The sequence below is a fragment of the Nicotiana tabacum genome, chromosome 11, assembly GCF_000715075.1.
Source record: "Nicotiana tabacum cultivar K326 chromosome 11, ASM71507v2, whole genome shotgun sequence".
In the NCBI taxonomy this organism is placed as follows: domain Eukaryota; kingdom Viridiplantae; phylum Streptophyta; class Magnoliopsida; order Solanales; family Solanaceae; genus Nicotiana; species Nicotiana tabacum.
In genome coordinates, this window is record NC_134090.1 from 32,155,854 (window position 1) to 32,227,942 (window position 72,089).

Genomic DNA, 72,089 nt, shown 5'->3' on the forward strand with positions numbered 1-72,089 from the left:
TAAAGAGATTCATACATTTCGTTTCAAACAAACCTAAGAAAAGGAGAAAATTAATGAATCCACGTCGTCTATTTCAAGGTAATTGTTTGTTGTGTGAAATATATGTATTACTCTATGATATTAATTGATCACATTTTCATTTTCCTATGTACTTGTCATATCTCCTTTTCCTTTGCTAACAGTTATATATGTTATTTGTGCAGTTGCGTACCAAGATGGAGAGCTCATTAAATTGGAGTAATCATTGTAGTTTGGAATTAGATTTCTGTTGCTTGTTTTATTTTCAGTTATTTTCTTTACTCTCGTTGTAGACTTGCTTAGTGATTCGTGGTTTATGTCAATTTAAACTATTTCATTTTCTCCATTGAACCTTGAATGTCTTGCTCAGCAGAGCAGTTTTCCTTTTTTTCTATTTAAGTTATTGGTTAAGGGTCCAGTAGAACCCAGTAATTTAGCCCAGACCCTATTTGTATTAAAACATTTACTAAATATATATAAATAATCTATTCCCATTGTCTTGTCTTGGAGCTTTATAATGACAATCTAGAATCATCTGATATTGCAAATAGAGCGCTTTATACATTTCACGAGTTTGAAGAAATTATATATTCTCATATGATTTGCATAACAAGGTAGTCGTAGAAGAACTTGTGGATGGACTGAATCTTTCACGATTGAAATGCACTAGTGGCGGGCAAGCGAAGGGTCTAAAGGACATGAAGCCGGGGCGAATCCAAAATCAAATTGTTCCAGTTTCTTTTGTATCCATCAATCAAATCGGAATGTAGCTCAGGAGAGTGTATTTATGTTTATTGATGCAGGTCTTAACAAGAAATCAAGGAAAATATTTGTGTTTTTTTGCTGCTGCTTGGGAGACTAGTTTTTCAAGTTGGCTTGTAAATGTTACTAGGTCTTTGTGCGAACTAATAACAAAGTTGAATTATTATTAAAAAGAATATAGAAAATATTACAGCTCTAAATTATATACCAACCAACTTTAACTAACGATATAGATAACCTTGTTTCCGAGTAGAATTAAAGACAACTGCAACTTGGATTAATCTTCTTGGCAATTTAATAATTATCCTTTATTCGTAAGATACATCAAGTGTTACTACATATTTAACTTATTTTTTTGCTTTTAGTTTTATTTGGAATAATGATAAAAGAAGTTGAGTTTTAAAGAAGAGATGACAATTCATATACTCGACAGTCGACCCCAACTTGTCAAACATATAAACAACAATAACAACAACAACATACACAATATAGGGTTGTACAAATCAAACCGAAAAATTGCACCAAACCGAAAAGTCAAACCAAAACGATTAAAAACCCCGATCAGATTTGATTTGATTTGGTTTGATATTGAGTAAAAAAAACTCAAACCAAACTATATATAAATATATAATTTTTATACATACTTTTAAGATTTTATATAGAATTTCCTTTAAAAATTGTCTATAAATATTTGAGATTCTCTTATGGGATATAATATTTAATAGAAAATAAAGTGCTCCATTTTTTATTAGCTTTAAATGATGTGTTGTATGATCACTTTCTTATCAAGTGTTATTGAAATGCGACAATCTATTTGTTCTTCCTTATTCATATGTCAAGATTTATTAAATTCTTATATCTTTTGTCGAATTTGAACCGGTATTTCGATAATTGAAAATTAAATAGAACATATCATTATTTAGGTATCATATTAATTTTTGTATTTGTTATTTAAATTTGGTTAACCTTGAAAGTGCACATCAACGAAAAATTATTGTCAACTAACTAAAAATTAACTGTCATGTGTTACTAAAATGATTCTCCCATAAGAATATTTTAATAGATAATATGTTTGTCAATTTTTTTTTTATTTTTATTAAACATATATTTACTTATCAAAAATTTAACAAAGTAAGATTGGCATAGTATTCATGTAACAAAAACCCCCGAAAAAATCCAGCAAAACCAAACTTATCCAAAACGATATAGTTGGTTTGGTTTGGTTTCAATAAAAACTGAATCAACCCGGTCCATGTACACCCCTATCCAGTATAATCCCATATAGTAGGTTTTGGGAGGGTAGTGTGTACGCAGAGCAGACCTTACCCCTTCCTTGTCAAACATATAGCAGACTTCAATTTGTTTCGGACTCGGAATAATCGTTATTGTGTTAGTAATTATAGCATCAAGTGATTAATATATTTGCACTAGCACACAAACCAGCAACAGGAAATGGACGAAGACTTTACTATCATTATTAGAAACTCACTACAGAAAAAAGGAAAAAAGACCAAGCCACCAAGGAACGAGACGTATGGTTAAGGATACACAGGCAACGCATGCAAAAGACTTGACAAGTCAATCATCACATACTTTTCTCTCAGATGGAAAATTCCCAAATAGAAAAGGTATGGCCTCGAAACAAACGTACTGACGGGGATTAAAAAAACAAAAATTGAATATGAGTTAAGACTAATTTCCAAGCAATTTTTATTGAGCTTATCATCATGAACAATCAAATTTTGGAATGACTTTGGCTTGACAATGTCGTCAAAGCACAAGGATCGCGCTGTCATAAGTAATTTTTATTGAGCTTATCGGGAACAGGGGTTCTGGCCATCAAATATGTCACTAACAAAATGACTTTAGCTTGCCAATCCTGTAGAAGGCCCTACAAATACCACAATTTAACAGTATTATTGCTTGACTAAAGACTTGTAAAACATTTCACCTAACATTCACGATTCAAGGTGGTCATACGTATTTACCCTTAAAATGACATTGACAGGACTCAATAAGGACAATGTCATTTATAGACTTATACGCGGTATTTTCTGAGAATCGACAGGACTCAATAATTTCCAAGTCTCCTATATTACTTTTCTTTTAAGAAATTAGTGGCCAGCTTTCTTAATTGGAGAACATTGACTTGACCTAGAGTAGCTGAAGTCTTTGGATTCTTCCAACTATAAACTGAACATAATAGCAATGCAATTTTGTGATAAATCAGAGGAAAAGAAAGAGAAGAAAAGCTAAAATCAATGGCTGTTTTGCTATGGTTATTATTCCTATCTGCATTTCATGCAGTAGCAGTAGCACAACAAAGAAACTTCAATATAACTCCTGGTTCTTCTCTAACACCTACTGCCAATTCGTCATGGTTTTCACCCTCAAGGCGTTTTGCCTTTGGGTTTTATGAGCAAACCAATGGCTATGCTGTTGGAATCTCCATCATCGGCATGTCTAAGAAGACAGCTGTGTGGACAGCAAACAGAGACAGTCCTGCTGTCCCAAGCAGCGCTGTCTTGCTCTTAACTACTGATGGAGGGCTCATTGTACAAGTAGGCCAAGAAATCACTGTCATAAATCCCTCTCAATCCATTGCTTCAGATTCCATGCTGGACACTGGTAACTTTGTGCTCTATAATTCTGCTCACAATATCATATGGCAAAGTTTTGACAACCCGACAAACGCCATTTTACCTGGTCAGCATCTCTCTGCTGGCCAAGAGCTGTTCTCCAGTGCCTCGGAAGAAGATGACTCGTTTGGGATTTTCCGTCTCAAAATGCAAAGGGATGGATACCTCGTTCAGTACCCTGTCCAGACACCAGACACCAGACACTGCCCCATATGCTTACTTCGAAAGACACATCGATGGAGTAGGGAATAATGTTACACTGAATCTTGACGATGATAGCCTCCTCTACTTAACAAATTCCACTCGCAGTCTCAAAAATCTAACCAAGGGAGGCCATCCTAGAGAAAGGACCATCTATTTGATGAAAATTGATGTTGACGGTATTCTTAGAGTCTATTCACATTCTCTGAGTCAACAGAACAGCTCTGCAATATGGTCATCAACAGATAATAGATGTGATCCAAAAGGCCTTTGTGGGCTTAACGGTTATTGTATCAATATAGATGATCAAGTTAGCTGTGCGTGTCTTCCAGGATTTGATCTTGTAAAGCCAGGCAATTGGAGCGCAGGCTGTGAAAGAAATTTCACTGCAGAAACCTGTCGGTTAAAGGAGAAGACTTCTAAATACTATGCCATGAGATCAGTTGAGAACACAAGATGGAAAGATACCTCTTATGCTACTTTGGTCACAACAACAAAAGAAGATTGTGTACAAGCCTGTTTACAGGATTGTAATTGTGAGGCTGCTCTATTCAAAGATAGAGAGTGTAGAAAGCAGGGGCTGCCACTGAGATATGGAAGAAGAGACATGACTGATTCTAATCTAGCATTGGTCAAGGTGCGCATTAATGTGTTTGCAGACGAAGGGTTGTTTAACCAGGTTGAAGAAACAAAGGAGAAAAGCTAAGGATGGACACCCTAATTGCCGGCATTACATTGGCTGCTTTTGCTTTCTTGGTGTTGGGCATCTCCGGATTCCTCATTCACAGGAATCATGTCTGGACTAGAGTAGAAGTGTTCAGTTATGTGACGAAGTTGCTCCACGAGCATTTTCATATGCAGAACTAGAGAAGGCAACCAGTGGTTTCACAGAAGAGTTAGGAAGAGGAGCATTTGGGACAGTATTTAAAGGGATTTTGGCAGAAGACCAGAAAGTGGTAGCTGTTAAGAGACTAGACAAAGAATTGGTAGAAGGGGAAAAAGAGTTCCAAACTGAAATGAAAATCATTGGAAGAACACATCATCGAAATCTAGTCCGCCTCCTTGGTTACTGCCTAGATGGATCAAGAAGGCTTCTGGTGTATGAGTACATGAGCAATGGGTCACTCTCAGACATACTTTTTACACCAGAAAAACAACCCACGTGGGAGGAAAGGTGTGGCATCGCTCGAGATATTGCAAGGGGCCTCCTATATTTGCATGATGAGTGTGACACACAAATCATCAATTGTGATATAAAGCCTCAGAACATACTCATGGATGATCATTTTTGTGCTAAAATATCTGACTTTGGAATGGCCAAGCTCTTAAAGAAAGATCAAACAAGAACCTACACAGGGGTAAGAGGGACCAGAGGCTATGTCGCACCAGAATGGCACCGACAACTGCCAGTGACAGTGAAAGCAGATGTTTACAGTTTTGGTATCGTTCTATTGGAATTGATCTGTCGGCGGAAGTGTGTCGATTGGAGCCTTGCTGAAGATGAATCGATTCTTGAGTACTGGGTTTACAGCTGCTTTGAGGCAGGAGAGCTAGGAAAACTGGTCGGGGACGAGGAGGTTGAGAGAAGACAATTCGAGAGAATGGTGAAAATAAGCATCTGGTGCATTCAAGACGAACCATCACTTCGCCCTTCAATGAAGAAAGTTCTACTGATGCTAGAAGGGACAGTAGAAATTCCAGTGCCCCCTAGCCCTACTTCTTTTCTAAGTACCATATAGTTTTACATTTTCCTTTGTCACTTTTTAGTTTTTGAACTTTACCATAGAGTGAAGAGCAATTCATCATCTGTACTCTAACTAAATACAGAATAATTCTATTAAATTTTCTTAATTAAAAATAATTCTATCTAGTTTTTGAATAGTAGAACCACTATCTAACCACCAAGTATCTTTTGGTGCATCAACAAAATTAGCTTCTATGTAAATATAAGTAGACTCACTATCACCATTTTGCTTCTCTTTAAAAGCCTTAAACTTGAAGCAGTTTACCCTTCTTATCACAAAAATGGCTGTTCAAATCAATACCTCTTTGATTCTCATTGTCATTATCATTGATTAGCCCACTTTTACCCTTCTTTTGAAGCTCTGAGTCTTTGTCGGACATTGCCACTTTTTCTTCCCTTAAAATTTATTAGCGAAAGATTTACCCTGGGTATGTTAGCAGATTCTACTTTTTCAACAGTAGTAGACTCCCCTTTTTCTCTTTTCACTTTTGTTTCCTCAAATCACATTAGTTATTAACTCATTAACAGTCCATGGCTGACTGCTAATATTATAAGCCGTCCTCATCTGACTAAATTGAGACGGAAGCTGTAAAAGAGCTTCGTGAATGATGAAACTATCCGGAAGAGTCACATCTAAGTTCTTCAACTTGCTTTGGATAGAAACCATGCTCAAAATAAACTGGTGAACTCCCACTGTTTCATCATACTTTAAGTTTCTTAGCTCACCCATCAACCTTGAGGCTTCAGCATTATCAAAAACTTGAAAACACTTACCTACAGCCTTGAAATATTCTATGGTGCTGCTGTTTCCGGCAGAGACCCCAATAAATGCTCAGCAATTGACCTTTTTAAGGCCTTTAAACACAACCTATTGCATGTTTCCCATTTAGCATATTGATTTATCTCTTTCTTACTCCTTTCCTCAGTTGGTTTTGGCGGTGCATCCTTTAGGATAGCCATGTTCATTTCAACCAATTCAAAAGCAAACTTCACATCACGTTTTCACTTCTTATAATTTGATCCAGTCAGAATTTCAATTTCAGCAACATTATTGTTCTTTATAAAGGAGACTATAACAATAGTGTAAGAATACAATTTAACTAGTTAGGGCAATATGCACATTAATATATAATCCACCAAAAATTGTGAAATTAATTGTATGATTATTGACTCTACTTTGAGCAGAGAAAATAACATATAACAGCTCACCACATCATGGAGTTCAAAATATATAATAATGAGATACAATGAGTTTTTAGAAAAAAGTTATCCCCTTTAGGCAGACAAATTTTTCAAGTCATACATCTCCTAGGAGACATAATGATTTTAAAAATAATCCCTTTTGAGAGAATATTTTCTCAATCAAGTCTCAATTCCAAATACTCCACGAACAATCAAGTGTAGTTACTTAAAACATCTAACCTTGCGCTATGTTATTGTTTCTGAATCAGCACTTCAAACCCTAACTTCATGTTGCCCTCAGATCACGACGATATCATATCAATATTGTTTTGGGTTCAGTTGCATTCATGTCTAACATCTGGCTAACCTTATGTCTCTCAATATATTATGTTTGCCGAGTTGAGGAAGTTCATATTTCCTATGCACCAAAATTGTTAACTTTGGAATATCTGAACGGAGATAACGCGGGGTTTTATTCATATGGTGGTGGAATAAATTCGCGTTCATTGAATATTAGTACTTGCCAGAATCTGAGAAGGTTAGAATTTAAGAGGGCAACCATTGATGGTACAGTTGTTTTCGATCTTATACCAAAATTAACTTCCGTCAAGGAGTTGATCTTACACTACTGTAGGTACTTGAAAAACTTCATTAAAATCTCGAGTTCAACCCTCGAGTTTTATAGCCTAGTATTAATTGATTGCTCAATGCAAACCATATTTTTTATATGCCAAAGTTACTCTCCTTATACTGTTCCTATCATAATAGAGGGAACCGTCTTTTTCATATTATGGATGGACTGAATCTTTCACGATTGAAATGCACTAGTGGCGGACAGGCGAAGGGTCCAAAGGACATGAAGCCAGGGCGAATCCAAAATCAAATTGTTCCATTTTCTTTTGTATCCATCAATCCAATCGGAACATAGCTCAGGAGAGTGTATTTATGTTTTTTTATGCAGGTCTTAACAAGAAATCAAGGAAAGTATTTATGTTTTTTTATGCTGCTTGGGAGACTAGTTTTTCAAGTTGGCTTGTAAATGTTACTAGGTCTTTGTGTGAATGAACAACAAAGTTGAATTATTACTAAAACGAATTATATAAAATATTACAGCTTTCAAATATATACCGACCAACTTTAACTAACGAAATGGGTAACCTTGTTTCCGAGTAGAATTAAAGACAAGACTCTAACATTCTTAGGATCCCACGGTACTAATTGCCACTTGGATTAATCTCCTTGGCAATTTAATAATTATCCTTTATTCATAAGATACATCAAGTGTTACTATATATTTAACTTATTTTTCACTTTTATTTTAGTTGGGATGATAACAGAAGTTGAGCTTAAAAGAAAAAGCAATGATTCATGTAATCGACCTCAACTTGTCAATCATATAGCTAATCTCAATTTACTTCGCTCTCGGACGTAATTGTTATTGTATTAGTATAATTGCACTAGCGCGCAAACCAGCAAAAGGAAATGAACGAAGACTCTACTATCATTATTAGAAACTCACTACAGAAAAAGGGAAAAAAGACCAAGTCAATAAAAAAACGTATGGTTAAGGAAATCATATACAGGCAACGCATGCAAAAGACTTGACAAGTCAATCATCACATACTTTTCTCTCAAGCTGGAAAATTTCCAAATAAAAAAGGTATGGCCTCTAAACAAATGTACTGAGGTGCATCAAAATACAAATGTTAATTATGGTCTATAATTTCCAAGCAATTTTTATTGAGCTTATCGTGAACAAGGTTTCGGCCCCTCAAATTTTGGAATGACTTTAGCTTTACATTGTCGTCAAAACAAGGAACAACTAGGCCCATAAAATTCCCCCAACATTTTTTTTAATAAAGATGGTGTCAGGTCATCTTGCATGCTACCCAAATAATTCCAGCAGGTGCCCATTTAGGGTTGAAGGTTGACAAATAGCCGGGAGCTTCTCCTAAGACTACCAGTAGTATTAGTACTATACTTGTATTTTCTTATTCCTGGTTTTTTATTATTACATATTTGTGTTGTTCGCTCTGTTACCCAGTTATACTGTCGCTAATATTGTTTGTTGCTTCATTCTCATTGTTCCTTGAGCCAAAGGTCTATCGAAAATAGCCTATCTATCTTTATAAGGCAGGGTAAAGTCTACGACAACACTACCCTCCCTAGACTCCACTTAGGAAATTACACTAGATTTTTTGTTGTAGTAAAGACTTGTGCAAAAGCTGGATGTTACATTCAATGAACCTTTCAAAAATTGCACCTTATATTCTTGGTGATCCCAGTTAGATGCCCTTAAATTGACGAGGCTTGATCGCGCCCAACTATGTCTTATAAAAAGGACACGCGGACGTTGCAAATATAATCTGAATATTTAGCCCAGAGTCGAACCCACAAGGAATTAACCTATCAATTACTATCATTAGACTTACTAAATTCTACGGAATCAACTTTTCAAACGTTCTGAATAACAATTGAGGATGTTTCTACTAAATAAGAATGAATGTAAATAAGCAACTGAAAACTAACTATGATTAAGTTGTAAACCATTAAGAGAAGGTTCTAAGGTTATAATTTTCCCTATTGATTGAATCCCTTCCAGTTATGCTTCACATAGATTTACCTAATCGTCTCTATCAATCATGAGCACTCTTATTACCTTAAATCTCTCCCGAGTAGTCACGATAATTTACTAGACACACTCTTCCGAGTTACGCTAGCTGACTTTGTTTATTACAGCTCACTTTAGATTGCACCCAAGGCTTCGTTATCCCTAATCCCGCCTTTAAACCCTCAGTTATTGATCCCTCATATACTTTGGGAGTGGTGTTGTTCAACAATTACCTAAATATGCACTCTTTCCCGAGTCATGCACACTAAATAGGCACATCTAATTGAGGATCCTATCAATTAACTACAACAAGAACATAGTTGAACAAATAGAGATTAAACTGGGCAAACTATATTAACATAACAAGAAGTTCATCCTTCAATAGGTTCCATCAAAACCTTAGACTAAATATTTAGCTACTCATACTAGTGTTCATCATAACAATATTCAAATTCATCACAAATAGTAAAAACAAAAAGAAGAAAGGAAGAACTCGATGTTGAATTATCCTCCTTGCAACTTGCCTTTCCTTGCCTTGAACTAAGCTATGAAAACCTTGATAATCCTTCCTTGGGCGAGCTGGACCTTCTATAGATTAAGTGTATTTACCCCCTAACTTCCAAGTTTACCCCTGAAGTTTAATTTTCCGGAACTGGGCTAGCGCAGTCACGCTAGTGGCCGCGCTAATGACCGCGCATATTGCCTATCATTCTGCCTCAACTTTCTGGGCTAGCGCGGTTGCGCTAGTGGCCGCGCTAGTGGCCGCGCTAGTCTAGGTCTTCATTTCATCTCTTCTTTCTCTCGTCTTCCCATGTACTCAGCTCCTAGGAGCTTTTCTTGCTTCAATTTAGCTCCAATCATAGTTTTAAGTCCTCATACATGCTACTCACTCTTGCAAATGTGAAATTCACAATTAGAACTAATTCATCATCATTTAACTACATTATGACAGTGAAACATAATCAAGCTGGGGTATAAACAGTCGCCAAATTACATAAATCTAGCCTATTATCAATACCCCACACTTAAATCATTACTAGTCCTCGAGCAATCCACCACACTCTATAGAGGTTCCTTCACTAAGCATTATTCCCTAACGCATTACACCAAGAACAAGTCACATAAGTTACGCCTAGTAGTGAACAATCTTCGCCTCAAAAGTCGACTCTCACGTGCCATGCAATATTCATACTTACTCAAATTACTCTACACAAAATTCAAGACTTTTCTTTCCTTCATGAATCACATGCCCTCACATCACACAAGAGAGTAGTTCCACATATAATGATATTTAGAACAATTAGGAATTTAGATAGACAAAATTCGCTCACTCTCAAAAAGAACATTCACACGCCACAAAGATGCACCATAGGCTTGCCCGTAGTGTACTACTCTACTAATCGAGCCCACTCAGTCTAAGATCAAAAGGACTTCACTTGGTTGTAATGTAGGCTAAGGGACAGGTAGGATATATTTGGATATAGCGACTAACCTCCCTAAGCACTTTTAATATACTCACATTAACCTTCAAAACCATACTTATGTCAACCAAACATTCCACCACTTTTTATTTACAACATCCCACTCCATTAGGTGCAATTGTATCAAACCACCACTTATCGATTACTACATTTACTCATTTTTTTAGTGGTGCTTATTCTTTTACTTTTCCAAACACTGCACCATTTCTCTATTTGAACGGTTACACTCCAAAACCAAACCACCACCCCACACTTTTGCTTTTACATAATTTCAATACCCTTCAAGTGCTTATGGGAGGTAAAGTGGTTCAAACATATGTCCATTCAAATAATTGAGTAAGGTTTGCAATATGGTTGCCAAAGAAGCAGGCTTATAGGCTCAACGGGGTTGACTACGATGTATTACAGTTAGATGGGTTTACTTTATATGTCTAGCTCAACAAAGAAATGCCTATATCACTTCTAAGACTGAATGATACTACTATTTCGCTTTGCAAACACACGGGGCAAGTTCTGGGCATCAAATGTAAAGCATAGAATACAGTACAACTCTCACACACATGGCACATAACTCACTCTAGATTGGCTTATCAAGACACTCTCATTTGAGTATTCAAGTCAGTGACAAACATACAATTTAAGGCACTTTAGCAAGAATCAACCACTGAGATTAAGCGTTACACTCTAGTGTCTATTATGTTTAGGTGTATTAGCACCAAGGGTTTCTCTTTCGAATCCAACTCGTAGCCCATCAATACTAACAAAAAAACAAAATAAACAAAAACTACCTACACCCGGTTCAAGCTAAACCCTTGAAAAAGAACCGTGGCCCAAAGAAAAATCAAGGGGGAGTTACTACACTACCTTAAAATAAAAAAAAATCTTTTTTTGGTCTTTTCTCTAGACTTACTTCCCTTAAGAAAATTGTCTAAAGGATCCGTCATCAGGAAAAGTCTCCATATTCCCTTTTTTCGACCTAGTCCCTCAAGAACCCCGCCGAAAGAGATTCGTCGTCGGGACAAGTCACTTACCTACTTTAAACTTACCTAATGAAACTATTACTCAAAATACCAAAAACAATTAAGGAGAAACAAAGAAACATCAAACAGTCAAATTGTTACGTATACATACATACATTGAAGTATCCCCCACCCCACACTTAAAATGTAGACATGTCCTCATGGCATAAAAATTTAAAGAGCAGTGAGGTAAAGGAATTTCCCTGAAAGATCACTTCTGATCGGAGATGGTGTCTGGGTTCAAATTGCAAGCACGACCCAGAGCTCTCAGCCAGCCTAAGATTTTCTTTTTCGATTTCACCTGCCGGTCGGCCACGGCATCAACACGTGTACCCAAGTCGGTGACCGAGGTACGCAACCCAGCCACCTCCTACTCCAACCCTATGAACCGGGAAACCCAAGCAGCTCCAGAAGGTGTTGCAGTACCAGATGGTGCTGCAGCTGCTGTGATTTGCTCATGTGCCTGTGGCTCGGTCCCCACGTCCTCCTGCTCAGCCTCCTCATCCTCAGAGTCATCAGAGTCACTACTATCCTCACCACCTGGTGTCGCTGGTTCCTTACTAATGGTTACCTTGTCTGCCGTGAACTTGTGGTCTTTTGGCACTAACCCATCCACAACCAGATTTTTCGGCACCCGAGCTTCCCTACAAAGATTAGTAACCAATGAAGGGAAAAAGAACCCATACCTTTTGACCGGACAGCGAGTGAACATCTCCTTATGAATCACTTTGGCCACGTTGAAGTTATGACCATTGATAAAGCACCAAATCAAAGATGCTCGGGGGTCGTTCACCTCCATAGTGTTGGAGGACGGGATCAGATGGCTACTGATAATATACAACCAGCACTTCCCTTCAAAGGTTAGTGCCGAAAAGTGAAACTTCTCACCATACTTCATCCAGACCACCTCCTTCCCGGGTACATAAATCGTTTCAAAGAACCTCCCCCACTGCATGTGTGCTCGGCCATACCCTTATAATAGTCATCATAAGAATCCACAGGAGAGGCAGCTGGTACGTCGTCCGTATAGCCTCAACAGAGGAATTCACTGCCTTTCTGCGCACCGTGACTACGCCATTGACATGCTCCTTCACATTAGCGTAAAATTCTCTAACAACCATTAAATTGCCCTCGCACGGCTCGTCAATGAAAGTTTGCAACCCCCGCCTCACCAGCAAAGTGTACATTTGAGAGCAATGTAGCTGGACCGATCCTATGTCAATTCCCATTCCCGGAATCAGCTTTTTAGAGGCCTTATCCGCAAAGAGGTCCTGAGCCTTGGTAGAGACAAATCTGTTACTATCAAAGGGGCGAGCAGGGGTTGCCTCGTGCATCCTGGACGAGCCCTCTTGGCTGCTAGAAGAGGCACCTGTGCCATAGCATTTCCGAGATGGAGCCATAGTACCTTAAAAATGGGAGCATATTAGCACATCCCAACACAAAATTGTGACGCAATGTGTTTACTCAGACTTCACATGCCTGAGTGGTCACAACTATATAATTGCATTCACTAAGGCCTTTCCATAAACACCTTGTGGGCGTTCATTACCCACAACCCATTTCAAACATTTGACCACCCCAAAACCACCACAATGTAGCCAAAATCATAACTAATTCAAACTCTAACTCCACCAATCATTCCACCCACACTTACTACAACATATACTACAGATTTCGACTAAACAAAGAAGAAAACAACAACTACATAGATACAAAAATAAAAAAAAATAAAACAAAAATCAGAAAGAAAAAAAAAGAAAGGAAAAAGAGGAAACTAGTACCTAGAAGGCATACCTGTAGTGGGAGAATGTTATGAGAAACGGAGAAGAGGACGGGGAATGTGCTTGAGACTTGGGGAAAGTTGAAAAAGATAGAAGTTTGTTGAAGATGAGGGGAGTTTGTGAAGAAGAAGAAGAAGGAGGAGGAGGAGGAGGGTTTAGGGTTGGGGAGGTGGGGCGTTTGAATGTATTTGTACCGGTGAGGGAGAGTTGGGATTGAAGAGGGGGTTATTAGATTGGGGGGCGGGGGGGTAATTTAGACTAAAATAAAAAAAATAACATAAAAAAAAATTAAAATAACAACCAAAACGCATCAGATTTTAGGCAGTACTAGCGCGGTACGAGCACGGCCGTGCTAGTCCAGGCAGAACACTCATTGATATGCGCGGCAACTAGCGCGATCGCGCTAGTAGCGCGGTCACTAGCGCGTTCAGTAGCGCGGTCGCGCTAGTATTTTGAGATGAGGCAGAACTCTTGCCCATATGCGCGGCCTGTAGTGCGGGCACGCTCCTGGGCACGATTTTTTCATATTTTTCACCTGTTCTTACCACTTTCGATGGCCTTATCATCCGCCCATTGTCACCTGCATTGGTTAGTACTTCTCAAAACTCACAATTAACAACTACTACTATTGTTGGGTTGCCTCCCAACCAGCGCCTTAGATAATGTCGTGGCACGATGATTACAACATTTCAATGGGTTGCCTCCCATACAACACCTGATTTAACATCGCGGCACGACACAGACAAGCGCATTTAAGGCTCACTCGACCTCTGAGGTTCCTTCAGGTGGATTTCTAATACTTCCTTTGGTCCATTCATGCCTACATATAACTTCAATATCTGCCCATTACGTGTGAGAGTCTTTCTCTGAGGCAATCTTTACAGCCCCTGAAGGGAATACTTCGACCACTCGGAATGGACCAGACTATTGTGACTTAAGCTTACCCGTGAATAGCCTTAATCTTGAATTATAGAGCAGTACCATGTCCCCGGGTTTGAAATGCCGCTCAACAATGTTCTGGTCGTGTAACCTCTTCATTATTTCCTTGTACAACCTTGTGCTCTCAAAAGCGAGATGGTGGAACTCGTCAAACTCATGTAATTCAATGATTCTCGTTGTGCCCGCAGCCTCAATTTCTAGGTTCAGCTATTTCAGTGCCCACCAAGCTTTATGTTCAAGTTCCACTGGCAAGTGGCAAGTCTTCTCGCACACCAACTTATATGGTAACATACCAATTGGTGTTTTAAAAGCAGTTCTATAAGCCCAAAGTGCATCATCTAGCTTTTTCGCCCAATCAGTTCTTGTGGCATTCACAGTCTTGGTTAGCACACTCTTTATCTCTCTGTTTGACACATCAACCTGTCCACTAGTCTGGGGGTGATATGGGGTTGCCACCTTGTGGCGCACATCATACTTTGCTAGCAACTTCTCGAAGGCTCTATTATAGAAGTGGGTGCCTCCGTCACTAATAATAGCTCTCAGGATCCCAAAACGGGTGAATATATTCTTCTTCAGAAAATCCCACCACCACTCTCGCATCATTGGTGGGAAGTGCAGCAGCTTCCACCCATTTGGACACATAATCTACAGCAACAAGTATGTACTTATTGCCATAGGAGCTGACGAAAGGGCCCATGAAGTCTATCCCCCAGACATCGAACACTTCAACTTCTTGAATTGGGTTCATGGGCATCTCATGGTGACGAGAAATGTTCCCGGTTCACTGACATTCATTACAGCCCTTTACTCATTGTTGTGCATCCTTAAACATCGTTGGCCAGTGGAATCCATCCTCTAGAACTTTCGCAGTCGTCCTGACCCCTCCAAAATGCCCTCCATATGTCGATGCGTGACATGCCTACAAAACAGAAGATTGTTCTATCTCGGGGACACACTACGGATCATATTGTCAACACATATTCTAAACAGATAAGGCTCATCCCAATAATACAAGCGGCAATCACGATAAAACTTTTTCTTTTGTAAAGATGAAAGGTCATGGGGAGCTATACCGTTAGCCATGTAATTTGCATAGTCTGCATACCATAGAACTTCCTCGAGGCTAGTAGCGAGCAGCTGCTCGTCTGGAAAGGTTTCCAGAATATCCTCAACCTCAACTGAGTTTTCAGCTCCCTCAAGTCGTGATAGATGGTCAGCAACTTGGTTTTCTGTGCCTTTATGGTCACGAATTTCGAGGTTGAACTCTTGCAGTAATAGCACCCAACGAATCAGGCGCAACTTAGACTCCTTCTCAATCAAGTACCTGAGAGCTGCATGATCAGTGTATACAATTACCTTAGAGCCAATCAGGTATGATCTGAACTTGTCGAAAGCAAACACCACAGCCAATATCTCCTTCTCAGTCACAATGTAGTCCAGCTGGGCTCCACTCAGCATTCTACTGGCATAGTAGATTGGATGCATTAGCTTGTCTTTCCGCTGTCCCAGCACTAACCCCACTGCATAGTCACTGGCGTCACACATGAATTCGAAAGGTTGCTCCCAGTCGGGGGAAACAATGATGGGTGTTGTGACTAGCCTCTTTTTCAACTCCTCGAATGCTACCCTACAATCATCAGAAAACAAGAAGGGGTGATCTTTTTCTAATAACTTACAGAGAGGGTTGGCAATTTTTGAGAAATCTCTTATAAATCTCCGGTAGAAGCCGGCATGCCCGAGGAAGCTCCTGATTGCCTTGACTGAAGTTGGAGGGGGCAGTTTTGCTATCACATCTACTTTAGCATGATCCACCTCGATTCCTTTACTTGATACTCGGTGTCCCAAGACTATGCCCTCTTGTACCATGAAATGGCACTCCCAATTAAGAACCAGCTTAGTCTCAATACACCGTTTCAGCACACGATTCAGGTTTCTAAGGCACTCCTCGAATGAGTTTCCAACCACTAAGAAATCATCCATGAATACCTCCATTATATATTCTACCATGTCAGTGAATATGGCCATCATGCACCTTTGGAATGTGGCGGGTGCATTGCATAGGCCAAAGGGCATCATCCGAAAAGCATAAATGCCATATGGGCAAGTGAATGAGGTCTTCTCTCTGTCCTCTGGTGCAATTAAGATTTGATTGTACCTTGAGTACTCATCCAGAAAACAGAAGTGTGACCTCCCTGCCAATCTGTCTAGCATCTGATCAATGAAGGGAAGTGGGAAGTGGTCTTTCCAGGTGGCTAGATTTAACTTTCTGTAGTCCATGCAGATTCTCCAGCATGTGACGGTTCGTGTTGAGATCAGTTCATTGTTGTCATTTTTGATCACCGTCATGCCATCCTTCTTAAGCACACATTGCACCGGGCTAACCCAGCTGATGTAAGAGATTGGGAAAATGATTCCCGCATCTAACCATTTTATCACTTCTTTCTTCACCACTTCCTTCATGTTGGGGTTCAGCTTTCTTTGGTGTTCACTGGAAGGTTTGTGTCCCTCTTCCAGCAAAATTTTATGCATACAATAGGCGGGACTGATCCCCTTAATGTCTGCCATGGTCCACCCAATGGCAGTCTTACACTCCTTGAGTACCTGCAAGAGTTGTTGTACCTACACATCTAACAAACTAGATGATATAATAACAGGTAATGTGGAGTTAGGTCCAAGGAACTCATACCTGAGATGGGCGGGCAGTGGCTTCAATTCCAGCTTTGGTTGTTCTTCAATGGATTGTTTGGCTGGAGGAGTCTCTCTATTTTCTAAGTACAAGGGCTCAAATTCAAGAGTTCTATCCCAGAACCCTCTGCCCTCTAATGCCAACACCCATTCTGCCAGTTCTTCTCCATTCACCTCATCTAAATTCATCAGACATGCAGCAAGAGGGTCCTCAATAGTCAGCATTTCACCATCAGTTTCTACGATTACATCCACGACATCAATAAGAGAGCAATTGGCGAATTCACTTGGTCGCCTCATAGATTTTTGCACATTGAATGTTATATCTTCATCATTCAATCTCATTTTGAGCTCCCCTGTCTCACAATCAATGAGAGCTCTCCCAGTGGACAAGAATGGCCTTCCCAAAATTATGGGAATTTCTTCATCCACCTTGCAATCTAGGATCACAAAATCTGTAGGGAACACAAATTTCCCTACCTGAATCAACACATCATCCAAGATACCAGAAGGTCTTTTACGGTCCTGTCAGCCTGCAACAACATAGAAGTGGGTCTAGCTCTTCCAATCCCCAGCCTCTTACACTAGGGGAATAAGATTTATGTTGGCCCCTAGATCGTAATGCACTTTGGCAAAAGCAAAATTACCAATGGTGCAGGGAATTGTGAAACTCCCCGGGTCAGACAGCTTCTCAGCAATTGGTCTAGTCACCACTGCACTATAGGTCTGAGTAAGAGTCACTATGGCCAAATCTTGGAAATCGAATTTTCAGGACATCAAGTCCTTCATCATTTTTGCATAACCAGGTATCTCCTTCAAGGCATCAATCAATGGAATATTTACCTAGATTTGTTTCAGCATCTCCAAGAATTTCTTGTATTGTTCCTTTTTTTGGTACTTGGCCAGCCTCTGTGGGAATGGTGCTAGATGTCTCTTTTTCCTAATGATTTGGGTACTTTCTTTGTCAGAAACCACCTCAACTACCGGTTCCCGAGCTGTTTCAGCTTCTCTGTCAGCTTCATTCTGGGTGTTAGGTTCTTCCTGGGCAGGCTGTACTGTCACCTCTATCAGTTTCGTTAAATCATCTAGCTCAATGGGAACTGGTACAAGTGTCTCGGCCTGTCTGCTTTCTCGAGCTCTCTCTTGCTCCACGTCTAAATCTCTACCATTCCGTAGGCTCACTGCCATCAGCTACTTTGGGCCTTGATCTTTTGGATTTATTTGACTGTCTGCAGGTAATGTCCCATGAGGGACGATTATTCAAAGATATTGAAATCTGGCTCATCTGCACTTCAATATTCTTAATAGCTGAATCATGTGTATCTAGTCTTTCACTGCTTTTTGCATTTGACCCAATAACCTGCTGCATCATTGCCTCAAGTCTAGCAAACCCATCTTCCTGTCGTCCACCATGCTGCTGCTGAGGAGGAGGATACCCCTGCTGCTAATTTTGATTATTATATCCCTATGGCCTTGGATAAGGTGCCATATTATTAGGAGGTCTCATACCTCCCATGTTTCCATTGTTAAACTGTGGCTAGACTGGCCTGTATGGCTGATTTTGTTGGCCCCAATTCTGACCACCCTGTCTCTGGCCTCCATAATTAGACACATAATTCATGTCCTAAGGGTAGTGATGATGATCATGTTCTGCATTCCACTGGTTACAATTGGCTGACTAATGCAAGATGTGCATAAGTCCCCTTTGGTAGTATCAACAATGTGTACCTGCTGCTTCTGCCCCGACTCTTCCACCTTTTTGGTGAGTATACTCATCTGTATTATTAAGGTGGCCATATTTTTAGCAAGAGTATTGGATGGATCTAATGGCATTGAGTGAATCGCTGGAGTGATAGGTGCATTCTTGGTTGTCCATCCCAAATTTTGTGCCATTTTATCAAGCAAACTTTGGCTTTCTCTCCATGTTTTGCTCAAAAATGCTCCACCAATTGAAGCATCAACATTACCCTTCACGCCATCTGCCAAATCCATGTAAAATCGATGCCCCAACATCTGATCTGGAATCCCGTGGTGCAGACATATAACCAACATCCCTTTGAATCGTTCCCATGTTTCTTGTAGTGTATCCATTGGTCTCTGTTTGAAACTCAAGATTTCATCAATTTGTTGGGCAGGCTTGTTGGGTGGATGAAACTTGTTCACAAATTGCTTGACTAACTCCTTCCAAGTTGTTATGGAATTGATGGTGAGTGAGTTTAGCCAGGTCTGGGCAGCTTCTGTCACTGAGAATGGAAACAATAATAGTTTGATTGCCTCCTGAGTTACGTTGGGTTGCCTCTAAGTTTTGCATGTTGACAGGAAGTTCTTCAGGTGTTGTTAAGGATCTTCGATTTATGACCCCGAAAATAGTCCATTTTTTTGCAACAAGTGCAACATGATGTTCGTGATTTGAAACGACTCAGCCTGTATCTGCGGGATTAAAATCGATGTGGCCAAGTTCTCTGCTTGGGTTGTGCCTAGTCATATAGCGTAGCCTCTGGCACAAGAGGTGCCACTGGCGCTATCGGCGCAGCTGGGTCTACTATGTGATCCCCCATGTCTGGTTCGAATTGTTCAATTATTTGTTGTTGTTGTTTGTTTTTCCGGTTGGCCCGATTCAAGGCCTTGAAAACTTTCTCGGGATCTAATAATGCTTCAAATACTTCACCAGTTCTCGATGAGTTTCTAGGCATGCACCTGTACAACCAAGTCAACAAACATTAAAAGTTCAATGTATAGATTGGGTATAGAGAAAACTGACTACAATGAGAATTTTTGTACTTCTTTCAATTGTAATTGATAACACCGTTAATTCCCCGGCAACGGTGCCAAAATTGATCGCGCCCAACTATGCCTTATAAAAAGGACACGCAGACGTTGCAAATATAATCTGAGTATTTAGCCCAGAGTCGAACTCACAAGGAATTAACCTATCAATTATTATCATTAGACTTACTAAATTTTACAGAATCAACTTTCCAAACGTTCTGAATAACAATTGAGGATGTTTCTACTAACTGAGAATGAATGTAAATAAGCAACTGAAAACTAACTATGATTAAGTTGTAAACAATTAAGAGAAGGTTCTAAAGTTATGATTTCCCCTATTGATGAAATCCCTTCCAGTTATGCTTCACATAGATTTGCCTAATCGTCTCTATCAATCATGAGCACTCTTATTACCGTAAATCTCTCCCGAGTAGTCACGATAATTTACTAGACGCACTCTTCCGAGTTACGCTAGCTGGCTTTGTTTATTACAGCTCACTTTAGATTGCACCCAAAGCTTCGTCATCCATATTCTCGCCTTTAAACCCTCAGTTATTGATCCCTCATATACTTTGGGAGTGATGTTGTTCAACAATTATCTAAATATGCACTCTCTCTCGAGTCATGCACACTAAATAGGCACAGCTAATTGAGGATCCTATCAATTAACTACAACAAGAACATAGTTGAACAAATAGAGATTAAACTGGGCAAACTATATTAACATAACAAGAAGTTCATCCTTCAATAGGTTCCATCAAAACCTTAGACTAAATATTTAGCTACTCATACTAGTGTTCATCATAACAATATTCAAATTCATCACAAATAGTAAAAACAAAAGGAAGAACTCGATGTTGAATTATCCTTCTTGCCTCTTGCCTCTCCTTGCCTTGAACTAAGCTATGAAAACCTTGATAATCCTTCCTTGGGCGAGCTGGACCTTCTATAAGTTAAGTGGATTTACCCCCTAATTTCCAAGTTTACCCCTGAAGTTTAATTCTCCGGAACTGGGCTAGCGCGGTTGCGCTAGTGGCCGCGCTAATAACCGCGCATATGGCCTATCATTCTGCCTCGACTTTCTGGGCTAGCGCGGTCGCGCTAGTCCAGGTCTTCATTTCATCTTTTCTTTCTCTCATCTTCCCACGTACTCAGCTCCTAGGGGCTTTTCTTGCTTCAATTTAGCTCCAATCACAATTTTAAGTCCTCATACCTGCTACTCACTCCTGCAACATGTGAAATTCACAATTAGAACCCAATTCATCATCATTTAACTATATTATAACGGTGAAACATAATCAAGCTGGGACATAAACAGTCACCAAATTATATAAATCTAGCCTATTATCAGGGCTCAAGAGGACAAAAACATTGGTAGACTTAACTAATGAAGAGTCTCTTAATTGACATACCTCGACTTGGTCTAAAGTAGCTCAGGTCTTCATTTTGAATAAAGATTTCACATTTATAAGACTTCAGAAGTCTTCACCACAAATAAGATAACTTAATTTGAAAATAAAAACTATTCCAAAGACCAAAGTTACATCTGTAGAAGAACGCTTATGAGTTTTAACAATGGAGTTACTCTGTCCATCTAAAACCAATTTTTTGATTTGTCTTTCTAACACTTGACTTTTTCTTCCTTTTCTGGGAAAAGAGAACTTAACTTACCCATTCAGAAAAATATGATGCAATACTCAGAAATGTTGGAAAAATGCAACTTTTTCATAAAATTTAATTCATAAAATCACCCTCCTTTGGGCTGGTAATTTTATTAATTAATAGGATTATATGTGTATAATAATATTGCCTTTATGCAACGATTGTGTGTGCCATATCAAGTTGCTACATTGAACAACAATTCAATTTTTGAAATTATATTCTCTTATTGCAATATTAAAGTGAGCTTAATATACTCGAAAATAGGAGAATAATTAATCTAATGATATAAAAGGAGAGTGAAGCATACCAATGTTTTTAGAATAATTTTCAATAATTTCCAGTAATTAAGAAATTTTGACGGCCAAAATTATTTACTGTAATTTTTTTAATTCTCAGAAGTAATAAATCTAAAAGAAATACTTCCCGAATTCCAAAATATTATGAAAAAATACCAGAAAATCATTATAAATGTTTGGATTCTACGGTAAGTATTTCCCCAAAATTGGAGCTAAGGGGGCCCACGCGCCCCCAACACGCCTCTGTCCGAGAGTGGGCGTCACTGAAAAGCTAAAATTTCAGCTTCTTCAACCTCTTGCAGGTTTTTGCGGAAAATTAGGTTTTTTCAACTCGTTTTTGTAAACCCAGTTTAACTTTTCTCACTTTTAATAGCTTCGATTCAATTAATTTCATAGATATTGCTCTTAAGATGTTTCTAAACATGTTTATAACAAAAAATTGTCTAAACGCATAACAAATTCCATACAATTGAGGTACAAAAATTCGGATTCAAGCTTTCAAAGAATCCAAGAACCCTAACTCTTAAACTAGATTTTTTGTGACGTAAAAATCAATTAAAAGCAACAAAAATGTTTAGAAACATTCAGGGAACTCACAAGAACCTTTGAATCGAATCAAAGAGCAGATTTAATGGTTCGAAATCGAAAATCACTTCGTTTTGAAATATGAAACCCTAGTTTTGTAAAATCTTAATTCCTTCCTCAATTTTAATAGTAATTTAATGAACCATATATCGAATCGAAGCTATAAATGAGAGGAATAAAAGCCCTAACATCTAATTCGAAATTTCAAAAATTTCATCAAGAAATTACAGCAACTAATTTCGGATTTATTTACAAATATAAAACCTTATTAATCAAGGTATTTTGATCCTAAATCATGCTCTCTAGGTTTCTGATACCACATGTGAGAATATTGACAAATTATAACCCAAGATCAAATATGATATTAAGAAACAAAATAAATCAAGATTAGCAAAAATGGTTGTGTACCTATTTGAGCTGTATCACAGATTGACGAAGGCCTAGGTCTTCCTTTCTAATACCCTTTTTCCAATATGGCAGCGTCAATGGGACAATGGGCCCTCCCATTACAGGCCTTACGGGTTGAGCCTATACTCACCGCCGTACTAGACCCACCAAACACAAGTGCACGGCCCGATAACCAATTATCACATTTATAATTGGGCTCACGTTTATGAACTATTGTTAAACCCTGATATTCAAATATAAATAAAATATTTAATAATTTAAGCCAATTTTTTTTACATTTGCATACATACTATGCTTCCCATACCCCATTTATGAAATTACAGTGGGTTTGTTGTTGTTGTAAATACTTCTGCAAAAGCTGCATCTTACATTCACTGCACCTTTCAAAAATTGCCATTCTTGGTGGTCCTAGTTAGATACAGGGGCGGATTTAGGGGGCGCAAGGGTGTTCACCCGAACACCCTTCGCCGAAAAATTACACTGTATATATAAGGCAAAATTTATTTTTTATCTCTATATATTAAGTTTTGAACACCCTTAACACAATCCAAAAGTGTAGTTTAATGGTCAAGGGGGTTCAAAATCTACGTAAGGTTATGAGTTCAATTCTCACTAGCTACAAAAATATTTTTTTGAACCCCCTCCGTGGAGATCCTGCTTGGTCTTCATTTTGAATAAAGATTTCACATTTATAAGACTTCAGAAGTCTTCGCCACAAATAGATTAGATAACTTCAGTTAAAATAAAAACTGCTTCAAAGACCAAAGTTACATATGTTGAAGAATGCATATGAGTTTCAACAATGGATTTACTCTGTCCATCTCAAATCAAATTTTTGGTTTTTTCTTAAAGTTGGCCTTTTCGCCCTTTTTTGGGAACAAAGAATTTAACATACCCATTCAGAAAATATGATGCAATACTCAGAAATGATAGAGAAAATGCAACTTTCCAATCTCGAGATTCACATTTTACCTTAACCATTCAGAACAGAAATGGTAGATAGTTTTTGAAACAAAGGAGTCAAGGTATCGAACATTAAAAAAGATGCGGCAGTATAAACAACTAAAGTAACAAACTCTTAAACTCAGTATAAGGAAAATCCACATACCCATTCACACTTGAATACACAATTGTCTTCAACCACAAGCATGATAAGGAACGAGTCGAGTTGGTCTAAATCCTTTTAGATGACCTGACACTGTTACTATACAGAAATTAAACTCTTATATCTGCTTCATTGAGGTGTATCAAACAATGAATACTAAATGAGGTTTAAACTGTCATAAGTAATTTTTATTGAGCTTATCGGGAATAGGGGTTCTGGCCATCAAATATGTCACTAACAAAATGACTTTAGCTTGCCAATCCAGTAGAAGCACAAGGCACAACCAGGCCCTACAAATACCACAATTTAAAAGTATTATTGCTTGACTAAAGACTTGTAAAACATTTCACCTGACATTCACGATTCAAGGTGGTCATGCGTATTTACCCTTAAAATGACATTGACAGGACTCAATAAGGACAATGTCATTTATAGACTTATACGCGGTATTTTCTCAGAATCGACAAGACTCAATAATTTCCAAGTCTCCTATATTACTTTTCTTTTAAGAAATTAGTGACCAGCTTTCTTAATTAGAGAACATTGACTTGACCTAGAGTAGCTGAAGTCTTTGGATTCTTCCAACTATAAACTGAACATAATAGCAATGCAATTTTGTGATAAATCAGAGGAAAAGAAAGAGAAGAAAAGCTAAAATCAATGGCTGTTTTGCTATGGTTATTATTCCTATCTGCATTTCATGCAGTAGCAGTAGCACAACAAAGAAACTTCAATATAACTCCTGGTTCTTCTCTAACACCTAATGCCAATTCGTCATGGTTTTCACCCTCAAGGCGTTTTGCCTTTGGGTTTTATGAACAAACCAATGGCTATGCTGTTGGAATCTCCATCATCGGCATGTCTAAGAAGACAGCTGTGTGGACAGCAAACAGAGACAGTCCTGCTGTCCCAAGCAGCGCTGTCTTGCTCTTAACTACTGATGGAAGGCTCATTGTACAAGTAGGCCAAGAAATCACTGTCATAAATCCCTCTCAATCCATTGCTTCAGCTTCCATGCTGGACACTGGTAACTTTGTGCTCTATAATTCTGATCACAATATCATATGGCAAAGTTTTGACAACCCGACAAACACCATTTTACCTGGTCAGCATCTCTCTGCTGGACAAGAGCTGTTCTCCAGTGCCTCGGAAGAAGATGACTCGTTTGGGATTTTCCGTCTCAAAATGCAAAGGGATGGGTACCTCGTTCAGTACCCTGTCCAGACACCAGACACTGCCCCATATGCTTACTTCGAAAAACACATCAATGGAATAGGGAATAATGTTACACTGAATCTTGGCGATGATAGCTACCTCTACTTAAACAATTCCGATGGAGGTCTCGAAAATCTAACCAAGGGAGGCCATCCTAGAGAAAGGACCATCTATTTGATGAAAATTGATGTTGACGGTATTCTTCGAGTTTATTCACATTCTCTGAGCCAACAGAACAGCTCTGCAATATGGTCATCAACATATGATAGATGTGATCCAAAAGGCCTTTGTGGGCTTAACGGTTATTGTATCAATATAGATGATCAAGTTAACTGTTCGTGTCTTCCAGGATTTGATTTTGTAAATCCAGGCAATTGGACCGCAGGCTGTGAAAGAAATTTCCCTGCAGAAACCTGTCGGTTAAAGGAGAAGACTTCTAAATACTATGACATGATAACAGTTAAGAACACAAGATGGGAAGATATCTCTTATGCTACTTTGGTCACAACAACAAAAGAAGATTGTGTACAAGCCTGTTTACAGGATTGTAGTTGTGAGACGGCTCTATTCAAAGATACAGAGTGTAGAAAGCAGGGGCTGCCACTGAGATATGGAAGAAGAGACATGACTGATTCTAATCTAGCATTGGTCAAGGTGCGCATTAATGTGTTTGCAGACGAAGGGTTGTTTAACCAGATTGAAGAAACAAAAGGAGAAAAGCTAAGGATGGACATCCTAATTGCCGGCATTACATGGGCTGCTTTTGCTTTCTTGGTGTTGGTGTTGTGATTCTCGGATCAATATGAAGATTATTTGGGAGGAAAAACAACTCTATTTCACAAGAATAGAATTATAGAGAATTTACACCAAGAATTTCTCTCTACAAAAACCTCACCAAACTCTCTTTTTGTTCTCACAATCTCTTCCTGGATTGTATTTCAATCTCTCTGGATTGATCTTTCTGTGTAAAACATAAGGCTCTATTTATAGCCTTAAAGAAGGTGGTTGGTGGTTGAATTCTTCATTCAACAATGGAGGCTTCAACAATGGTGGCTTCTAGAATGGGTTGGTGGCTTCAACAATGGTGGACTTCTAGAATTGGTAGTTGGCAGCAGCTGAACTTATCAATTCTCCCCCTTCAGCTGCATTCCAACGCAGCTACTATTTGAAAGTTATTCCAACTATGTCTCTGCACAGCTCTAACTTTTCTTGAATGACCACCTTTGTTAACATGTCTGCTGGATTCTCCTTCGTATGGATCTTCACTAGTTTCAACAGTTGTTGATTCATCACCTCGCGTATCCAGTGATAGCGAATGTCGATGTGCTTTGTCCGAGAATGATATATTGAGTTTTTGCTTAAATCAATTGCACTTTGACTATCACAATGTATCTTATACTCTGTTTGATTTATCCCTAGTTCTTGGAGAAACCGCTTTAGCCACAACATTTCTTTTCTAGCTTCCGCTACAGCAATATACTCTGCTTCAGTTGTGGATAGTGCAACACACTTCTGCAATCTTGACTGCCATGACACAGCTCCCCCTGCAAAAGTATAAACATATCCTGAGGTTGATTTTCTTCCATCAGGATCTCTGGCCATATCTGAATCTGTATAGCCTTCCAAGACTGGATCAGCTTCCCCAAAGCACAGACTTGATTTTGAAGTACCTTTAAGATACCTGAAAATCCACTTAACTGCCTCCCAATGTTTCTTTCCAGGGTTAGAAAGAAAACGACTTACCACACCTACCGCATGTGCGATATCTGGCCTCGTGCAAACCATGGCATACATCAGGCTTCCAACTGCTGAAGAATATGGAATTGTAGACATCTCCTCAATCTCTTTCTTGGATGAGGGGCACAAACTCTTGCTCAACTTGAAGTGATTTGCCAAAGGGACACCTACCGGTTTGGCATTACTCATATTGAACCGTTTGATCACCCGTTCAATGTAATTTTCTTGAGATAGCCATAACTTCTTGTTTCTCCAATCTCGAGTTATCTGCAATCCCAAAATATGTTGAGCTGGACCTAAGTCTTTCATTTCAAAGGACTTAGAGAGTTCTTTCTTCAACTGTCTAATTTTTGTTGCATCTTGTCCGACGATCAACATGTCGTCTACATAAAGTAGAAGTACAACAAAATTACCATCCGAAAATCTCTGAATGTAAACACACTGATCTGCAGCAGTCCTTTTATATCATTGACTTACCATAAATGAGTCAAACCTTTTGTACCACTGCCTCGGTGCTTGCTTTAGGCCATATAAACTTTTCGTAAGCTTATAGACGAGGTTTTCTTTTCCTGAAACCTCAAAACCTTCCGGCTGCTCCATATAGATTTCTTCATTTAGATCACCATGAAGAAATGCTGTCTTGACATCCATTTGTTCAAGCTCCAAATTCAAACTGGCTACCAATCCAAGGATGATGCGGATTGAAGTCAATTTTACAACTGGTGAAAATATTTCATCAAAGTCAATTCCCTTTTTCTGTAGGAATCCTTTGACTACTAACCGGGCTTTGTGCTTCACCACCTTTCCGCTGCCATCTTTCTTCAGCTTGAATACCCATTTACTCTTCAGTACCTTCTTTCCTTGTGGAAGTTTCACAATCTCATAAGTGTTGTTTTTCTGTAAAGAGTTCATCTCTTCGGTCATTGCTTGCAGCCATTTTTCTTTATCCGTATGAGATATAGCTTCATGGAAACTCTCTGGTTCTCTATCTTCAGAAAGTAGAATATACTCGGTTTCTGGGTATCGAGTTGATGGAATCTGACCTCGTTCAGATCGACGAGGTTGTTGATTATTAGCTTCAGGATGTGTACCATCATCGTTCCCCTGTGATGGTTCTGTAGTTTCCTGAGGGGTTTGTGCCTCCCCCTGCCAAACATCCTCCTGTTCTGCTTCTGGTACTGCTTCATGCTCCCCCATGCTATTTGTGTCAAACTGCAATGGTAGTGGATCTGGACCAACTTTTTGGGCACTGGAACCTCTTTCATAAGACATTGTGGGCTTTTCAATGTCTTCAATTGTCTGGTTTTCGTGGAATACAACATCCCTACTTCTGATCACCGTCTTCTTTATTGGATCCCATAATCTATACCCAAATTCTTCATCTCCATAGCCTATGAAGATACATGGTATAGTTCTACCATCAAGCTTCTTCCTGAGCTCCTTGGATACATGTGCATGTGCTAAACAACCGAATACCCTTAAGTGAGAATATGAGGGATTCTTACCCGACCATATTTTCTCTGGAACCTCAAAATTCAACGGGGCTGATGGTGACCGGTTGATTAGGTAGCAAGCGGCGCGAACAGCTTCTCCCGAGAATGGCTTAGGCAGCTTTGCCATACTGATCATACTTCTGACTCTTTCCATAATTGTCCGGTTCATTCTCTTGGCTACTCCATTGTGTTGTGGGGTGCGTGGGACCGTCTTTTCATGTCGAATCCCTTGTCTCTTGCAATAGGAATCGAACTCCTTGGAAGTATACTCGCCTCCATTATCTGAGCGAAGGCATTTTAATTTCTTTCCCGTTTCACGCTCTACCATGGCATGAAATATCTTAAAATAATCAAAAGCCTGGTCCTTTGTCTTTAAGAAGTACACCCACACCTTTCGAGAAGCATCATCAATGAAAGTCAGAAAATACCTATTGCTGCCAAGTGACTTCTCCTCCTTGGGACCACAAATATCAGAGTGTACCAGACTGAGTAACTCTGATTTTCTGGTTGAAGAAAATGTAAAAGAGACTCTATGTTGCTTTCCGAATAAGCAATGATTACAAGGGTCTAAAGCAGCATTCTTGTCCATTCTGATAAGCTGCTTTTTCGTTAGAATTGATATCCCCTTTTCACTCATGTGACCGAGTCTCTGGTGCCACAGGTTTTGAGACGCCTCTTTTTCCATAACATTGAGGCTGTCTGAACATACCTTCACATGAGATTTATATAAGTTGCCATAAATACGTCCTCGAGCGAGAATCATAACCCCTTTCAGCAATTTCCATGTGCCTTTTCCGAAATAACTTTCATAGCCCTGTTTGTCAAGAGCTATTCCTGATATTAGGTTTAGACGAAGATCTGGCACGTGACGGACATCCTTCAATATCATTGTACTCCCGATATTTATTTGTATTTTGATATCACCAATTCCAACTATCTCACAGGAAGAAGTGTTCCCCATCTTCACTACTCCAAAGTCTCCTGCTTTGTATGTTGTGAAGAAATCTTTTCGGGATGTGGCATGGTATGATGCTGCAGTATCTACCACCCATTCGTTTTCTTCTTGACTTGAGACGTGAAGGCATGCCTCTTCTTGGATGGAACAAATGGCTACCTCTCCGTGGGTAGTGACTAATGCATCTCCATCCTTTTGCTTCAACTGCTCCTTCTCCTTATGCAATTTTCTGCAGTTCTTCTTTAAATGGCCCTTTATTCCACAGTGGTAGCACGCATATGATGACTTCCTACCATCCGTGGATTTTTCCCTACTCTTGCTTCTGCCTCTCCTCTTATCTTGACTTCTTTCTTGTTGTCTCCCTCTTTCTGTAATAAGGGCATGCGACTCACCATGATCGATGTCCTTTCTTCTGGCTTCTTCATTAAATAAGGCATCTTTAACCATAGACATGGTCAGATTTCCACTAGGAGCTGAATTACTGAGAGAGACTACCAGCGTCTCCCAACTATCAGGAAGAGAACTAAGAAGTAGTAGGGCTTGCATCTCATCCCCGAGCGGCATGTCAACAGACGATAATTGATTTATCAAGCTCTGAAACTCACTGGTATGCTCGACAACTGAAGTTCCGTGCTTTAACTTCAAATTTACCAAACGCCTCATCAACAAGGCTTTATTCCTAGCGGTCTTGGCTTGATACATCCCTTCTAACTTCACCCAGAGGGCATACACATCTGTCTCTTGTGCAACATGATGAAAAACGCTATCATCAATCCATTGTCGAATTTGACCGATAGTTTTTCTGTTTAATTTCTTCCACTCTGCTTCTTTGGTGGAATCGGGGTTCCTACCCTTTTCTTCTATGGGATCAAACAAATCTTTACAACTGAGGAGATCTTCCATCCGAGGTCTCCACAATGTGTAATTTGTGGCAGTAAGCTTTATCATAGCTCCAGATGATGATGACTCTTCCATTATGTCTTTAAAATGGCTTGGTCAAAATTTTGGAGCAGAATCTCACCAAACGGAACTCATCAACACGTCCGGAATGGTGAAAATGGTAGGATTGACTCTTCTTGGGTCAAAATAGGGCCTCCAGAAAATTTTCAAAATTTACACCAAACTTTTGGGGTTAAATCGAAAATATACTGAACTTGTGGGGCGGATTTATAATTTTAGTAACTTCAGGGGTTATTTCATAAATTTCTAAAAATTTTATGATGACTGGATGCTGATGTGGCGCTGACTGGATGCTGACGTGGCGCTGACTGGATGCTGTCGAGGCGCTGACTGGATGCTGACGTGGCGCTGACTGGATGATGACGTGGCGCTGACTGGATTATGATGTGGCGCTGACTGGATGATGATGTGGTGCTGACTGGGCAGTTCCTATTCATCATCTTCTTCCTTGGGCAGAAGAAAAAAAATTGCCACAACTTCTTCGTTTTAGCTTTGTTTGGCCTCCGGAAAATTGCGTTGAATTCGTATTGACGCAAGGAATCTAATGAAATGATCAAAACACACCGAAGATCACGTTTTCGAAAAAACGTAAATCCGGGTTGAAATTTTCAGTGTTCCGATATTTCTCGATGAACACAGAATCGAAGGCTCTGATACCACTTGTTGTGATTCTCGGATCAATATGAAGATTATTTGGGAGGAAAAACAACTCTATTTCACAAGAATAGAATTATAGAGAATTTACACCAAGAATTTCTCTCTACAAAAAACCTCACCAAACTCTCTTTTTGTTCTCACAATCTCTTCCTGGATTGTATTTCAATCTCTCTGGATTGATGTTTCTGTGTAAAACATAAGGCTCTATTTATAGCCTTAAAGAAGGTGGTTGGTGGTTGAATTCTTCATTCAACAATGGAGGCTTCAACAATGGTGGCTTCTAGAATGGGTTGGTGGCTTCAACAATGGTGGGCTTCTAGAATTGGTAGTTGGCAGCAGCTGAACTTATCACATTCCCCGTGGGATTTTTAGTGAAGTTCGGAGTTCCCCAGGGCTTAGTATAACTGAGTAAGGAGAGCAAGACATATAAAGCCAAGTAGCGCCTAATCTTTATTAGCAGCGAAAACAACAACACAGAATCTGAGATGTCTTTTAACAGAAAAAAGAGGAAAACTAAAGTTCTGGAACAAAACAAAGCAGCAACATTGACACAGGCATCATAAAAGCAGCATTAGCGCACATGATTTCAGAAGTCTCCACCACGGAGCCTGAGCACGAGATGAAGAGTAGACTCTTTCTGGATATTGTAGTCTGCAAGGGTGCGACCATCCTCAAGCTGCTTACCAGCAAAGATAAGCCTCTGCTGATCTGGTGGCATGCCTTCCTTATCCTGTATCTTTGCCTTCACATTGTCAATGGTATCTGAGCTCTCCACCTCCAAGGTGATTGTCTTCCCAGTCAATGTCTTCACAAATATCTGCATCCCTCCCCTCAAACGCAAGACCAAATGGAGAGTCGACTCCTTCTGGATGTTATAGTCCGCAATAGTCCTGCCGTCCTCCAGCTGTTTACCAGCAAAAATCAAACGCTGCTGGTCTGGCGGGATACCTGTCACGACCCAATTCCGAACCCGGTCGTGATGGCGCCTCTCGTGAAGACAAGGCCAGCCAGACCAAAACGGAACACCTCTTTTAAACAATTAATTATCATAAACGGCAATAAAACATAATATAATAACCATAAATTGCGGAATTTAACGATACTGTTACACCTTGTGTATTCGGCGTTATCATGCTGTAAATAGGCTAATTCGATAGGAACATAATTTCTATGAGATATTTAAATAATGCGATAGTTATACGTTAAGATTGGAAGTCATTTGAGTTGTGATTAAAAATTCGACAAAGATCGCCGCAAGTTACGGGTTTAAATTTCACTGGAATTTGGATAAAATATTGACGAGCTTTTCTCTCAATATACTAAAAGTTATGGTGTGTTCTACCTACCGAATCGAAGGTCTACGAGTCTAGTTTCCAACGCAATAAACCGTTCATTAATACGACTTCGGAGTAGAGATATATTAACCTTTTCGTACAGGGGTGCACACTGTTACGAGAACATTGTGCTTAGTCGGATTTAGTTAAAAAACATTTATTTAAGTCATTCTTTAAAACTGAAACCCTAGGGATTTCCTCTTCAAAACATAACATAACACCTAGGTATTTCCTCTCAAACTCCTCCCATCCATCTAGCCAATGATAACAACAATTTAGTCATCCTCAAGATGGAGAACACCATGGTAACTTCGGAATCGTGAATTCTTCGGTGTTTCACTTTTCATAGCAAGACTTTGCCTTGAAGTAATTTCGAATTTTGAGTAATTCTTGTCACATAAGATATGATTTAACTTCCTCTTTGATATTTGTAAACTTCTACCATAAGAATTCCTAAGAAATAGTTGAAACCTCTATAGAAATGTTCTTGATTGTTTTAAGAAACCTCTCTTAATATGGCTTGATTGTTGGGGCTGTTCTATATGGTTTTATTGTGTTGTATGGATCTGTGAAGACATGGATGGAATCCTGTCGATGAGGAGATGTAGTAAATTAAAATTTGGTGGTGTGTTGGGGGGAAATTAATCTACAAAAGAGTCTACAAATTCATGGCCACAAGTTGTTCGCGTAAATGTCTAAATGAAGAATTATATAAGCTATGAGCTTGAATTTGATTTTGAATGGTTCGTATTATGTAGGAAATCATTCCTAAGGGTTTCGAGGTCTCGGAAACAGTATATAACTCCATCGACAAGGTATGTAGGGCTTTCGCTATACTTTTCGGCATGACTAGAATTCGAATAAACGTTTATCGAATTGTCTCGTCGGATTCGAGTTATTTCACCTTCAACTTATAAAGATGCTTAGACATGATCCTTTCTCATAGATTGATTACTCTAGAGGATATCTATGAATTCTCGGATTTCCTTGTTCCTTGCTTAAAAAGAACTAGAGCCTTTTTACTCGTTCTCCTTTCGACTTTCATATAAATCATGAATAAGTAACACTTACTTCAAAGGTATTCATAATACATAACTCTCATGTTCTTAGTACTTGTTGGCTCGTAGTAAAAAAAATTAAATATTTTAGTAACAACCATGATAGTCGAGGAATAATGATGGTAGGCCACTTTGACACTTCTTAGAATACGTCTTTTAAAGTTGGTTTCGCATTGCACCTATATAATTCATGATTTAGTATATGTATGTATTTACTTTCATTACCGAGCCGCACTATAGACGGCCGGGTATGACACATATTGTGTAACCACTGATCAGTTGGGATTACCGAGCTTCACGTGGCCGGGTACGATTCTACCGAGCCTTTATTATGGCCGGGTATGTTATGGATATTATAGCCCCACAGAGGGATTTATTATTATATAATGTGATATATTATAAGTAGCAATAGTGAACGACGATTTCACGAGCATACATTTATATCCATGTTGAATTTTAGTTTCCTACCGAGGCTAGTTTCAGAATTCAAATTGTCTCTATATCTCTTCTCTTGTTAATTACATTTTTCATGTTACACTTGTCTCCCTACATATTCAGTACATATTTCGTACTGACGCATTTTTATGCGTTGTGTTCATGCCCACAGGTTCGGATAGACAGAGCGGTGTGCCTCCTCAGTAGGACCCCTATGATCAGCGTTGGGTTTCGCACTCCACTTCTTCGGAGTTGCTGACTTTGAGTCCATAGGTACCATTACAGATGTATATGTGTGGTTTTGGGCATGTCGGGGGCTTTGTCCCACCCTGTTGAGATTGTCTTACACTCTTAGAGGCTTGCAGACTAGCGGTCATTGTATATATATATTTTTCGTATGGCCCTATCGGCCTCCTGGATAGCTGTTATACTGTTGTTGTAGCCTTGTTGGCCTAGGTTATATATATATATATATATATATATATATATATATATATATATATGTCGTGTTGGGCTCTTCTGCCTGCAGGTTATTATATTTCAGATCATATCTCATGGTTGGTTCGCTCGGGCCTTCGGGCATCGGGTGCCAGCCACACCTCCCAAGGTTGGGGTGTGACAAACTTGGTATCAGAGCAGGTCAGTCCTAGGGAGTCTGCAAGTCGTGTCTAGTAGAGTCTTGTTTATGGTGTGTTGTGCACCACACTTATAAACATGAGGCTATTGGGCATTTAGGATTATTACTTTCTTCCTGATCTAGATCGTGCAATAGAGCCTAATCATAAGTGTTCATTCCTAATTCTTTTTTTGTTTACCTTCTTAGTGATTCCTAATACTACGAGATGACAAGTGGCTATGAAATTTATTCAAAGGTTGGATGAGGAGGCGGGAGAGGGCACAAGTCAGGTGCCACCTGCTAATGTAGATCAACATGAGCCACAGAATGAGGCTGATTCTCAGGCTTCCGGGGCAGCACCCCCACTACTCCCGAAAGGGCGTAGAGGAGCTAACATACATCCGGTCCCTCTCCCAGTTGTTCCTGATCAGGACCTAGACATGCAGAGTGATGTACAATTGCTGACTCGAATAGTGGCCTCCCAGGCCCAACACCAGACCCTCGGTATTGCTGATAGGTCCGTGAGTGCGAGAGTTCGGGACTTTATCAACTTGGATCCTCCAGTATTTACAGGGGTTGATCCTAATGCTGACCCACAGGATTTTCTGGATCTTATGCAATGGACCTTTCAAATTATACATGCCACGGATATTGAGTCAGCGGAGTTTACTTCTTATAGACTATGTGATGTTGCTGTGACATTCTATGAGACTTAGAAGCAGACTCGGGGGCCTAATGTGCCACCAGTGACATGGAAGGAGTTCTCTGAGGCATTTTTACAGCAATATTTTCCAATCGAGCTTCGAAGAGCCCGATGAGATAGGTTCTTACACTTAGAACAGGGTAATATAAGCGTTCGAGAATATAGCATGGCGTTCAACTCTTTGGCTAGGTATGCTCCTACAATTGTTGCTGATATGAGTGATCAGGTACACCAGTTTGTTAGTGGTTTGGGGGCACATTTGATAAATGAGTGCACTAGAGCTTCTCTAAACTAAGTAATGGATATTGCCCATATTCAAGCATATGCACAGGGTCTAGAGGATCACAAGAGGCAACAACGAGCCAATCGAGAGCATGATAGAGGTCAGCAGAAGAGGGCGCGGTTTGCAGGTAACATAGGAGAGTTTCGAGGTGGATTTAGGCCACAGTTTCCCCGGCATCAATCTTATCCGGTAGCCAGTGTGCTGCCACAGTTTCAGGGACAGCGACATGATCAGACCACTTATTCTAGTCCAGGTCAGACTTCACGTACCCCAGGTCCACAGTTTAGAGGCGAGTTCAGTCAGATGAGGCCTCAGTTTCCTAGATGTGATCGATGTGGCCGAAATAATTTTGGACCATGTTGCCAGGGTTCTGATGCATGTGGACAGCCAGGTCATATTATGAAACATTGTCCGATGACAGGTGGAGGGGGTATGGCTCAGCCGACGGCATCTGCAGGGTCTTCTTCTTCTTCGGTACGTCCTCCTAGGCAGAGTATGCAGACATCAGCTGACAGGGGTAGGGGAAGATTTGGCACTTCTGGTTTAGGAGGTCAGCAGAATTGCATATATGCTTTATCGAGTCGTCAGGATTTAGAGTCATCTCCGGACGTGGTTACAGGTATACTATCCGTCTTTTCTATCGATATGTATGCCTTGATAGATCCTGGTTCTACATTGTTGTATATCTCCCCCTTTGTTGCTAGTAAATGGGATAGAGAGCCTGAATTGTTGCATAAGTCATTTGAGGTATCTACGCCAATGGGTGAGTCTGTTGTAGTTAGATAGGTATATCGAAGTTGTGACGTGAAGATTCATGACCGCCATACGTTAGTTGATTTGCATGAGCTAGAAATGGTTGATTTTGATATCATTATGGGTATGGATTGGTTGGCTTCTTGTTATGCCAATGTAGATTTCTGGACAAAGATTGTTCGTTTTAATTTTCTAGGTGAGCCTATTATTGAATGGAAAGGTGATGCTGCAACGCCTAAGGGAAAGTTTATTTCTTACCTTAAATCTCGAAGGATGATTTTGAAAGGGTACATCTATCATTTGGTACGAGTGCATGATATGGAGGTGAAATCTCCAACTCGTCAATCGGTTCCCGTCATGAATGAATTTTCCGATGTATTTCCTGATGAACTTCATGGTCTTCCTCCAGAAAGAGAAATCGACTTTGCTATTGATATGATTCCAGATACTCAGCCAATATCTATTCCTCCATACAGAATGGCTCCTGCTGAATTAAAAGAATTGAAAGCCTAGTTGAAGGATCTTCTGAATAAGGACTTTATCAGGCCCAACACATCTCCCTAGAGTGCACCAGTGTTGTTTGTTCGTCAAAAGAATGGTTCGTTAAGAATGTGTATTGACTATCGTCAGCTCAACAAAGTGACTATCAAGAAAAAGTACCCCTTACCCAGAATTGATGATTTGTTTGATCAGTTGCAAGGTGCCAAATATTTCTCAAAGTTTGACCTTCGATCCGGCTATCACCAGTTGCGAGTTAAGGAGAGAAATATTCCAAAAATGGCTTTCCGGGCTAGATATGGCCATTATGAATTCCTTGTGATGTCTTTTGGTCTTACTAATGCGCCAACAGCTTTCATGGATTTAATGAATCGAGTTTTCAAGCCATTTCTAGATATATTTGCAATTGTTTTCATTGATGATATTCTGGTATATTCTCGATCAGAAGCAGAACATGAGGATCATTTGCGTGTGGTGTTGCAGACTTTGAAAAATTAGAAATTATATGCTAAATTCTCCAAATGTGATTTTTGGTTGAATTCAGTGGCTTTCCTTGGGCATATCGTTTCCGATGAAGGTATTAAGGTAGATGGTCAGAAAATTGAAGCAGTACAAAATTGGCCTAGACCCATAACTCCTACGGAAGTTCGTAGTTTCTTGGGATTAGCTGGTTATTATCGGAGATTTGCTGAGAACTTCTCTTCTATTTCTGCTCCCATGACAAAATTGACACACAAAGCCGTTAAGTTCTAATGGTCTGATGCATGTGAAAGGAGCTTTCATGAGTTGAAGAAACGCTTAACATCGGCACCTGTTCTAGCACTTCCCGAGGGATCTGAAGATTATATGGTATATTGTGATGCATCCAGGGTGGGATTGGGATATGTTCTAATGCAGTATGGAAAAGTTATTGCATATGCTTCGAGGCAGTTGCGGAAGCACGAATACAATTATCCGACTCACGATATTGAGTTAGCAGCCGTTATATTTTCCTTGAAAATATGGCGTCATTATCTTTATGGTGTTCATGTGGATATCTATACAGATCACAAAATTTTACAATATATATTTAAGCAGAAAGACTTGAATTGAGACAAAGGAGATGGCTTGAATTGCTGAAGGACTATGATGTGGATATTTTGTACCATCCGAGCAAAGCAAATGTGGTAGCTGATGCATTGAGTCGCAAATCCATGGGCAGCTTGAAGCATGTAGAAGTTGGGAAATTAGAAATGACTAAGGAGATATATCGATTGGCTAACCTGAGTGTGCGGCTACATGATACAGGTGACCAGGGTGTAGTAGTCCAAAATATTGCGGGGTCATCACTGGTAGCTGAGGTAGAAATGCGTCAATTTGAGGATCCGGAGCTAGTCAAGATTAAAGAGAGCATCCCTTTTCAGAAGAAGCAGTTGTTCGAGCAATCTGATAATGGAATTCTAAAATATAAAGGCCGATGATGTGTACCTAATGTTGGGGAGCTTCGTAAGCAAATTATGACAGAAATGTACCAGTCTCGGTACTCAGTTCATCCTGGTTCAACCAAAATGTATCATGATCTTTGTCAGCTATACTGGTGGAACGACATGAAGAAAGATATAGCCACATTTGTGGCTTAGTGTCCCAACTACCAGCATGTTTAAACTGAACACCAGAAACCTGGAGGGCTACTTCAAAATATTGAGATTCCAGCTTGGAAATGGGAATCGATTAATATGGATTTCATTACAGGATTGCCCAATTCTCGTCGTAAGTTCAATTCTATTTGGGTCATTGTGGATAGGCTGACGAAATCAGCTCACTTTCTCCCAGTTAGGACCACCTATTCAGCTGAAGACTATGCGAGCCTATATATCAAGGAAATAGTTCGGCTACATAGAGTTCCGTTTTCTATTATATCTGACAAAGGTGCCCAATTTACAGCTAATTTTTGGAGGTCTTTTCAAGAAGGTTTGGGTACTCTTATTAACCTTAGTACATCATTTCATCCGCAGACCGGCGAACAAGCCGAACGCACTATTTAGACACTCGAAGATATGTTGCGAGCTTGTTTCTTAGACTTCAAGAGAAGTTGGGAAGATCATTTACTGCTTATTGAGTTTACCTACAATAACAGTTATCACGCCGGTATTCAGATGGCACCTTATGAGGCACTATATGGGAGGAAATGCAGATCTCATATTGGCTGGTTTGATGTTGGCGAGATAAAGTTGCTATGACCCGAATTGGTACATCAAGCTGTAGAAAAGGTAAAGTTGATCCAGGAAAGGTTGCGTACAGCTCAAAGTCGACAAAAATCATATTCAGATAACCGACGTCGAGACTTGGAATTTGCTGTGGGAGACTGGGTATTCTTGAAAGTGTCGCCTATGAAGGGTGTAATGAGATTTGGAAAGAAGGGAAAAATCAGCCCTAGATATGTCGGGCCATATCAGATTGTTCAGAGAATTGGGCGAGTAGCCTACAAACTTGACCTGCCACCGGAATTAGAAACAATCCATCCGGCATTTCACATTTCCATGCTTCGCAAATTCTTAGGTGATCCTTCTTGCATCAGCCCTATTGAGGATATTGAAGTTTCCGAGAACTTGTCATATGAAGAAATACCTGTTGCCATTCTTGACCGTCAAATCCGTAAGCTACGAACTAAAGAGGTAGCCTCAGTAAAAGTACTTTGGAGGAGCAATAATGTAGAGGAAATGACATGGGAGGCCGAGGAGGACATGAAGTCCAGATACCCTCATTTATTTGAGTCTTCAGGTGATATGTTTGAGACAAATATGGCAGGTGTTGCATTGATATCAACCAGTGACAACTGAGGTAATTAAGTTACGGCTAACCTTCTTATTATCATTATTGTATAAGTAAATGGTCGTGTGAGGCCAAGTTGATGTTATTATGATGATGTGTAGCCCTGTGTGGCCTTAGATATGTATGTTTGGGCTGATGACAAGTTTTGGATACTCCTATTTATAGGGGAAACTCTAGCAAAATCTTAAAAAAAAATTCAGAAGTTAGGTTAACCGTTAACATACGAGGACGAATGTTCTTAAGGAGGGAAGAATGTTACACCTTGTGTATTCGGCGTTATCATGCTGTAAATGGGCTAATTTGACAGGAAGATAATTTCTATGAGATATTTAAATGATGCGATAGTTATACGTTAAGATTGGAAGTCATTTGAGTTGTGATTAAAAATTCGACAAAGATCGCCGCAAGTTATGAGTTTAAATTTCACTAGAATTTGGATAAACTGTTGATGAGCTTTTCTCTCAATATACTGGGATTTATGGTGTGTTCTACATACCAAATCGAAGGTCTATGAGTCTAGTTTCCAATGCAATAAACCGTTCATTAATACGACTTTGGAGTAGAGAGATATTAACCTTTTCGTATAGGGGTGCACACTGTTACGGGAACAGTGTGCTTAGTCGGGTTAAGTTAAAAAAAAATTATTTAAGTCATTCTTTAAAACTGAAACCCCTGCATTTTATCCTCTCCAAAACATAACCTAACACCTAGGGATTTCCTCTCAAACTCCTCCCATCCATCGAGCCAATGATAACAACAATTTAGTCATCCTCAAAATGGAGAACACCATGGTAACTTCGGAATCGTGAATTCTTCGGTGTTTCACTTTTCATAGCAAGACTCCGCCTTGAAGTAATTTCGAATTTTGAGTAATTATGGTCACATAAGGTATGATTTAACTTCCTCTTTGATCTTTGTAAACTTCTACCATAAGAATTCCTATGAAAGAGTTGAAACCTCTATAGAAATGTTCTTGATATTTTTAAGAAACCTCGCTTAATATGGCTTGATTGTTGGGGCTGTTCTATATGGTTTTATTGTGTTGTATGGATCTGTGAAGACATGGATGGAATCCTGTCGATGAGGAGATGTAGTAAAGTAAAATTTGGTGGTGTGTTGGGGGGAAATTAATATACAAAAGAGTCTACAAATTCATGGCCACAAGTTGTTCGCGTAAACGTCTAAATGAAGAATTATATAAGCTATGAGCTTGAATTTGATTTTGAATGGTTTGTATTATGTAGTAAATCATTCCTAAGGCTTTCGAGGTCTCGGAAACAGTATATAACTCCATCAACAAGGTATGTAAGGCTTTCGCTATACTTTTCGGCATGACTAGAATTTGAATAAACGTTTATCGAATTGTCTCGTCGGATTCGAGTTATTTCACCTTCAACTTATAAAGATGCTTAGACCTGATCCTTTCTCATAGATTTCTTACTCTAGAGGATATCTATGAATTCTCAGATTTCCTTGTTCCTTGCTTAAAAAGAACTAGAGCCTTTTTACTCGTTCTCCTTTCGATGTTCATATAAATCATGAATAAGTAACACTTACTTCAAAGGTATTCATAATACATAACTCTCATGTTCTTAGTACTTGTTGTCTTGTAGTAAAAAAATTAAATATTTTAGCAACAACCATGATAGTCGAGGAATAATGATGGTAGGCCACTTTGACTCTTCTTAGAATACGTCTTTTAAGGTTGGTTTCGCATTGCACCTATATAATTCATGATTTAGTATATGTATGTATTTACTTTCATTACCGAGCCGCACTATAGACGGCCGGGTATGACACATATTGTGTAACCACTGATCAGTTGGGATTACCGAGCTTCACGTGGCCGGGTACGATTCTACCGAGCCTTTATTATGGCCGGGTATGTTATGGATATTATATCCCCACAGAGGGATTTATTATTATATAATGTCATATATTATAAGTAGCAATAGTGAACGATGATTTCACGAGCATACATTTATATACATGTTGAATTTTAGTTTCCTACCGAGGCTAGTTTCAGAATTCAAATTGTCTCTATATCTCTTCTCTTGTTAATTACATTTTTCATGTTACACTTGTCGCCCTACATATTTAGTACATATTTCGTACTGACACATTTTTATGCGTTTTGTTCATGCCCACAGGTTCGAATAGACAGAGCGGCGTGCCTCCTCAGTAGGACCCCCAGGATCAGCATTGGGTTTCGCACTCCACTTCTTCGGAGTTGCTGACTTTGAGTCCATAGGTACTATTACAGATGTATATGTGTGGTTTTGGGCATGTCGGGGGCTTTGTCCCGCCCTGTTGAGATTGTCTTACACTCTTAGAGGCTTGCAGACTAGCGGTCATTGTATATATATATTTTTCGTATGGCCATATCAGCCTCCTGGATAGCTTTTATATTGTTGTTGCAGTCTTGTTGGCCTAGGTTTTATATATATATATATATATATGTGTGTGTCATGTTGGGCTCTTCTGCTTGCAGGTTATTATATTTCAGATCATATCTCATGGTTGGTTCGCTCGGGCCTTCGGGCATCGGCCAGCCACACCTCCCAAGGTTGGGGTGTGACAGATACTAACAACAGAAACCATCCCGACACAGCCCAAACCGGGGTGTCACAAGTCATGATCAACTAAGAAATCCGGATACAAGTCTACTGAACACTAAATCCGATATAATAGTTCTAAAAACATGAAAATGATAAGATAAGGGAGGCACGGGGCTGCGAACGCCAACAGCTACCTCGTAGTCTCTGAATCACTGCCTGGACTGGGAGAATCAGCACTCAGGAGCGGACTTTGCGATGCCTGAATCTGCACACATGGTGTAGGGAGTAATGTGAGTACTCCGACTCAGTGAAGTAATAATTATAAATAATAGCTGAAAGTGTGAAAACACGTAAAGGCACAAAGCAATTCCATATCAAGCAGTAAAATCACTTAAAGCATTAAATCAGTGAAGAAATCAAATGATATCCCTTTTTAAAACAAGTAAAATAGGTAATTTAACAGGTAAATAACAAGTAGAAATCCGCCCCTCGGGCACAATATCAATCGCTCAGAACAGTAGCAGCCCCTCGGGCTCACTCTCAGTACAGTATCAGCCCCTCGGGCTCAGTATCAATCACTCAGAACAGTATCAGCCCCTCGGGCTCACTCTCAGATCATAATGGGTACTCGCGCTCACTGTGGGTGTGTAGACTCCGGAGGGGCCCCTTACGGCCCAAGCGCTATATCAAGTTACCTCGTGGCATCATCACTCGGCACTTGGCCTCACATCACTCAACATATCTTCATATATGGCCCTCGACCTCACTCAGTTCGAAAATCATCACAAGCCCCTCGGGCATTAGTAAAACAGTAGTTCTCAGCCCAAAATATCATTTAGAAATATCATATAAGTGTTCAAATCTGAGTAAAAGTGGCTGAGTTTGTAAAACAGTAGACATCAACAGGACTAAGTTCAAATAATAAGTCAAACAGTGAGGAAATAGTGATAAAAATCCCCGAAGGGTTCAAATAGTTGGCACGAAGCCCAAATATGGCAATCAGCCCAAATCGTGATGCTAACAAATAAATTTCAATCAAATACGTGGTAAAATCATCAATCGGGACGGACCAAGTCACAATCCCTAGTAGTAAAAGACCCCACACTTATCATCTAGCGCGTGTCTCACCTCAATATAGCACTACGATGTGCAATCCAGGGTTTCAAACCCTCAGGACATCATTTACAATCATTACTCACCTCGAACCGGCGAAATCTCTAGCTCACGACGCTTTTGCCCCTCAAATCGGCCTTCACGCGCGTCGTATCTATCCAAAAATTAGAACGAATACATCACAATATGCTAAGGGAACAAAACCCAAGCGTAAACAATCGAAAAATATCAAAAATCCCGAAATTAGCAAAATCCGAGCCCCGGGCCCACTTCTCGAAACTCAGAAATTTTCACATCATTAGATTCCTTATCACCCCACGAGTTCATACATATCAAAAGTTCTCCAATCTGACCTCAAACGGTCCTTCAAATCCCAATTCAAAAGATCAAAAATCCCAAGCCCTAGTTCTTCCACTTTTAGCTTAAATTCCATGAATTTCTAGGTTAATTTCACAATAGAATCACGTTTTAGGTTCAAAAATCTTACCTCCAATCAATTCTCCTTGAATCCTTCTTTAATCACCTTCAAAAAGCTCTCAAAATACTCAACTATGGAGGAAAATAACTCAAAATCGCGGATGAAATAACTTATAAACTTTCTGCCCAGTTCTGATATTCCTTCTTCGCGAACGCGGTCAACCTCTCGCGTTCGCGAAGCACAACTTCACGTTGACTAAAAATTCCCCTTCGCTAACGCGATACCCCATCGGGAACGCGATGCTTTAACATGAACACCCTTCGTGAACGCGTCCTTATCATCGCGAACGCGATGGGCAAAATGGACTCCCCTAACCGACCTCTGCGCGATCGCGAGGCTCCTGTCGCAAATGCGATACACCACTGGGCAAACCTTCGCGAACGTGAAGCCCTTATCGCGAATGCGAAGGCAAAAATCCCTCAACCTCTTCTGACTCTTTGCAAACGCGAAGACCCACTCGCGAACGCGAAGAGTAAAACCCTGCAACTACTGAACCTGCATTTTCTGCAACTTTTCAAACTCTAAAATGGTCTGAATGACCACCTGAAACTCACCCGAGCCCCCCCGAGACCTTAACTAAAAGCACCAACACATCCTAAGACTCATTTAAACTTGTTCCAATCATCAAAACATCTCAAACAACACCAAATCCATAAATTCACATCGAATTCAAGCCTAAGTTTTATAAAAACTTCCGAAATACGCTTTCGATCAAAAACCCAACCAAACCACGTCTGAATGACGTGAAATTTTGCACACACGTCACTATTAACATAACGAAGCTACAACAACTCTCAGAATTCCATTCCGACCCTGGGATCATAATCACACCTACCAACCAGAAATCGCCAAAATACTAACTTTGCCAATTCAAGCCTAATTCTACATCGGCCCTCCAAAACCAATTCCGATCACACTCCTATGTCATAAATCACCTCCCGAAGCTAACCGAACCATTGGAACTCACATCCGAGCCCTCTAACACATAAGTCAACATCTGATTGACTTTCCAACTTAAACCTTCTTAAAAGAGACTAAGTGTCTCATTTCTTACCAAATCCACCCCGAACGCAAACTAATCAATTCGATCACATAAAATGCGGATAAAGAGGCATAAAGAAGCAAAAATGGGGAGAACATAGCGGTAATTCATGAGACAACTGGTCGGGTCGTCACATCCTCCCAAACTTAAACAAATGTTCGTCCTCAAACGAGTTAAGAAACATACCTGAAGCCTCAAACATGTAAGGATATCTACTCCGCATCTCCCGCTCGGCCTCCCAGGTAGCCTCCTCCATGGGCCGACCTCTCCACTGCACTTTCACTGAAGCTATATTCTTTGACCTCAACTTCCGAACCTGACGACCCAAAATAGCTACTAGCTCCACATCATTGGTCAAATCATCATCCAACTGAACCATGGTGAAGTCCAAAACATGAGACGGATCCCCAATATACTCCCGAGAGCATAGAAACATGAAATACAGGATGCACACTCGACAAGCTGGGTGGCAAAGCAAGCTCATAAGCCACCTCCCCAATCCTCCGAAGTACCTCAAAAGGCCCAATGAACCGCAGACTCAACTTTCCTTTTTTCCAAATCTCATAACACCCTTCATGGGAGAAACCTTCAACAAGACCTTCTCACCAACCATGTAGGATACATTTCGAACCTTCCGATCCGCATAACTCTTCTGTCACGACTGCGCTGTACGAAGCCTCTCCTGAATCACCTTCACCTTCTCTAAGGCATCCTGAACCAAATCTGTCCCCAATAGTCTAGCCTTGCCGGGCTCGAACTACCCAACTGGAGATCTACACCGCCTCCCATACAAAGCCTCATACGGAGCCATCTGAATACTCGACTGGTAGTTGTTGTTGTTGTAGGCGAACTATGCAAGCGGCAAAAACTTATCCCATGAACCTCCAAAATCAATAACATAAGCACACAAAATGTCCTGCAATATCTGAATAGTATGCTCAGACTGTCCGTCCGTCTGAGGATGAAATGTTGTGCTCAACTCTACCTGGGTACCCAACTCTCTCTACACGGCTCTCCAAAACTGCGAAGTAACCTGAGTACCTCTATCTGAGATGATGGAAACCGGAACACCATGCAACCGAACAATCTCCCGGATATAAATCCCTGTCAACCGCTCTGAAGAATAGGTAGTACACACAAGGATGAAGTGCGCGGACTTGGTCAGCCGATCCACAATCACCCAAATAGCATCAAACTTCTTCAAAGTCCGAGGAAGTCCAACCACAAAGTCCATAGTGATCCTCTCCCACTTCCACTCAGGAATAACCATCTGCTGAAGCAAGCCACCCGGTCTCTGATGCTCATATTTCACCTGCTGACAATTGAGACACCGAGCTACAAATCCCACAATATCTTTCTTCATTCTTCTCCACCAATAGTGCTGCCTCAAATCCTGATACATCTTTGCGGCACCCGGATGGATAGAATACCACGAGCTATGGGCCTCCTCCAGAATCAACTCTCTAAGCCCATCCACATTGGGCACACAAATCCGGCCCTACATCCTCAACACACCATCGTCACCAATGGTCACATCTCTGGAATCATCATGCTGAACTCTGTCCTTAAGTACAAACAAATGCGGATCATCATACTGGCGCTCTCTGATGCGATCATATAAGGAAGACCGAGAAACCACACATGCCAACACCCGACTGGGCTCCGAAATATTCAACCTCACAAACCAATTGGCTAAGGCCTGAACACCAACTACAAGAGGTCTCTTCTCAACTGGGATGTATGCCAAACTCCCTATACTCACTGCCTTTCGGCTCAAAGCATCGACTACCACATTGGCCTTTCCCGGATGGTACAATATAGTGATATCATAATCCTTAAGCAACTCTAACCATCTCCGCTGCCTCAAATTAAGATCTTTCTGCTTGAACAAATACTGAAGATTGTGATGATCAGTGAATACCTCACAAGATACACCATACAAGTAGTGCCTCCAAATCTTCAATGCATGAACTATGGCGGCCAACTCCAAATCATGAACTGGGTAGTTCTTCTCATGAGGCTTCAACTGACGAGAAGCATAAGCAATAACTCTACCCTCCTGCATCAATACACAACCAATCCCAAAAAGCATCACAGTATACGGTATATGAACCTGAAGCTGATGGCAAAACCAATACTGAAGTTGTGGTCAAAGATGTCTTGAGCCTCCGAAAGCTCTCCTCACACTCATCCGACCATACAAATGGAGAACCCTTCTGAGTCAACTTGGTCAAGGGCGATGCAATGGATGAGAATCCCTGAACAAACCGGCGATAATAGCATGCCAACCCAAGAAAGCTACGAATCTTTGTGGCTGAGGACAGTCTAGGCAAACTCTGAACTGCCTCTATCTTCTTTGGATCAACCTGAATACCCTCGTTAGACACCACGTGTCCCAAGAAAGCCACTGAACTGAGCCAAAACTCACACTTGGAGAATTTTGCATAAAGCTTCTCCTTCCTCAATATCTACAACACAACTCTCAAATGCTCCGCGTGCTCCTCCTGGATACGAGAGTATACTAGATTATCATCACTGAATACTATAACGAACGGATCAAGATAAGGCCGGAACATACTGTTCATCAAATGCATGAATGTTACTGGGGCATTGGTTAGCTCGAAATACATCACAAGGAACTCATAATGACCATATCTGGTCCTGAAGGCAGACTTAAGAATATCTGAATCCCTGATTTTCAACTGGTGATAACGGAACGAAGATCAATCTTGGAGAACACTCTCGCTCCCTGAAGCTGATCAAATAAATCATCAGTGCGAGGCAAAGGATACTTGTTCTTAATTGTTACTTTGTTAAATTGCCTATAATCAATGCACATTCTCATCGTGCCATCCTTTTTCTTCACAAACAATACCGGTGCACCCCAAGGTGACACACTAGGCCGAATGAACCCCTTATCTAGGAGTTCCTGAAGCTGTTCTTTTAATTCCTTCAACTCTGTTGGTGCCATACGATAAGGCAGAATAGGAATGGGCTGAGTGACCGGCACCAGGTCAATACCAAAATCAATATCCCTATCCGGTGGCATGCCCGACAGGTCTGCAGGAAACACATCGGGGAAATCCCTCACAACTGGAACAGAATCGATACTAGGAGTCTCAGCTCCAACATCCCTCACAAACGCTAGATATGAAAGACAACCCTTCCCAACCATACGTTGGGCCTTCAAGAAAGATATAACTCTACTAGGAACATAATCAGTCACACCATGCCACTCGATCCGCGGTACACCCGGTATAGCCAAAGTGACTGTCTTAGCATGACCGTCCAGAATAGCACAGACATGGAGACAACCAATCCATGCCCAAAATGACATCAAAATCCACCATGCTCAATAGCAAAAAGATCCACTTGGGTCTCCAGACCCCCAATAGTCACCACACATGACCGGTACACACGGTCTACAACAACAGTATCACCCACCGGGGTAGATACATGAACAGGTAAAGTAAGAAACTCACGGGACATACCTAAATAACGAGCAAAGTATGATGACACATAAGAAAAGGTGGAACCGGGATCAAATAATACAGAGGTATCTCTGTGGCAGACTGAAACAATACCTGTAATGACAGCATCTGAAGCAATAGCATCTGGCCTACCTAGAAGTGCATAGAAACGGGCCTGACCACCCCCTGATCGACCTCCCCCTCTGGGGCGACCCCTGGCTGCCTGACCTCCACCCCTAGCTGGCTGTGCGGGTGGTGAGGTAACTGGAGCAGAAGTCGAGAGTTGACCCCTCTACTGAGATGAACTAGCAATACGACGAGGACATTGTCTCCACACATGTCCAAACTCTCCATACTCAAAACAACTCCCAGGTGCTGGAGAAGGGGACTGAAGGGAATCCCTCATATCGGAGTGACCAGCTGATGCACTCGGCATAGAAGAACCCTGAGCTAACGAGGCGCGAGATGAACTCTGGGCTGGAAGGGCGCTGAGTGAAGGTTGACCCTGCTGTGACCCATGATAACCACGACCTGAAGATGCCCTGTAATACTCTGGGCAGGCTAACTGAGCAGGCCTGAAAGAACAACCTCAACCATACTGAAACCGGCCCCTCAAAGGAGCACCACTATAACTGCCCGATCCTCGAGGCCTCTTGGCCTCCCTCTCCTCTCGATCCTGACGGAGAACCGTCTCAATCTCGCGAGCGATATCGATCACCTCCTCAAACGTAGCACCCAACACCCTCTCTCGGGTCATAAGAATACTGAGATGATAGTTAAGGCCATCAACAAATATCTTGATCCTCTCACGATCTGTCGGGACGAATCCAAACGGCATGACGAGCCAACTCAGAAAACCTCGACTCATACTGTGACACAGTCATATCCCCCTATCGCAACCACTCAAACTACCTACGCAACTCCTCTCTGCGAGACCGCAGTACATACTTCTCCAAGAAGAGAGTGGAGAACTCATGCCAAGTAAGGGGCGCTGCTCTAACTAGCCTACGCCTCCCACCATGTGAAGGGAGCCCCAGTAAACTGAAAGGTGGTAAATGCCACACCACTAGTCTCAAGAATCCATGTCGTACGGAGCATCCGCTGACACTTATCAAGAAAACCCTGGGCATCCTCGCCCTCAGCACTACTGAATGACAAAGGCTGGAGTATACCAAACCACTCAAGATGACACTACTCATCATCCGGCATAACTGGCATAACAAACTCCTGAGCTGGTGCAACCGGCTGAGTTGGGGGTGCCCTCGGTATCTGTAGTCCCTGCACTACCTGCTCAGGTATGCGAGCAGCGGGGGTTTGATTGCCTCCCCGACCTGTGAAGTAGCTGCTGCTATAGTGGCTGAAACTTCCTGAGCCAAGCCAGTGCAAACTAATAAGATCTATGCCAAGGCATCTTGAAGACCCGGAATCACGATGGGCACAGCTGGTGCCTAAACTGGTGTTGCTGGAGCATCCATAGCTAGAGCCTAATCCGGAGCTAGGGCAGCTGGTGGATATACAGGTGCTGCCCCCGCTGCTCTGCCTCTGCCACGACCACGACCGCATCCATGACTTCTGGTGGCCTCAGTGGGTGGCACTGGTCGTCGTCTACCTCGTCCGGTAGCTCGCGTCCACACCATCTGTGAGAGAATGGAATAACAGAAGTTTAGTACTCGGACCAACAAGTTCGCACGATAAGAATTCAAGAATGTGAAGTTTTCCTAAAGGTTCTGCAGCCTCTCGAGGATAAATACAGACGTCTCCGTACCAATCCGCGAGACTCTACTAAACCTGTTCATGACTCGTGAGACCTATGTAACCTAGGCTCTGATACCAACTTGTCACGACCCAATTCCTGAACCCGGTCGTGATGGCGCCTCTCGTGAAGACAAGGCCAGCCAGACCAAAATGGAACACCTCTTTTAAACAATTAATTATCATAAACGGCAATAAAACATAATCTAATATCCATAAATTGCGGAATTTAATGATACTAACAACAGAAACTATCCCGACACAGCCCAAACTTGGGTGTCACAAGTCATGAGCAACTAAGAAATCCGGATACAAGTCTACTGACCACTAAATTCGATACAATAGTTCTAAAAACATGAAAATGATAAGATAAGGGAGGCACGGGGCTGCGAACGCCAACAACTACCTCGTAGTCTCTGAATCCCTGCCTGGACTGGGAGAATCAACACTCAAGAGCAGACTCTGCGAACCCTGAATCTGCACACATGGTGTAGGGACTAATGTGAGTACTCCGACTCAATGAGTAATAATTATAAATAATGGCTGAAAGTATGAAAACACGTAAAGGCACAAAGCAATTCTATATCAAGCAGTAAAATCACTTAAAGCAGTAAATCAGTGAAGAAATCAAATGATATCCCTTTTTAAAACAAGTAAAATAGGTAATTTAATAGGTAAATAACAAGTAGAAATTCGTTCCTCGGGCACAGTATCAATCGCTCAGAACAGTATCAGCCCCTCGGGCTCAGTATCAATCACTCAGAATAGTATCAGCCCCTCGGGCTCACTCTCAGATCATAATGGGTACTCGCACTCACTTTGGGTGTGCAGACTCCAGAGGGGCCCCTTACGGCCCAAGCGCTATATCAAACCACCTCGTTGTATCATCACTCGGCACTCGGCCTCACATCACTCGGCACTCGGCCTCACATCACTCAACATATCCTCATATTTGGCCCTCGGCCTCACTCAGTCCGAAAATCATCACAAGCCCCTCGGGCATTTGTAAAATAGTAGTTCTCAGCCCAAAGCATCATTTAGAAATATCATATAAGTTTTCAAATCTGAGTAAAAGTGGTTGAGTTTGTAAAACAGTAGACATCAACAGGACTGAGTTCAAATAATAAGTCAACGCAGTGAGGAAATAGTGATAAAAATCTCCGAAGGGTTAAAATAGTTGGCACGAAGCCCAAATATGGCAATCAGCCCAAATCGTGATGATAACAAATAAATTTCAGTCAAATACGCGGTAAAATCATCAATCTCGACGGACCAAGTCACAATTCCCAGTAGTAAAAGACCCCACACTTATCATCCAGCGCGTGTCTCACCTCAATATAGCACTACGATGTGCAATCCGGGGTTTCAAACCCTCAGGACATCATTTACAATCATTACTCACCTCGAACCGGCAAAATCTCTAGCTCGCGACGCCTTTGCCCCTCGAATTGGCCTCCACGTGCGTCGTATCTATCCAAAAATCAGAACGACTACATCACAATATGCTACGGGAACAAAACCCAAGTGAAAACAATCGAAAAATATCGAAAATCCCGAAATTAGCAAAACCCGAGCCCCGGGCCCACTTCTTGAAACTCAGAAATTTTCACATCATTAGATTCATTATCACCCCACGAGTTCATACATATCAAAAGTTCTCCAATCCAACCTCAAATGGTCCTTCAAATCCCAATTCAAAAGTTCAAAAATCCCAAGCCCTAGTTCTTCCATTTTTAGCTTAAATTCCATGAATTTCTAGGTTAATTTCACAATAAAATCACGTTTTAGGTTCAAAAATCTTACCTCCAATCAATTTTACTTGAAACCCTCTTTAATCACCTTCAAAAAGCTCTCAAAATACTCAACTATGGAGGAAAATAACTCAAAATCGCGGATGAAATAACTTATAAACTTTCTGCCCAGTTCTGATATTCCTTCTTCGCGAACGCGGTCAACCTCTCGCGTTCGCGAAGCACAACTTCACGTTGACTAAAAATTCCCCTTCGCTAACGCGATACCCCATCGGGAACGCGATGCTTTAACATGAACACCCTTCGTGAACGCGTCCTTATCATCGCGAACGCTAACTGACCTCTACGCGATCGCGAGGCTCCTGTCGCAAACGCGATACACCACTAGGAAACCCTTCGCGAACGCGAAGGCAAAAATCCCTCAACCTCTTCTGACTCTTCGTGAACGCGAAGACCCACTCCCTGCAACTGCTGAACCTGCATTTTCTGTAACTTTTCAAACTCCAAAATGGTCCGAATGACCACCCGAAACTCACCCGAGGCCCCCGGGACCTCAATCAAAAGCACCAACACATCTTAAAACCTCATTTAAACTTGTTCCAATCAACAAAACACCTCAAACAATACCAAATCCATCAATTCACATCGAATTCAAGCCTAAGTTTTCTAAAAACTTCCGAAATACGCTTTCGATCAAAAGCCCAAACAACCACGTCCAAATAACTTAAAATTTTGCACACACATCAAAATTGACATAACGAAGCTACAACAACTCTCAGAATTCCATTCCAACCCTCGGATCAAAATTTCACCTACCAACCAGAAATCGCCAAAATACTAACTTCGCCAATTCAAGCCTAATTCTACACCGGCCCTCCAAAACTAACTTTGATCACACTCCTAGGTCATAAATCACCTCCCGAAGCTAATCAAACCATTGGAACTAACATCCGAGCCCTATAACACATAAGTCAATATCCGGTTGACTTTCCAACTTAAACCTTCTAAAAGAGACTAAGTGTCTCATTTCTTACCAAATCCACCCCGAACGCAAACTAATCAACTCTATCACATAAAACGCGGATAACGAGGCATAAAGAAGTAGAAATGGGAATAACGGAGCGGTAATTCATGAGATGACTGGTCGTATCGTCACAATACCCTCCTTGTCTTGGATCTTTGCTTTGACATTGTCAATGGTATCAGAACTCTCAACCTCCAAAGTTATTGTATTCCCAATCAAAGTCTTGACAAAAATTTGCATGCCACATCTAAGACGAAGAACAAGGTTCAGGGTTGACTCTTTCTGAATGTTGTAATCTGCCAATGTCCTCCCGTCCTCAAGTTGCTTCCCAGCAAAGATCAGTCTCTACTGGTCTGGAGGAATACCTTCCTTGTCTTGGATCTTTACTTTAACATTGTCAATGGTATCTGAACTTTCAACTTCAAGGGTGATTGTCTTGCCGGTAAGCGTCTTGACAAAGATCTGCATGCCACCACAAAGGCGGAGGACAAGGCGAAGGGTGGACTCTTTCTGGATGTTGTAGTCAGCAAGAGTTCTATCATCTTCAAGTTGCTTGCCAGCAAAAATCAACCTTTGTTGATCAGGAGGAATACCTTCTTTATCCTGGATCTTTACCTTGACATTGTCAATGGTGTCTGAGTTCTCGACCTTAAGCGTAATAGTCTTTCCGGTCAGAGTTTTAACAAAGATTTGCATACCACCGCAGAGACGGAGGACAAGGTGGAGGGTAGACTCCTTTTGGATGTTGTAGTCAGCAAGAGTTCGGCCATCTTGAAGCTGTTTTCTGGTAAAGATCAGCCTCTGCTGATCTGGAGGAATACCTTCCTTGTCCTGAATCTTAGCTTTGACATTGTCAATGGTGTCAGAACTCTCGACCTCAAGAGTAATAGTCTTTCTAGTGAGTGTCTTAACAAAGATCTGCATCTGAAATATATTGAAAAACACAACTTAATTTCAAATCAAGATCTACCTAAAAAGGGGATGAAAAAACTAGCAGGCTCCCAAAGTCCCCAAAAAAGTTCTACAAGGGCAAAAGTTGGGAGCTTATTGGTGATCAAGATCGTAGAAGCAAACCACCCATATATAAACTCTCATAACATTGAGATGACTCCTAGATGTTCTTAGTTTAGGAATAAACGTCATCCAATGAAACAAATTGAAGGAGAAACAAAATCAACCTACCCAACTGCAGGTAGGAGAGTGTAACAAAACGAATCCTAATTGATTAGGATTCGTAATAAAGGGAAAGCAGCATTCCAAAGACAGCTAAATGGTGCTACCAAATAGCTAGTAGAAGACAAGAGATAAATCAAAGAAGGAAAATTCAATCACCCTCATTTTCTACAGCCATAAGTAACATAAGCTTAAAAAAAATTTAACATCCAATTTTTGGATACTTTAAACAAAGTTCATTCCCTCGAACAATCAATCATTCAAACAACTCAACAAAACACTAAAAGCATAAAACCATAGCTACCAAATAGGGAATAGTTCAAAATCTACATAAGTAGAACAGAATTGTTATATATTGCCCATGCGAGAATAAATAAATCCAAAATCCCAGAGATTAGTAAGGCCTCTTTTGCAAACAAAAATCAATCTTTAAACTTGTAAAAATTTTAGGATCTAATTCAATTTGACTGAAGAAATCCTAGCTAGGTCACAATTAACAATTCCTATAAAAAAACTAACAAACATCCATCAAAACAAGGAAAACCAATGATATAACATCAAAATAGTTTCAAATACATACTATTGAACAGAAAAGGCATGTATCATCAATTAAAGATTGTTCTAAATTTGATTAATTGGGGGCAGATCTGCCGATCAACGTCCAAAAAGGGACAATTTTGTTCAGATATTGATAGAATACACTAATTCGCGTAAATTTAAACGTCTTCAACAAATGATTGAATTAATAGAAAGACAGATTATTTACCTTGAGAGAAGTACACGAGAGGAGATAGAGAGAATGAGAGGGATAGTTTTCTTAGAGGATTAGAGCAAAGTATGATGAGTTGGGATTAGGTCGAAAATGGGATCTGTATTTATAGGAAGCGTTTGCCGTCATAAAGCACTTGCGGCTAAGGCAATTTAGCTCCAACCCTCTCTATTTCTGTTCCCAAAATGGGGATGAATAGTATTCCCTCAAATATGGGGTACACTATTTATCTCCCTCATTACTATTCATTATTATTTTTTATTATTTTATTATTTAATCTTTTAATTTATCTCTTTATATATATATTCTAATTATGTTTATGTAATGTCTTTATAATATTAATTTTACATCTTAACTTTGGTATATAATTTTGATAAATTAAATTTTGTGCATTTATTATTTTTATGTAAAATTGTAAGTTAATTTTATTATAAGTTATAATTGTACAAACAATATATAATTATCTCAAAAAATGAATTGTGCAAATATAAAATATTAGATGTTGCAATGATTTCACTTTTATTTGAATTATTAGTTAATCTATAATAGTTTCTTATAAATTATATTATTTAAAATTTTATGGAATTGTTTTAATGGAAATTACAAATTAATAAAAATAAAAAATGGAATTTGTTTAATGAAAATTAAAAAAATAAAATTGAAATAAAAGATAATAATATAATATAGAAGAAAAATAAGAAATAAAAACATTTGGGAAAGAAAATGGGCAAATGGTTGGAGTAAGTTGTCCCCAAAATGGTGGGGAAATCCCCATTTTGGGGACCAAAAATGGGGTAAAGGTTGGAGATGCCCTAAGCGCTTATGCTATTTCTTCGGTCGGGCTATCCTAGAAGACACGGTTAAGCAATTGATTAGGCATTTAGGCTTCTCCTCTTGCGAACGTAGTTACAGGATAGGCATAGTTTGGGCAAATCCGAAATACAAATCCAAATTTGTGAGAAAAGTAGAGAGAGGAGATTCTTATTGATTTTGAGATGAATTATGATGATATACTATAATTATGTATTCTAGTCGCTTATTACACTCTAATTTACTGCACTGAGTTTGAGCTTTAATCGCTAGTATTTTGCACTAATTGTGTGTTTTATGCCTTGTAGGAGTGATTTCGAGCTATGTAGATGTTATGGAATGAATTCAAGTGATTTGGAGCTTTGAAGTCTGAGTAAAAGCCCAAGGAATTAAGCCAGGATCATATTCGGGGATCAACGGATGATAGAGCAACGAAATGAAGAATCGAATAGGTATATTGTGCACTGTCTAATAAAATACACATAATGTTTTGCTCAGACCTCCATTTGGTCTATATAATATATGGTTGGAAAGCTAACGCAAAGAGCTACAACTTTTATATTTTATATGTTTCCAAATTTCGAACGGAACAGGGTGCAAAACGCGGTTGAAACCGCGACCGCGGACCTGGATGCGGACTGAGGCAGTACACTGGGTAATGACCGCGCCCGGACCGCGACCGCGAGCTCCAAACCTGAAAGAATTGTCCTTTTTCGCGTAGGAGAAAGTATAATTATTTGGGCCCGACCCCACTTGGTATATATACATGGAAAAATGGTATTTTGAGGAGGTTGGACATACTTTTGACACAGATTCAACCTAAGGAGGCAGAGACACAATAGGAGCAAGGCGGGGAATTCTTCTATGAGTTTTTCCTTCCTCTTCCTATTTTTTATTGTTGGTTATGACTTTTAGTATTGTAATTTTACATACTATTATGAATAGCTAATTTGTTATCTAGGGTTTTGATAGAACCTTTTGTAGGATAAATTCTTGTTATGTTTTTATATAATTGAGCCTTTAGATTTCTCTACTTGTTCAACTATGTGTTTGTTGTTGTTGATTGAATGTCCATCAATTGACTACGCCTATTATGTATTGCTTGAGAAAGGATACATATTTAGGTGGTTGTTGAACAACGTCACTCCTAACGTATGTGAGAAATCAATACAACGGGTTTAAAGGCAGGTTTAGAAATAACAAAGCCTTGACGTGTTCATAATGAGCTGTTAGATAAAGCCAACTAGCGTAGTTCGAGAGAATATGTCTAGTAATTTGCTGTAGTTGCTCGAGAGAGAATTACGGCACCTAAAGTGCTCACGATCAGTAGAGAATACATTGGCAAAATTATAGGGAACATAGCTAGAAGGATTTCGACAATTGGGGAAATCATAACTCTAGATCTCCTTAATTTAGTCTCCAACTCTTTGTCTCGTTAGTTGATAATTTTATCGCTTTCTAGTATTTGCTAGTTAATTAGTTAGAAATATAAATCTCGATCTTTATAATTTAGAAAATTGTTCAAACTTGTATTTTTAGTGAAATTAAACAGATATAGCTAAGCCTTAGTTCTCTGTGAGATTCGACTCCGGACTTTTAGACCGGATTATATTTGCAGCGACCACTTATCCTTTTTAAGACTAGAGTTGGGCATGATCAAATTTTGGCGCCGTTGCCGGGGAACTAACAGTGTAGCTGTAGGTATACATATTGCTAGGTTGCAAGTTTGAACTTTTATTTTTGTTTTGTTGTATTTGATCTTTTTTATATTTTTGTTTTACTTGTTAATTTGAGAAACATGGTATCCTGAAATTATGGGAGTTTGGATGCTGGTAATTCTACTTTTAATCCTCCTTATGCATATTGTGAAGAAAATCACCCATGTTAATTACCAAAATATTTCCGAGAGCGAGTTATGTGCACCAACTCAATCTTATGTGTGGAATGTATGTGATATGTGTGGTGGTCAAGATGGTCACTTTTATGGTTATGCTTATATTCTTATCTTTCCCCAACCCCTTACTATGATGGTTCTACCTTTTCTTGTGAAGTTAACATGAACAAAGATGTTACACCTCGTAAGTTTAACAACCTTGATACAGTTAGATACATTTTGATATGATACTTATTTTGAGTTGAACATTTACTGTAGAAAAAAAAGGTTTGAAAAATATAATTTTATATAGTTATTAATATTACTACTTTCGAATATATTTTAAATTATACACATAATATGAGAAAGTTTATGAGAGTTTCTTTATTGTAAAGATAGAAATTATTTTCTCACAAGAAAAGAAGGTTATCTTTTTACCATTTTAAGAATTAAGCGTACGAAAATTTTACTCTTTATATGAGATTAGGAAAATTAGAAGTTGAGAAAATATATGTATTTTTACATGGATATTTTAATGAAATAATATTGTATGTATTGATTTTATATAGTACCACATAACCATGATAGTAGGATATATAAAGTGTATTAAAAATAAGTAATATTTTAAGTAAGTTGAGATAATTCTTAATTATGTGAATAATTGATTAATTAGTAATTTTTGTGAAAGATTAGTTAATTAATTATAAAATATGGATAAGTCTTGAGCCCATCAACGTGGCAACCATATAGGATTTAATAGATGACTCATAAATCCAGTTTATAGGGTTCTAATTGATAGCAATCAAAAAGCAGGAAGGCAAACGAAGCATTTGGAATACTCTTTTCTTGTCGAAGAAGATTTGTAAACAAAAATCATAATTCATTCAAATTCCCACAGTCATCTCCAATTTGGTGACAATTTAAAGAAAGTAAAACGGTACAAATTTGGATCAACTCTCTTGTTCCTACAGTTGCAATTCATTCAACAAATACACAAATTAGCAATGGAAAGAAGAAGGGGTAGGTAGGGTTCAGTATCACGTGGGATGCTACCTCTATTAGCTCTGCATACAGTGAGCGAATACTGCAGGCTGGAGAGGAAACCGCCGGTTACAGCAGGACTTCTTGCGGCTAATACAATTATATATATAAGGCCCAGTTTTCTTGATCCTTAACTCCCTACCATCAGTGAAGTCTGGTTTAATCCTCACCTCATCCTTAAGACATGATAAAGAAAGGCGCAGTTCCAGAGCTTGCGGACTTCGTTAACCTCATTAAGGGATTAGTACGCATGAATAGATGGGAGAATGCACTTGAACTCTCCGCCAGCTTGTATGAGCGCATAAGGTTGGGTGTATATTGGAAGGCTTGACTCATCATAGTCATTCGAAGACCGAATCAAGCTTCATAGGTGCTGCTATGTTCTTCCTCCTTGAGATTGAAGTACTAACAGGCTGAACCAACGTCATGTGGTTAGGTAAATGACAAAGATATGTTAAAACTATCCCTACTTATACCAAGTAGCCAACTTTAGGATCGCTCGTTGAAATATAGCTAGCCGTTACAAAGTAGTAGTTAAAAAAATAGCCAATTCTATATTGAATAACCGTTAAGGACTTCTCTACGCTTTGCTCTCAATCTCGAGCCTGTCAACCCAAAAACTACTTGTCAAAGAGTGAACTCCAGAAAATTATTCTAGAGTTCCAATTTTTGCAAGTGAAACTCTTTGATACTATTTTCAAGTTCAATTTTTGCATTTAAAACTTCAAAATATTGTCCTTGTGACATTTTAAAAAAAAAACATGTATGCTCTCTCGTGAAAGTAGCTTCCAAACATTAATGGATTATTGACTTCATATTTCCTGTTATTTAAATAGTTGTTTCCTTCTTCTACTTATGCTGTATTGTCTTCATCTCACAAAGCTTAAGAGAAACAGAATTTCATATCATGCATTAAACTTATTGCAATAATTATGGTTAAACACGTTGTTGTCTTTGCTACCATGCATCGTCGTGGATACAAAGATTTTCATGAATAAGTAAGTAATATTTGTGAAGACAAAACAATAATTAGCATCAACCTTGCTATTCTTTGTTCTTGAAATAATCTATACAACTAGTTCATCAGTAAACTAAATAATTTTTCTCCTTAATATAATGGGGCATATTTCCCTTTAAATCTTGATTATTATTCTGAGAAAAGGATGTCTATGTTATTTATTCCTGTAAAATAATATTAATTAGAGATAGAATAGTCTTTTGACGTTCAGAGAAGTTTTATTAACGTATTTCTCATGCATTGCATTCATTTATATGTGCATTTACCCATGACTCAGACGGCGTTATATATATATATATATATATATATATATATATATATATATATATATATATATATATATGGGATATGGAAAAAGGTTGCGGCGTTATATACGCACCACCACCTCATCAGCTGGTATACATTGATGATTTTGTCCACAGTGGCACCAGATGGCGTTATATACACGTATATTTGTATATTATATGGATATGGGATATGGGAAAAGGTTTCAGTGTTATATACACACTACCACCTGATCAGCTAGTATACGTTGATGATTTTGCCCACAGTGGCCGAGATGATATGATGGGATGCCCTCAGAGGCTTGATGATATTATGAACACATGTATCTATGCACGACATGACATTCATATGCATATGCATGACACTATAAGTATTTCATGATTTACAGAGTTATCCAAACTTACAGGATGAGTCATTTACTCCATGTTTCTTCCATGCTCTTTATATATTTATCTACATGCCTTACATACTTAGTACATTATTCATACTGACGTCCTTTTGTTGGGGACACTGCATTCATGCCTGCAGGTATAGATAATCGGTTTGATGAGCCCTCATAGTAGACGAGGTCAGCATTAACGAATGATCGGTAAGACTCCACCTTATTCGGAGTGCAACCGAGTTTATGAGTCACCGTGTCAGAATTTGCTACAAACTTATGGGTAGATCGGTACCCTGTCCCATTTGATATCAAATAATCTTAGAGGCTTTGTAGACAGAGGTTCATTTTGTACAGTATGACCGAGGCCTTGACGGCCCATATGTATTCATGTTTTAAGAAAGATGGTTCATTGGTAAACTCTTGCCCACTTATAGTTATACATTACGAGTTATGGCCATGTTGGCTCATGATAGTTACAAAGAAAATAAATGAGTTACAGAGTGGTTCGCTCGGATCGGTACGACACCGAGTGCCAGCCACGCCTCCCAGGGTTGGGGCTTGATAAAAGAACCTGGGAATGCAGACCTGAAGGAGATCAAGGATATGTTAAAGTGCCTTCTGAAACAAAATAATGAAAACAATTGCAGACAGAAAGGCAAGAGGCAATTATTCGCAACTTGAGGCTTAATTAAGTCAAGTGGTTGGAGTTGTTAATGCTTAACAAGCCAATATTGGGGATAGTAGCCAAGAAGAGCGTGAATTTGAGGTGTTAATTAAGGAGGTCAGAGTAGAACATCAACAACCTAGCCAACTACAATTTGAGGATGTGGATGTTGAAGAAGTGGGACTAGAGTCAGCCAAGGACTTTGAGGATACAAATTTTGTTGACTTTAGTATCATTGATCTTGAGGATGTTGAAAGTCCTGAAGTTCATGTGTTTGAGCGCATTGGTCCTCACTCCAAGCATTTTTCCACATTGAGCTTGGATGATGATATGGAAATAGAGTCATCCGAGCCGATTGAGGAGTCAAGGAATAATGAACAAGGTGCCTACAGTCTGGAATTTTTCTTGCCAGAAAGACAGGATTACATACCTCATCTAAAAGCCAAGAAGTGTAAAATAGTACAATGGTTGCTTGGGCCAATTATATTTGTTCCACCACCCCTAGAGCATAACTGAATACTTGAAGCCAAATTGGGGGCTCAATTCATAAGTTCAAGGTGGAGGTAAAAAGTGATTCACGTCGTGTCGCGACGTTAAATCAAGCGCTTGTTGGGAAGCAACCCAGCTTTACTACTATATTTGTGTTTGTTTTTTTTCTAATTGTATTATTTTTGTAGCGTCGATTTTTTATTTTTTAGGAGCATGGAATGCAAAGCCATTGGAAAGATGCAACAACAAAACAGATAGTTGGAACTAAGTGTGAGGTACCCACACGAAGGACCAGGCCTGGGAGAAGTCTAAGTACCCCATAAGATGCTAGTGCTTCGGCCTTTGGCCTACTAGGGAGTTTCTTTTACCTTCTTATATATATGGGAGTGCATTGGGGATAATGCACAATTTTAAGTGTGGGGTGAGGAGATTGTCCGCGTGACTTTCTATGCTATTTTAGTTGTGTTAGTTTAATTGAATAATTTTTTTTAAAATAGAAAAGATTGGACTTTTCCCGACGATGGATCTATTAGACAATTTTCTTGATGGATTTAAGTCTAAAGAAAAAATAAAATAAAAAGATTTTCTTTTGTTAGATAGTGTAGCAATTCCTCCTTGGTTTTTCTTTGTATCGTGATTCTTTTTCAAGGGTTTTATTTGAACCGGGTGTAGTTAGTTTTTTTAGGAATAGGAGCCATTGTGTTGTGTTTTGAAATGAAGCAATATCTCTTGACTTTGTTATGCCTTGAGAATAGTGAGTACTTTGGTTATGACGCTTAGCCTCAGTTTTTGACTCTTTTATAAGTACATATAATTGTATGAATTCAAATTTGCTTAACTGCTTTGACTAGAGTGTCTTGATGAATCCAATACTGAGTGAGTTATGTGTCATGTGTGTGTGTAAGGTTTTGTGTTATTCTGTGTGTGCATTTGATGTCTAGAACTTGCTCCGTGTGTTTACAAAGAGAAATAGTAGTTTTATTCAGTCTTGGAAGTGATATATACGTTTCTTTGTTGAGCCAGATATGTATATTTTACCCACCTAATTGTTATGTATCGTAGTTAACCTCTTTGAGCCTGTAATCCTATTTCTTTGGCAACCACATTACAAGTCTTGCCCATTTGTTTGAATTAACCATCTATTTGAACTATTGTAACCTTTCATGAGCACTTGCTTTATTTATGAACTTTATCAAAGTTAAAGTGTGAGGTGGTTGGTTTGGCTTTTGAGTGAAACTAATGAACTAAGGAGAAATGTACACTATGTTGAAAAATAAAAGCCATTTGATTGAAAAAGAAAGAAAAGAATACAGTTGTATCGTTGTGAAGAATATTCTTTGTGGTGGTGGCTTTTGATGTAATTTTGGTTAAAGAAGTATGGGGTAATATAAATTGAAGTGAAGTTGGAGTTTTGGTTTGACATAAGTATGGGATTGAATGTTAAAGTATATGTATTAAAGTGCTTAGGGAGGTGTAGTCACTCTTATATCCAAATATATCCTACCTGTCCCGCAGCCTACATTACAACCAAATAAAGTTCTACTTGATCCTAGACTGAATGAGCTCGATTAGTAGAGTAGTACACTACGGGCAAGCCTATGGTGCATCTTTTGTGGCATATGAATGTTATTTTTGAGAGTGAGTGAATTCTTTCTATCTTGAGTTCCTAAGTGTTTTTAAATTTTATTGTGTGGAACTACTCTCTTTTGTTGTGTGAGGGTACTTGATTCATGAAGGAAAGGTAATATTGTTGGCCTCTATGTTAGAGTAAGTGGGTGAGTTGTGAATAATGCGTGGTACTTGTGAGTCAAAACTTGAGGTGAAGATGTTATAACACCTTTGTGCTTAGTCTATTTTAAATATTCTTGGTATGATGAGTTAGGGAAATTGCTTAAAAATGTCGTGTCTATATAAAGTGTAGTTTGATTGCTCGAGGACGAGCAATGGTTTAAGTGTGGGGTGTTGATGATAAGCTATAATTACGTATTCTAGTCGCTTATTACACTCTAATTTACTGCACTTTAATTGAGTTTGAGCTTTAATCGCTAGTGTTTTGCACTAATTGTGTGTTTTATGCCTTGTAGGAGTGATTTCGAGCTATGTAGATGTTATGGAATGAATTCAAGTGATTTGGAGCTTTGAAGTCTGAGTAAAAGCCCAAGGAATTAAGCCGGGATCGTATTCGGGGTTCAACGGATGATAGAACGACAAAACGAAGAATCGAGTAGGCATATTATGCACTGTCTAGTAAAATGCACATAACTTTTCTCTCAGAACTCTATTTGGGCTATATAATATATGGTTGATGTATTGTTTTAAAAATGGATTCTGTGTTCTGAGGCCTTAAAAACCTTTTCGGCATCACCTGGATTTGCATACGCAGTCCGGTCACGTAGCCGAAAAGCCATTTTGTGGAAATCTGTGAAAAATGATGAATTTTGCATTTAAAATGAGTTTAAGTTGACTTCGGTCAACATTTTGGGCAAACGGATCCCCGTGATTGAACGGTCCCAGAGGGTCCGTAGGAAATAATATAGGACTTGGGCGTATGCTCGGAATCGAATTCCGAGGTCCCAAGCCCGAGATATGAATTTTTTCAAAGAAAATTGTTTTCTAAAATTATTTATGAGATTTGGAAATGAATTGTGATTAGAACTCGATGGTATCGGGCCCGTATTTTGGTTCCGACGCCCGGTACAGGTCTTATATGTGATTTAAGATAAGTCTGTGAAATTTGGTAAGAAACGTACTTGAAACGACGTGAATCAGATCATTTTTTAGAAAATTGGAAATTTGAAGTTCTTAAGAAAATTTTCTGATTTTGAAGCTAAATTCATAGTTGTTGATGTTATTTTAGTGATTTGAATTCACGAGCGAGTCCGTATGATGTTTTTAGGTTGGTGTGCATGATTGGGTTGGAGCCCCGAGGGCTCGGGTGAGTGTTGGATAGGCCACGGGGTGAATTTTTGGTCTTAAGGAATTCCAGACTTCAGCTATTTCTGTGCAGGCCTGCAGGCTTCGCATGGCTCGCAAATGCGATATCGCAAATACGAGGGCTTGGTCGCAATTGCGGAAGAAGCCCAGGCCAACCTATCTTCGCAATTGCGAGGATTTTGATCGCAAATGCGATCCCCCAGCTTGAGGCCAGTCGTCGCAAATGCAACATATGGATCGCAATTCCCAGCTCGCAAATGCGAGCCTTTTTTTGCAAATGCGAACCTAGCAAAGGCCGGGGTTCGCAATTTCAAACCCTGTTCGCAGTTCCCATATCTGCAACCTGCAATTTTTATACTTAGCTGAAAATCTCCTATTTTTCACACTCTTTCAAAACCAAAACACTCTTGGGCGATTTTTCAAAGACAACTCTTCTTCCAAATCGATTGTAAGTCAATTTTAACTCGTTTTCTTCAATCATTAACATCTTTTCACATGATTTCAACTCAGAATCAATGATTTTCATGGGGGAAATTGGGTGTCTTGGGTAGAACCTAGGTTTTTCAAAAATTGGAGATTTGGACCTCGATTTGATGTCCGATTTCAAAACAAATTATATATTTGGGTTCATAGGGGAATGGGTAATCGGGTTTTGGTTCGAACCTCGGGTTTTGACCATGTGGGCTCGGGGGCAATTTTTGACTTTTTGGGTAAAACTTTGGAAAACTCTTTTTCATGCATTGGAGTTGATTCATTTAGCGTTTATTGATGTAATTAAGTAACTTGTGACTAGATACGAGCGAATTGGTGGTTGAATCAAGGGGTAAAGCGATAATTGAGACGTGAATTGTGTTCGTAGCATCAAGGTAAGTGTTTGGCCTAACCTTAGCTTGAGGGATTAGGAGTCGAGTCTTATTTGCTATATGGTGTTTGTCGAGTACGACGTATAGGCATGGTGACGAGTATCAATACGTTGGTATCAAGTATGCCCGTGAGTTTTATATTGTGATTTTTATGACTTCGTTGTATTGTTCATGCTTTGGTGATGATTTCTATTGTTGGCAAAGATTGTGGAAGTAATTGTGGCATTTTAATATTGAGGAGCATTGTCTCAAGTCGTATAATGAAATGTGAAAGTGTAAGAGATAAATTGAACCCTATTAGAGCATTGGCTCAAGTTGTAAAGTGAGTTGTAAAGTGAAAGTGAAAAAGAGAAAAGAATGTCTCCCTTGCCGGGATGTTGTTGTTGTTTTGATGTTGTCCCTTGCCGGGACTTGTTAAGTTATTGTTCCCTTGCCGGGATTCTTATTGTAGTTTCATTTATTTCCTTGCCCTATTGTTTGTGATTGTTGTTTGGGTGAGGAAGAGAGTTAAAGCACGAAGGGTGATGTCATGTATTATTTGGTGAGAGAGTGATAAAGCACGAAGGGTGATGCTGGTATGATTTGTGAGGAAAGAGTGTAAAGCACGAAGGGTGATGCCGTGCCGCACGATGTACCATTCTGTGCCGATTATATTGATTATATGGTGAGGACGAGAGTAAAAGCACGAAGGGTGATGTCGTGTACATTTTCATTACTTGATTGCTTTGGGTGAGGACGAGAGTAAAAGTACGAAGCGTGATATCGTGCACTTATTGATTTCTGATTCTTTGTTGATACCTGAGATATGTTGTTTCTTTCAATTATCTGTTGTCTTTCTATTCTAAATTGATAGTTCCCCCGCAGCATGTTACCCCTCCCATACTTGAATGTACATTACTGTTCTTCTTTTTCGCTGTATATAGTTGAATTGCACAAGTTTATTTGGTAGTCTGGTCCTAGCCTCGTCACTACTTCGCCGAGGTTAGGCTAGGCACTTACCAGCACATGGGGTCGGTTGTGCTAATACTACACTCTATACTATGTTCAGATCCCAGAGCAGCTTTTAGATTGTAGATAGGGTGGCTACCTTCAGTCCACGTGGAGATCCAAGGTAGACTTGCAGGCGTCCGTAGGGCCCTGGCGTCTCCTTCTATCCCTTTATCCCTATTTCATTTCCTTAATTCAGAAATAGTGTATCGTTTATTTTTCGAACTTTGTATGTAGTAAATCTTAGATCGTCTGTGACACTGTGACACCAGTTCTGGGTGGTTAAGGCTTAAACTGTTGTATTAGCACATGTTCAGATATTTTTATTGCTTTTCTTCTGCTTATTCTAAATTTCCATTGTTTACACATTATTGTTTTATAAATGTTAAAGAGTATAAAAGGGGTAAAAAGGTAATTCATTCAATAATTGGCTTGCCTAGCTCACATCAGTAGGCACCATCACGGCTCCCGAGGATGGGAAATCCGGGTCGTGACAAGTTGGTATCAGAGCTCTAGGTTACATGGGTCTCACAGTTCACAGACAAGCTTAATAGAGTCTGAGGGATCGGTACGGAGACGTCTATATTTATTCTAGAGGCTACAGAGTTAGGAAAAACTTCACATTTATTCTTTCTTGTCGTGTGGTTTGGTTTCTCAATACTAATTGAATTTCTACTCTGTTCTTTCGCAGATGGCGAGAACACGCGCTTTCTCATCCACTGACCAGCAGCCCGAGCCCCCAGCAGCAGCTCCCATGAAGGGTAGAGGGCGAGGGCGAGGATGTGCTAGGGGCCGAGGTAGTGGCAAAGCTCAGCCCAAAGCAACAGCACCAGTGACTGAGCCTCAGGTTGACTTTAATGATGAGGTTCCGGCCTAGACAGTTCCGGTAGGCCCTGCTCAGGTCTCAGAGGGATTTATTGCTACCCCAGTACTCTAGGATGCTCTGGTCCGCCTAGTGGGCGTTATGGAGAGTGTCACCCGGGCAGGCTTTCTTCTTGTAGCACCAGCAGTCTCTCAGGCTGGAGGAGGAGCCCAGACTCCTGCTACTCGTACTCTAGAGCAGGTAGCTCCCTAGTTCCAGACTCTAGCAGTCCAGCTAGTTAGAGTAGTTTAGCCGGGTGTGGTAGCTCAGACCGGTGTTGGAGCAGCTATGCCTGCCGATGTTTTGTGGAGGTTGGACAGGTTCTCCAAGCTCTTCACTACTACTTTCAGCAGTGCATATTCTGAGGATCCCCATGATTATCTAGACAGTTGTCATAAGGTTCTCATGAACATGGGGATAGTTGAGACCAATGGGGTCGATTTTGCTACTTTTTGCTTGTCTGGATCCGCCAAGACTTGGTGGAGAGATTATTGCTTGGGTAGACCAGCCGGATTACCAGCTTTGACTTGGGAGTAGTTTACTCAGCTATTTCTGGAGAAGTTTCTCCCCATCACTCAGAGAGAGGCCTATCGGAGGCAGTTTGAGCGTCTCCGGCAGGGTTCTATGACTGTTACCCAGTATGATACCAGATTCATCAGCTTGGCTCGTCATGCTCTTATCATACTTCCCACCGAAAGAGAGAGAGTGAGGAGGTTCATTGATGGACTTATTCAGCCAATTCATCTTCAGATGGCTAGAGAGACTGGGAGTGAGATTTCTTTCCAGGAGGCGGCCAATGTGGCTCGGAGAGTTAAGATGGTTCTATCGCAGGGAGGTGGTCAGGGGTCTAACAAGAGGCCTCGTCATTCAGGACGATTCAGTGGTACCTCATTTGGAGGCAGAGATTCGTATGGTAGAGGCCATCCTCCTAGGCCTTTCCAGTCAGCACTTCAGGTTTCTTACGATGCTTCAGGTGGTCGTGGTTCCCATATACAGTATTTTGATCAGTAGTCCTATAGTGCACCACCAGCTCCTATAAGTGCACCGTCTCTTCAGAGTTTTTGGGGTGGTCATTCAGGTCGTCAGGGTCAGCAGTCTCAGCAGCCGAGGGCTTATTACACTTGTGGTGATATGGGTCACATTACTAGGTTTTTCCCTCGAGCACCGAGTAGCTCTCAGCATCAGGGTTCTCGTGCCATGGTTCAGACACCGAGTGTTCCACGGCCTACCCAGCCAGCTATAGGTGGGGGTAGAGGTGATAGAGGTGGAGGTAGTGTTATTAGAGGTGGAGCTCAGGCCGCTAGAGGTGGAGGCCAGCCAGCAGCAGGCCGTCCCAGAAATGTAGTTCAGGGTGGTGGGCCCCAGCCCCGATGTTATGCTCTTCCAACCAGGCCCGAGTCTAAGGCTTCCGATGTAGTTATCATAGGTACTATTCTGGTTTGTAATAGAGATGTTTCGGTTTTATTTGATCTAGGATTTATGTACTCCTATGTGTCATCTTATTTTTCACACTATCTGGTCATGTCTAGCGATTCTTTGAGTGCTTTTGTTTATGTGTCTACACCAGTGGGTGATTAGGGGTCTTGAAACTCGTGTAGATTTGCTTCTTCTGGATATGGTTGATTTCGATGTCATATTGGGGATGGATTGGTTATCACCTTATCACGCTATCTTCGATTGTCATGCCAAAACGGTGACCTTAGCCTTGCCGGGTTTACCTCGTTTGGAGTGGAGAGGGACTCCTGGTCATTCTACCTGTAGTGTTATCTCTTATATGAAGGCTCGGCATATGGTCGAGAAGGGGTGTTTGGCCTATTTGGCTTATGTTCGTGATTCTAGTGCTGAGGTTCCATCTATTGATTATGTGCCCGTTGTTCATGAGTTTCCTGAGGTATTCCCTTCAGACCTGTCTGGTATGCCACCCGACAGGGATATTGACTTTTGCATTGATTTGGCTCCGGGCACTCAGCCCATTTCTATCTGCCATATCGTATGGCCCCACCTAAGTTGGAAGAGTTGAAGGAGCATTTGCAAGACTTGCTTGAGAAGGGTTTCATTAGACCGAGTGTTTTGCCTTGGGGTGCGCCTGTGTTGTTTGTTAAGAAGAAGGACGGATCGATGAGAATGTGTATTGATTACCGGCAGTTGAACAAGGTTACAATTAAGAATAAGTATCCATTGCCGAGGATTGATGATTTGTTTGATCAGCTTCAGGGTGCCAAGGTATTCTCGAAGATTGACTTGAGATTTGGCTACCATTAGTTGAGTATTAGGGAATCTGATGTCCCTAAGATAGCTTTCCGCACTCGGTACGAGCATTATGAGTTCTTGGTGATGTCATTCGGGTTGACAAATGCCTCAGCAACTTTCATGGATTTGACAAACCGAGTGTTCAGGCCTTATTTGGATTTGTTTGTGATAGTCTTCATTGATGATATTTTGATCTACTCCCGTAGCCGGGAGGAGCACGAGCAGCATCTTAGAGTGGTTCTTCATACATTGAGGGATAGTCAGTTGTATGCTATGTTTTTGAAGTGTGAGTTCTGGCTAAGTTCAGTTGCATTCCTGGTTCATGTTATATCCGCAGAGGGTATTCAGGTTGATCCGAAGAAGATTGAGGCAGTCGAGAACTGACCTAGACCAGCATCAGCTACAGAGATTCGAAGCTTCTTGGGATTGACAGGTTATTATCGTCGGTTTGTGGAGGGGTTTTCATCTATTGCAGCCCCAATGACCAAGTTGACCTAGAAGGGTGCCCAGTTCAAATGGTCGGACGAGTGTGAGGCGAGCTTTCAGAAGCTCAAGACAGCTCTGACTATGGCATCGGTGTTGGTTTTGCCCACAGGTTCAGGGCCTTATATGGTTTATTGTGATGCATCTCGTATTGGACTTGGTGCAGTGTTGATGCAGGATGGCAAGGTCATTGACTATGCTTCACGACATTTGAAGATTCATGAAAAAATCTATCCGGTTCATGATTTGGAGTTGGCAACCATTGTTCACGCGTTGAAGATTTGGAGGCATTATCTGTATGGCGTGGCATGTGAGGTATTCACGGATCACAAGAATCTACAGTATTTGTTCAAGCAGAAGGTGCTAAATTTGAGGCAGAGTTGGTGGTTGGAGATATTAAAGGACTATGATATCACCATCTTATATCATACAGGAAAGGACAATGTGGTGGTCGACACTTTGAGTAGGAAGTCAGCCAGTATGGGCAGTCTTGCTTATATTCCGATTGGTGAGAGACCGCTTACTTTGGATGTTCATGCTTTGGCCAATCAGTTCGTGAGGTTTGATGTTTCTGAGCCTAGCCGTGTGTTAGCTTGCACGGTCGCTCGTTCTTATTTATTGGAGCGTATCCATGATTGGCATTATGATGATCCCCATTTGTGTGTCCTTAGAGACACGATGCAGCACGGAGGTGCCAAGTAAGGCTGTATTGTGGGTCGGGCCCAGCCCGAGACCGACTCGGGACCACTAGCAAACGGGCCAAATGGGCCGGTTCAAACGGGTCGGTCCCTACCGGTCCTAAAATCCCACTATGGAGGTCCTCACCAAATAGACTATTTAGCCCGGGACCGGCAGGCGGGCCTAGGCCGGTTCAACCGGGCCAAACGGGCTCAACGACTATTTTACTATTTTATATTTAAAAACTAGTCGTTGGCCTGCCAGTTTAGCCGTTTGGCTTTTTAATAAATAGCCATTTGGACCCCAAACTTTTTATAATTATACCTTTTCCCTATTCTCAACTATAAATACCCCCTCATTCTTTCATTTTTACTCACAAATTCATCAATCTCTCTCATTTCTCAAACTCAAATTGAAGTATTCAAATCTTCAAGTCTTCACTCATCTCTCATTTCTCAAACTCAAATTCTTAATTCAAGTTAAATCATGCCCGGTGATTCTAGATTGCGCCCATTTGTTTTGGAACACTTTAATGTGGTATAAGAAAATGAAGAAGTTTACATAATAAAGTGCAAGAATTGTGGTCGAGTCTACACTCATTGTCCAAAGTTGGAGGGCACGGGCTGTTTAAGGAGGCATATAAAGAGTTGTCTTGTGCGTTCTTCAGACATTCATATTTAAGATTTTAAGTTAATTTGAGAAAATTTGTGTTATTTTAAAATTATTAAATGTATTATACTTAATGTTTTAGTTTTGTTAGATTAATTTGAAGTATTATGTTGAAGGCATTGAACTTTAATTTGAAGTATTAAATGTAAACTTTAATTTGCGACTTTAATACCGAGTTCATCTTAATATATATATATATATATATTTTACAAAAAATTGCTTTAGATAAAAAAATTTCAAAAAAAAATAGCCCGGAACACTTAGGCCCGTTTAGCCCATTTAGGCCCGCGGGCCCGCTCATTTAGCCCGGGACCATGTGGGCTTAGGCCCGTAGTGGGCCGGTTCCACCCTCCAAGACCGCTAAGCCCGAGCAGCTTTAATACCGAGTTCATCTTAATATATATATATAATTTACAAAAAATTGCTTTAGATAAAAAAAAATCAAAAAAAATAGCCCGGAACACTTAGGCCCGTTTAGCCCATTTAGGCCAGTGGGCCCGCCCAATTAGCCCAGGACCATGTGGGCTTAGGCCCGTAGTGGGCCGGTTCCACCCTCTAGGACCGCTAAGCCCGGGACCGTTTGGCCCGGACCGCCAGAAATAGGCCCGTCAAAGCCCGGGATCGTTTGGCTCGGCCTATTTAGGCCCTACCTAGAATACAGCCTTAGTGCCAAGTAGGTTACTTTATGTGATGATGGAGTTTTGAGATTGTATGGTCGAATTTGCGTGCCTAATGTAGATGGGCTCCGAGAGTTGATTTTAGAGGAGGCTCATAGTTCCTGGTACTCTATTACCGGGCGCTGCTAAAATGTTTTAGGATTTGCGGCAGCATTATTGGTGGAGAAGAATGAAGAAGGATATCGTTGCATATGTGGCTCGGTATTTGAACTATCAGCAGGTTAAGTACGAGCATCAGAGGCCTAGTAGTTTGTTTTAGAGGATTGAGCTTCCCGAGTGGAAGTGGGAGCGGATCACTATGGACTTCGTTGTTGGACTCCCACAGACTCAGAGGAAGTTCGATGCAGTGTGGGTTATTGTTGATTGGCTAACCAAGTCAGAACATTTCATTCCTGTGGAGTCTCCTATTCTTCTGAGAGGTTAGCTGAGATCTATATCCGGGAGCTTGTTCGTCTTCATGGTGTGCCCGAGTCTATCATTTCGGATTGAGGTATGTCGTTTACCTCCCATATCTGGAGAGCAGTTCAGCGAGGATTGGGCATACGGGTTGAGTTGAGCACATCGTTTCATCCTCAGATGAACGGGCAGTCTGAGCGGAC

At 40.2% G+C, this 72,089-nt stretch overlaps 3 protein-coding genes and 1 pseudogene across 3 annotated transcripts; 3 read left to right on the plus strand and 1 right to left on the minus strand.

Annotated features, from left to right (window-relative positions):
- The first annotated feature begins 2,894 nt into the window (after positions 1 to 2,894).
- On the plus strand, positions 2,895 to 5,478 carry LOC107807021 (G-type lectin S-receptor-like serine/threonine-protein kinase LECRK3; annotated as a pseudogene).
- Positions 5,479 to 24,547: 19,069 nt separating this feature from the next.
- On the plus strand, positions 24,548 to 26,548 carry LOC107807005 (G-type lectin S-receptor-like serine/threonine-protein kinase LECRK3). Its single transcript, XM_016631285.2, has one exon. The coding sequence runs from the start codon at positions 24,548 to 24,550 to the stop codon at positions 25,889 to 25,891; it is 1,344 nt and encodes a 447-aa protein (XP_016486771.1). The 3' UTR covers positions 25,892 to 26,548.
- A 4,917-nt stretch (positions 26,549 to 31,465) lies between these two features.
- LOC107762509 (polyubiquitin 11) lies at positions 31,466 to 53,507 on the minus strand. Its single transcript, XM_075224959.1, has 2 exons — positions 52,721 to 53,507; positions 31,466 to 31,852 (listed from the first exon to the last, which is right to left on the minus strand). Exon 1 carries the CDS (start codon positions 53,505 to 53,507, stop codon positions 52,929 to 52,931), a length of 579 nt encoding a protein of 192 aa, XP_075081060.1. The 3' UTR covers positions 31,466 to 31,852; positions 52,721 to 52,928.
- Positions 38,966 to 39,403, plus strand: LOC142165793 (uncharacterized). Its single transcript, XM_075224166.1, has one exon. It carries the CDS (start codon positions 38,966 to 38,968, stop codon positions 39,401 to 39,403), a length of 438 nt encoding a protein of 145 aa, XP_075080267.1.
- Positions 53,508 to 72,089: the final 18,582 nt, after the last annotated feature.

Excerpts from the sequence above, each read along its gene's own strand:
- LOC142165793 (XM_075224166.1), top strand. The coding sequence starts at position 38,966 with ATGAGATTTGGAAAGAAGGGAAAAATCAGCCCTAGATATGTCGGGCCA.
- LOC107807005 (XM_016631285.2), top strand. The coding sequence starts at position 24,548 with ATGGCTGTTTTGCTATGGTTATTATTCCTATCTGCATTTCATGCAGTA.
- LOC107762509 (XM_075224959.1), bottom strand. The coding sequence starts at position 53,507 with ATGCAGATCTTTGTTAAGACACTCACTAGAAAGACTATTACTCTTGAG.